We start from the raw sequence: 72089 nt of genomic DNA, 5'->3' as shown, positions 1-72089 counted from the left end.
AGATATTTTATCAGGGTAGATTGTACCCTGAATAAAATTGGGGTTCTCTTTTTAAAGACACAGAGAATGCATATTTGTTAGGTAGCCTACCACAGAGGGTAAAGACGAGTTATTTTCCCCGGAACAGTTCATTGTTTAGAGAGGAGACAAACACATAAGCCTGTATTCACACATAGGAATGTGCACAGAGCCAGACAGAGAACAAAAATGACTGCAGTGGACTGGATGGCAAATCACAGACCACATGTCACAACTAATGATGGCAAGAATTACCTGGCTCTAATAGAATGATGTCATAAGGTCTGTGGACTCAGTGTGCTTAGTTCTTTCAACAGAAGCCCAAATCTGGATTTTATGTTAATTCTTCCTCTTTTAAAAATCGTAAACTAAATTTTTTTTCTAAGTTTTAATTTTTTTTACATTTTTGATTGATTCATAATCATTTTACAGTATTGTGTCAAATTCCAGTGTTCAGCACAATTTTTCAGTCATTCATGGACATATACACACTCATTGTCACATTTTTTTCTCTGTGATTTATCATAACATTTTGTGTATATTTCCCTGTGCTATACAGTGTAATCTTGTTTTTTTTAATATGCAGGCCAAACAAAAAAATATCTATGGCTCGGATCCAATACAGTTCATCACTGACTTGTACATTTTGATATCTTAAATTATGATAAAGGCTTCAACAGGAGTACCTGCAACATGCAGTGGGAGCCTCATAGACAAAGGAACTCAAAGTGAAGGACTTTCTGCTTCCCTTAACATTGCTTGAGGTGCAGTATACCACGGCGTCATAGATCTTTACAATGGAAGGGACATAAGTAATCATCGAATTCAACCCCTTTATTTTATACATGAAGAAGTTGAGTCCGAGAGAAATAAAGAAGTTACTTTCAAGTCTACAGAACAAAGCTCTAGAATCCAGGTCTCCTGTTTCCTAGACCGGGGCTGTTCCTACCCCACATGCATCTTCATACAAGTCAGACAGAGGAGCGAGTTGAAACTGACAAGGCGATTGACCTAGTCCACTGGGCTTGTGAAGCAGAAATAATAGATAATGTTTTAAACACTCCTGTCAATTCGCCATGGTGATAATGCCAGGGAAGAAGAAGAGTTTCTAGAGATTGTGAAAATAACTCAGTTGAAGGCTATTTCACAGCCTTTGAGTCAATAATTAATTCTGCCAACAGGTAGCTGTGTTATCCTTCTCTGAAGGTCATGCGGTTGCTCATCTTCTATTAAGATTTTGTAAGAAAGAAGCAAATGAGCCCAAGTAAGCTCACATCAAGGACTTTTTAAATATAGTTGAGCATTTACACTGGTTTCTTTCCAGACGATCCTATTTCTGACTGAATCTGTATCTGAATCTGTAAAAAATGCAATATTAGAAGTCTTTAAATCATTGAAAACATTTTTTTTTAAATCTCAATTTTCCCAGGATCCACTATTAACATAGGATAAATTAAGCTTATTGGACTTCCTTAAGCAAGGAAGGCTGCAGTAGATTTTGAAAATATTTTCATCAGAATGTCTTTCATTTAGAAAATAATCAATTAGTTGCTTTCAGAAATTCAGTATAAAAAAGGATCAAGTCAGAATACCTAATTTTTAGAATATTCCAGGCTACTATTATCATTCGTAGCTTCCTGAGTAACTAACCCATTAGGCCTCAGTGATGAAAAATGTAGTTCTGTGCTTTTTTTTTTTTTAACATGACAAGTTTGCCCTTAAAAATATTCAGGATTTTCAGAAACAAAAAAGATGGCGCATACCTGGCAATTAGTTAAATAGATCCTTGTCTACTTGAGCTGAATGGTTCTTCACTTCCCAATTCCAAACTCAGTTGGAGCCTGTGCTCTTTCTGATTTTCAGTTTGTTTATTTAGTTCATCTCTTTTCAACCTTTTTCTTTACATGACACTAATGCTGGTGTCATTCGAGAGTTCATTTGGTTTTTCCCTCGGTAAGTCTCCCGATTTGTGCTAAGCTCAGCACCACCTAACCAGTCCTAGGCAGATATATATCTAGCTGCTGTGTGTGTATTTTTTTTTAAGCTCTTCAGGGAAGAAGACTCCATAAACTCCCTTGGTAACCAATTCTAGTGTTTAATGGAACCTGTCCATTCATCTATAATAATATTTGTAATTATACAGCACATTTCTTCTGAGTAGCTCTTGGCACTTTAAAATGGTATTTCAATCCCCAAGACACTCCTAGAAGTAGGTGGTAAGCTTCATTATGCTCCTAGAGGGCACAAACAATGTCTTATGTGTTATATTCAGTGCACGGGACACTGGGAAGACTTTAGAAATATTTAATAATCAAAATAGCAATTTTACAGATGGACGAATTGAGAGAAAGTGAATTTAACTTCTCTCCCCAGTGCCCACAATGGAGGAAAAAACTGAAAATTTCTGACTCACACTCTGACAGCTGCGATATTATTCTGTAAGCTTCTGCTGGTTTTTTCGCTGCTTTGATTAGAAATCAGATACCTTTATGGATCTTAAAAAAGCAAATACTCCTGTCCGGGCAACTTACACAAATGTGATATTATTCAGTGCATTATTATGAGTTTAAATATCCTGGAGACCAATAAACTGTGAATGAGATAAATTTCATCATTATAACTTATCATTTTGGTGTCCCTTTTCTCAAGGGAACTCCCAGCTACATCTGGTTCCCCATTACATATTCCATACTGCATATTAGGCAAGCTGTCTCTAAATAGAGTGCTGAAACTTTCAAACTTTCACCAATTAAAATATTCCTGATTTGTGCCTTATGTCATTTGGGTCCTAGTGAGTCTCCCTAATGCTATTAAATAAATGCATTAGAAATTCCCAGTATGTCTTGGATCATGCGATCCATTTGCATTTTAACAGGGACCTTTTGAGAGCATAGTCCTTAAGCCCAAAGAGCAAAAGAAGAACTTTCAGGAAAAATGTCATGGGTCAGTGGGAAGAAATATTTGGGGGCAGCTAATTTCCTTAGGGCCACATGAGTTATATTGTGTAGACTGTTATCTGTTTCGTCTTTCAGTAGAAACAGTCATGGACAGCTGTATTCATTTCTCTGGAAGACTAAGTTTTCATTAGAGATTAAGTTTCACTGCATTACCAAAATCAGTAAAATGGAAGCCTTGTTGTGCATAAAAGAATTAGTGGGTCTAAATTAGATATTCTGTGGGACTTGGGTGACTCAAATCATGTGACTGGTAAGCCAGCTGATTGCTAATTTTTTACACATGGATATGTTTTCAAAAGCAGGTGTTCTAAGAGGATTCTGAGAATCAGTCTGAATCTGGGATATTCATAATTAACCTGATTTTCCTCAACTGTTTGAAAATTTAAGCTTAAATCTGACTGGCTTGCAGGTGAGTGAATGTATTTAGAAGAAATAAAAATAGAGGGGGCAGAAAGAGAGAGAGAAGGGCAGAGTATGTTTGTGTGCCAGTATGTGTGTGAGTAGGGGAGAAAGACAGAGACAGAACAGAGAGAACAAAGAGAAGAGGGGTAGAGAGAGAGAGAGAAAACACATGTAAGTACTCAGTCCAACAGGCTGAACTGCTAGACCATCATGGACAAGGATGTAAATAGTACTTTTACCACCTCTCTGGGGAGCACGTGTTATAAAGCTCTTAAGTATCTTTTTGAAGGAAATTCCGCTACTGAATGGAAAATATGATTTCACTCAGACCTGTAGCCACATATATGAGGTTCAGAGATTCTTACAGAGAAACAGGAGAGGCAAAGTTTTCTTAGAGATACTGTTGAAAGAAAACATTCGTGATCTTCATTGAACTCGCAGCCGTATGAAGTAGGCCAATCTCACAAGTGTTTAAATTTAGTGCCTGATGTACTGGGAGTTTGCTGGTGGTAAAAACACTGTAAACTGGCAAGAATCACGCTGAAGAAAGAATGGAGACAATAACAATTCAGTACATTATTTTCAAAAACAGAATTAATTACTTTTAAAATATAAAATTGTGATTATGGGCATGTCCCACATTGAAAGTCAGTGATAGCATACATCTATCAGCAAATTACTAATCTAAGTGAAAAGACAAAGAGCCTTGATTGTCATGTCCCTGAGCAATAGTACCAAGCCTGACATATAAGCAAAGTTTGCTGTCCAAACTTTTCACACGAAATCAGTAGGTTTCAGGGTGTGGGGGAAGCATATATGTGGCATATCAAAATTCATGTTGTAACAAATTCTTCATCTTTTTAAACCTACTTGTAAATCAATCGCTGAATAGTCACCCCACATAAAATATTCTATGTATTAGCAAAAATATTCTTCATATTAGAAATAAAATATATTCTCTTTTCCTAATTATATTTCCCTCTTGAAATGCCTGAACCACCTACACAAGCCAGTGACATGGTACTAGCTTCTATAAATTGAAATGGTAGGAGTTGAACTTGCAAGGATGTTATTCAAATAGTGGATGCAGCTGTAAATGCGAGCATTCCATCTGATTGACAATCTTGGTGCTGTGAGGAGAAAGGTGAGCTGTCAGCTATGACACTAATGAACTATTTGGCTGAGTAAATAGATTTTCTATGTGCAATGCAAAACATGTTGTTTTTAAAATTATATTCATAATTAAATGCTGCTAATACTATGGAGCAATTTTATATACATGTCTAAGGCACATCAAATCAAAAATGAGCTCAGAGAAACAAGTTTCAAGTATCAGACAATGACTTTTATCACATATATCGGTCTGCTACTTTCAATCTTATGACATTGGCTAGATAATTTAACCCAGTTTATTATCTGAAAAATGGGAATAAAAATTCTTACTTTACAGGGTTGTTGTAAGACGATTCAGATAGTGTTAAAAAGGTACATAGCTTGTGTCTGTGGCATGGGAAGTGTTCTATAAATGGTAGTTGTTTATTAATAAAACTCAGGAAAAGAAACATCTAAAATACAGCACTGCGAAATTCTTCCCTAAACCGTAAACACTGCGCACTAATAGTTAAGTTTTATAAAATGAAATTTCTTCCACATGAAGAAATGACAAGTCAGAATTTGTATATTTGAAATTGATTTTGCACAGTCCCATAGGATAATTATAGTAGGCATTGCAGATAAAAATCCAGTGGCTCCAAATTCTCATTAAAAATCCTACAAAAACTGAAATCTTGAGAATTAGGGACAGGTCTAAAGAATTTCTATCAAATACAATGATAATAATAATGAATTATGCTTTTCATATGAATATTATTTTATTTTTTGAAGGCCTTGTAAGTACCCTAAACTTACCTTTCTTTAAGGAATTTGGGTTAGAGCACTCAAAGGGGGAGATTTCAAACAAGGTGGTTAATATAACAAAGGAGCCAAGACAATAGGGATGACCAGGGGCCTAGTGTCATATAGTTGATTTGTAAAGAACTTAGTGAAATTAAAACATTTATTGATACACTGCTTTTAAAATTTTAGTTGATTTATTAGCTAATTCAGTCATTCAACAGACATATTGGATGACTTCCCTGTTGAAGATGTTGTGATCTGAGCAAATGAGGAAAGTGATGGGGTGTCAGTGGACCCGTGCAAGGAGGCACAGTGTCACCGCAGGAGCACATGCTGAAGCGCGTGGAGGACGGACGTTCTTTTCTCTTGTTGAGAGTCTACTTCGGGTACAACATGAATATTAAAATTTGGAGCCACTATCTCATGTTACTAAGTTCTGGCTTTATTCCACCATCTTTTCATTCTGCCTCAAGAGGCTGAAAGTGTTTTCCTTAGGTTTAAGTTTTATTTCTAAATTTTAGTCTCTATTCTAGTCTTGGAGGAGGGACTCTGGAATGCTTGGTCTCCTAAGCATTCTATTCCCTGGGCCACCTGAGGTTCACGCTTCCTCCTCTGCATTTCCTGTAGCACATGGAGTCCCTCTGCTGCAGCACGTTGGGGTCTGGTGCCTCTCTTAGAAGGTAAAGCTTCGTCAAGTCAAGGCCATGTCCTAATCATTGCTGCATTTACAGGGTCAATCACACTGGGAAGTAACTCACATTCAGAGGGAATAAGGAACATCAAAGTCATTAACTAGCAAACACAAGTCTTCACGTTTCTATAGCTAATTCTGATCTTCGTTTCCTTGGATAAATTAAACTGTTTTCAGAAAATCAGCCTTTTATATACATTTTCCCACATGCTTTTCTAATATTTTATTATGTTTATTGGATGATTAACAGTTGCCTGAAACTAGTGAATACGTTTTATACCTCCATGTGTAAAATGGAGAGGCTAGTGCAAAAGTTAAAAACAAAACCAAACAGCAAACAGCCAAACAAACTTAAAAGCCAGACAACCAAAAAAGCTGCAAAAGCTTTCTGTGTGTGTGAGTGGAAGGAGTTGTCAGTTGGCTTTTGGAATAGTTGGGAGCTGGCCATCAGGCTTGCCCTTCTGTGTCTGCATCTGTTGACTCTCCTGGGGCTGTTCTCTTCTGTTTCTTTGCCTGTCTTTCTTAGGGTAGCTTTTGTTGTGCGTGTGCGTATGCTATCTGGGTGCCTGGCTCTTGGGTTTCTCTGCATATGAAGATTGGGTTGGGGAAGTCATAATGTACCTTTTGTCTTTCAATTGATTTCACTTCTGCTGGCCTGAGTTAGTGTGGCCCACGGAGTTTCAGGGTATCACAGAGCTGACGAGCTTCCTTTGCACTGCGTGCCTCTGATCTTTCACTTTCACTAACTGGTGGCACTAGTGGTCAGTATTCTCCCCTCTCCATCTTCAATAAATTTTAATTTCTTAAAATCCTTTGGACATGGATCCTTCTACACTTTGGGTTCCCTCCGCTTTGTTAGTTTCATACTTTTTTTATTAACTGCATTAGTTTATTATCATTTTAGTAGGTCTTGAGAGTGAGACAAGTTAAACATCTGTTTTCCTCAATCTTACGTATTATTCTGGAATCGGCCCCCCCTTCTCAATATTGTTTAAGTATTTGTTCAACATTTGGAACGTGTGGAGGGATTACAGTAAAAATCAGGAACCTCAGATTGAGTATAAAACAAGGAATCTATCAGTACTCTGATCGTAACTGAGAGTCTTGTTTTATTTAGAACTTTTCTCCAAACTTTGCTGCTGCTAAAACCTAGATACCAACAGTCATCATGCACAGTCAGGATGGAGGGGATTTGCATGGATACAGCACAAGTGAAAGTATTTTCAGGTTACTTTTCCTATCTTCCATGTTGACAAAATTGGCCCCCAATCTCTGTGTTCTTGCTTCAGTGTTCTTCTAAGATTTTCCTAACCGCACAGTTCTTGGAAGGTATATTAAAAGGCACAAAATGTGAATAATGAAGTAAATCCTATGATCCTGCCCTACATTATTTGTATTCAGAATTTCATCTGATTGGAGTATTTTCAGGAGATCCAAACTGCTCATCTCAAGGTCAGAGGTCAACCAGTGGCCGGAGAGTAAAAGGCATCCTTTCACCCCGCAGAGATCTGTTGTGCCTAACAAAATGTTTGTGCCTTTATCTGGTTTCAAGTGACCACCCAAGGCACAGTCTACTTCATGGGGAGGGGACGAGTTTTACATTTCATGTAGCTCTAACGGCAGCTGTAGGAAGTGAAGCTACTTAAGGTTTAGTTCAGCATCTTCCCAGTGATGTTCTTCCTGCTGCTTTTCCTGTCCCGTCCCGGGTAGCTGATGCCTGGTTTGCTTTTTGACCTTCCTGCCCAAGGAAAGGATATTTAGCACCGGGCCTCCAGTAAATTTCTGATGCTCCAATTCTGATGGAAGTGACAAGATACTTACTTCCACTGTTTGTCAGCTTGTTACCTGCTTCAAAATCTCCCTTTCCTTTTGAGACTAGGGCTTTCAAAAGAGCTTCCGTGTTTCTTCACAGTTGTGAGACAAATACCATTTCAGGGCCACGGTGCATTGACTCACACTGTCCTACCCGTGACGCCTTTTCATCCTGGCTCTCATTTGCACCTATGAAGAACATTCTGGTCATTCAACATCCAGTGAAAATGTTATCCCTTCATAAAATGGCTTCCAGTATGTTTAGCCAGAAATAACTACTTGCTTTCAACTATCATGAAAATTTTTGGTATTATAGTCAATTAGGAAGATGTCTCATCTCCTCTCCCAGATGGCAAGTTCCTCAAATATCAAGACATGTCTCATTATTTTTTATACTATATGTATACAGTTGCATACTATACAGTAGTAGTAGTTATAGTAATACCAGCAATTACACTAGCAAACACACGTTGAATGATTTCTCTATGCAGACATTTTCTAAGGGCTCTATACACATTTTCTTGTTCAGTTCCCATGAGTATGTGAGTTAGGAATCAATGTTGTCCTTTTTTCACCTCTGAGGAAACTGGGACCTAGAGAGGGTACACAATTTCCAAGAGTCTTACAGCTTCTAGAGTTTAGAGCTATTTTCAAACTCAGATCTACTTTAATTCAACTAAGCTTTTGTCCCTCCTCAAAAATATAGACAAATATAGGACTGGCACATAGTAGATGATTAATAAAAACGCTTTGTGTGAAACTATGCCTTTTTATGAGCAATTTAAATCAAAAATTTTCCAGAGAAATAAGCAAAGTGCATTTTACCTAGTTTCTGTCATGTTTCCTTTTTGCAGTGAGTGGCCCAGCATACACATTCACATCACAAAAAATATCATTATGTCACATCCTAGAATAGGCTTCCTGTCTCTCCTGTCTCTTTTATTCAGCATATTCAAGTGTTAAGACTCCCATTACTTTTGTAAGATAAACTCCTTTTGATAGCACTCTTATAAACAGAATATAGGGGCAGGTATATCTTTGCCTGAACAAGTAGACATTGTATTCTTAGGGTATAGAATTGCCATCTATTTGAGAACCACAAAAAAATCCCATGAACAAGATTGAAGTAGTTCATTTTGCCCACACATAAAGGCTGAGCTGGTGTAATGGCTCAGCTGTGTGAGTCATCAGAGACCTGGGATCTTTCTGTCTTGTTGCTCTGCTATTTCTAAGGGGTCACACTTATCTGCATAACTCAAGACGATTCACTCTCATTTATTCATAGCAGCCAGGAATGGGGTGTGAGGGCAGGACCATGCACTTTATCTGTAAAGGCACAATCTGGGATGTTCACCTGCCACCTCCCTTATACCGCATCGTCTGGAACTCAGGCATGTGGCTCTGCCCGGCTACCAGGAATGCCAGGAAATGTAGTCTGTAATCGAAGGGACTGTATGCTGAGCTAAACATTCCATTACAATGAAAAGAGAGGCAGGGGATATATATTAGAGAAGAAATAGCAGTATCTCCTGCAGATTTGATCACATTATACTTGGTTTTGTATGCTGAAAAAAAACTTGTTAGAATCTGTCCATGTATTTTTCCTTTAATACGTACAGTGGCAAACTTCAGGTGTAGCACAGAACATAATATCAATTGAAAATGTACATTACTCATACCTAAGTATATCTTAGGTATTTATACATTGGATTTGTAATTGGCATCTGATGTTGGAGTGGAAAAAAAAGTGATGCTATTGTACCTAAGAAACGTTTCCATGCCAGTGAGTCCTGCCTCCAACTGCCCCTTCTTTGAGTGACCATTTCAGTGCAGATGCATAAACTTTAACCATATTAATGGAGAGTAACAATTCCAAAAGCCATTGAGGATGGCATGGAGTATTTTGGGCAAGGGATGAAATTTTGTCAGCACTGTAAAATGTGCTGTTTGAATAAAATAACTTTGACATATAAAATAAAAGATTTTGATAAAGCTATTAAGCCCTCTTTTCTCTATTTCAGTAAGAAGGATCAAATGAGCAGCCTTCTTTTGTCTAGGGGAAAAGAAGAAGGAAAGAAAAGAAATTTGTGCTATGATCTGTGGAATCAAGGTTTGACGGACAGGTAGACGAGAGTTCCAAAACAAGAAGGAAAAGTGAAATGTATTACCTAGGGAGCGTCGAAAAGATTGTGAAGGGCAAAGTGGAATTTCTAGAATTGTATGTGACTTTACCAAGAGTCAATGGATAATGTGATAACATTTCAACTGTTTTCTATTCATAATGAATTGCCTCATGCAAATTTATTATGAAAGTTTATTTCTATGCAAGCCAACGGTCCTATTTCTAAATAATTTGATTCAATCAGTGCACATCACAGCACCTCTTGTGATTCATTCCGCCCTTATGTATTTGGTAAATGAACTAATGAAAGGTCAGCATCAGGCTTTTTCAATGCCCTGCTGTGGAAATATTCAGGGAATATATGATTATAGAAGTAAGATAATATTACTTATCCGCTCCCATTCTTTCTGATTAAGTCTCAACATTTGATTTGGAAGTTCATATGTAAACGTATTTTACCAAAGAGAATCAAACCTGGACACATAAACCATATTCTTGATGGTGATTTTGAAGAATTTCTTTTAGAATTTTTATTCTCACTTTCTGCTGTGTACCGCCTGACTTATTTCTTCCTGTGAGTCTAGTTACTTGGCAACAACATCCTTTCTTCCTGAATCTTAGCAAATGCTTTTAAAGATGACATGATTGTGAACGCTGTAATCTAGAAAATAAACGGACTAAGTTTTAATAAGGTGGCCTAGTTAAAAAGAAACACATAGTCTATTTTAGTTCTACACCGTCACAGAATCAGAAGGTTGGAGCTGGGAGCCTTAGAGATTTGGGGGTCAAGTTCCCACGTTGCACAGACGAGAATAGAGTCAGTCATGTTAGTTTTCGTTTCCATTTCTGTTTTTCATGTCAGAATCAGAAGTTGCAAAGCAAAGGAAGAATCCAGAGACTGTAGAGGAGTCTGTTTCTAACATCACTGCTTTCATAGGAATTCTAGCACTGGAAGAAGAGTTTACAGTTTTCCTGCACTTGCTGTAGAAGAAACTGATGGTTTCACTTTTTTATGTGTGTTTTGTTTTAGACATAGTATATTTGTCTACAGCTCAAATCATATATATAATAAAGGTAGAACACCTTAATTCATAGTCCTATCTGAATGGCACATAGTAAGAAAGGGTAATTCCTGAGAAGAAAATCAACATGACAGACTCCTATCACCAGCCAGCTCTATATGGACATCAAGCAGGAATCTCATATTCTTCTAAAATGTCTAAAACAGAATTCTTGATTTCCTCTCCAAATCAGTTATTCAGGACAAAAATCAAGATGTCATCTTTGAGGCTTCTTTTTCTCTCTTAACATCAAATCCAGTTTATCAGCAATGCATATTAACCCTACCTTCAAAATATACCCCTAATCCTGCCACTTCTCACCTCCTCATCATCTCTGCACTAAGTGAAGACACAGTTATGGCTCATCTGAGTTCCCAGACCAGCTTCCTAACTTCCCTCCCTACACACTTCCCCTGTCCACTCTTCTCAGCCGAGAGGCCAAAGTCATCTTTCCTAAAAGCATATCATTCCTTAGCATCCTCTGACTCTAAGGGGAGAAATTCAGACACACTTAAATAATAGATGCTGGTGGCAGTGGGAAAAAAAGTGGGAAAAAACAGCAAATGCCCACGACAGGATGGAGGGAATAAAGCCAATATCACTTAAATGATTTTAATGATGTCTCACTATGGAGTCTAGAACTGCTGAGTTTACTGTGTGGGGAAAATGTTAAAAGCCTCAGAAGGGTTGATAAGCCGATGGACTTCCATAAAGAGTTATATGTAAAGGCAGTGAAAGAGAAATAAATATATTGTTATTGAATTTTAAAAAAAAAAAACAACAGCTTTGAGTTCAAGAATGCATTATATCTGGAGTTTAGATTCTGTGGTGTGATAAAAAAAGGAGAAAAAAAGCCATCAACTATTTTAACCCCAGAGTCATTTCAGGTTATTTATAACAAAGGTTATTGAAAGAAGGATGAGAGCTCACATTTGAACAGCCAAAGACTTACGAAACAAATGTCTGTTTGTTAATAAGAAAGAGCAGGCGCAAGCCTGGGATGCAAGCTTGGAGGAAGGCTGCCATTCTGCTCAGGAACAGTAGATGGCGGTGGTGTGCCAGAAGAGAGCTTGGCGGGTTGGGACTGAGGCTTGCAGGAGGTGGTTTATGCAGGTGCAGGCTAAAAAAGACACTGTTTTGTCTGAGGAACTGTAAATTGTATTCATGATTCACATATCATTATTAATTCATTTTGTATTCATTATCATACGGCAGCTTCATCTGGCATTTAGGCAGATGTCAGAGTGTAGGCACTTCCGGGAGCTGTCAGTGCAGGTTCAGACCAGGCTATCTGTGTGCTGATTTTTGTGGATACTAAGTGAAGAGGAGAAATGCTTTTTTTTTTTTTTTTTTTAACCACGACACAATTTGGCTGAAGACTGTACCAGGGATTGCCCAGCTAATGACTTTCAGTGTCTAATTCTGTGATTACTGTGTGTGTCGTTACTTGCCTCTGCATATTTTTGGCAGATTAAGTCTGGCAAATGAGAATCTCCCAGGTTGGAGAGCTCTGAATGAGATAAAAATTTAATAATCTTATTGCTGACCCAGCCACTACGGGTAGAACAGATAATCCTTTAATAATGTACTTCAGAAGCCTGGTTTGCATAGCCAGAGACTGGAGGCAGCCTGGTGTAGTGGGGAGAGAGGCTTTGAGACAGAAAAATGATGGACTGTGGTGTTGGCTCTGCCACTAACTAGCTCTGGGACTTTGGGACAATCAATTAACCTTCCCAGGTCTCCGGTTCTTAATCTATAAAATTAAGGGATTGCATGAGATCATCCCAAAAGTCCCCTCCCATGCTAAAAATAGCAAAATTTCCTGATGAAAAAAGAAGCGCATGTCACATAGAGTTTTAAAACTCTTCTTTGTGACCTACTTCAAATCAGATGAGTTGTAAAGCTCGCCATGAATTGTACGAGCGTATCATCTGTGAGTAAATGCACCTCAAGCTGTTACGAGTGTGATTTCTTACCAGGGGCTGGGGCAGTATCACATAGAAGTAACAATACCTGGTCTTGAAGCCTTTCTTAAATCTCAGAAAGGACAGAAGAAAAACGTCAAGAGGAGAGTCTAATTTCAGGACTACTTTCTTATGAACACAATTTGACAAACTGTGTTTCCTGCCGTGGCGCACGCCTCCCAAACGTGCAAAGCGCTGATCCATTTGGAAACATCTCCGAACGCGAAACCAGCTTTTTCTCAGCGCAGAAGTCAGTCTAGAAATGAAGCAGATGCTCAGAGAAGCTCATTAACTCTTTGAGGATAGGAGATACTTCTCTCCACTGCAGTATGGAAACTGAGTTCTCTGATACGGTGTATCCAGTCTCTTTTGCTCCCTGATTAACACAGGAAATAGTGGGCTGATTGGTAAATTCCCAAATAAAAAGCATTGATATTGAGCAGTCAGACAGATCTAGTGGATAAAGATAAGCAGGTTCTTTAGGGGAAAACCATGTTTGACTAATTTTTTTTAAAGAGATGGCCAGTAACATGATAAGTGTACACATTTATAATTTCAAAACTTTGGACAGGGTTTCAAAGGATGAATATTTCGTTTAAGAGCAACTGTCAGAAAGGGGAAGATGTTTTGTCGTAGATCTCACACTTCCACCTCTTTGATAATGAATGGATGAGTGAAGCATGAAAAGAACAATCCCTCAGGCATCAAAGTTGAGACTCATTGTTCAGTCTGATTATCCAAGATCAGGTAGAGGGAGTCCCAGTCTTCCGTCAAGTCTGCAGGTGATGTAAGCTCCTCAGTGCTACTAAATGCTGGATCAATTGCGATTACATTCGCGAGTGTTTCATTAGGTTAAAAGGACAGAAAAATGAGAAGGAACTTCATTCTACAAACACTAAGCAATTACTACGTGCTCGGAATTCTGTTAGTGCAGGAAATACGGAGATGTTCAGATACAGTTAAGAGAGCAGGTGTGTGCTACTGCAGTGAGTGATGTCCTTGGAGATCTTGGGTGTGATGAGGGAATGGGGTTACCTGGAGGTACTGAGGAGGACAACAGGAGTAAAACAAGACCAGGGTTTGTGAATAGCTGGAGGATAGGAAGGAGTAATGTAAATTTAAAGGCAAGAAGTAGGATGTGGAAAAACATGGGAAACTAAGAGAACATATAGTATTTATTGAGCATTAATTAGTGTGATATGACAGAGGGAAAAAAGATTCCTGAGGTTAAGTTGTGGGAGATGTGGTTAGGGAGGGAGTCAAGGGCCAGTTCTTGAGGGATGTTAGACTGTGGGAGCAGCAGGTGCTTTTAAGTGAGACAGACCCAGTCTTGAATACTTTCTTGTCATTTACTGTGTGTCTCTAGGAAGGTTGCTTAATTCTGAGTAACAGTTTCTTAATCTCTAATGTGAGGGTAGTGATGTCAACCTCAGAGGCTCACTGTGCAGTTTTGACCTGGGTCTCTGCCGGTTGCCTGTCTGTCAAATGGAGAGCAACATCTCAGCTTTCAGGCAGGAGCATGAGGTTGGGGAAGCAGTACTGGATCTCTGTGAGCAATCCTCAGCTTTCTGTCCACAGACTGAAGAGAGGAAATTCCTCTAAGCATGGCCGTGGACTGACTCTCCTTGTCTCCTTCTCAGCATCCTTAGGATGAGTGAATGTGGTTGATAGCATCACCAGGTGTGTGACTTTAGAGGCAGCCTGCCTAAGGAACTTGATGGCAGAGGAAATCCCTCCTAACGCTCCCAGATTGTGTCCTCTTAGCTCTTTCGGTTTCAAAATAAAGGTTCAGGTTCACTCAAGCTGTAACTGACCTCTCTAGAAAGATCAACACCTCTGCTCCTATTTCATGGAAACATTGCCACAGCAACATCTTTTTGCATCCTTTTGGACCTCTGGCATGCAGTTAACGCAGGCCCCAGAAAGCTAAGAAATGAAGAGTTTGCAAATTAAAATAACTTTAAACTCTAACTGCGACCTTCTAAGTTCACTTCCTATTCTATATTTTATCTAAAATTTGACCAGTTAGGTGATCCAGAAATACTGTGCAGGAAGCCAGGTGAAGTGTGTGAATAACATGATTATTCTAAGGATAAAATATTTTTAAATGTTATCACTTAAAACTTTGAGTACTATCTGCCATCATTAAATTCATAAGTAGAAATCGAAGCCCCGAATTGGAACCCTTATTCTGTTTAAAGTTAAAACTGAAAACAAAGTTTTAAGTTAAACCCCAAAGAAATTAATCCAAAAGTGAGGGGTTTTTTCTCTTTAATTTCTTTCTCTACTCAATTTCAGTCAGATAAGTCTTGGTCAATCACCTGTGGAAATAGAGTTTCCCTTATTTGTTATAGCTTGGGTCCATTTATTGGAAGGACTAAGGTTCAGTCAGGACCTCTGAAATTCAAATACTTTTACTCAAAGTTTCTCATGTGCCCTAGTTTTCAGAAGTTCAAAAAATTAACCCACCACATGAGATCTTCACTGCACTGGTACCAAACCCTCACCATTTGGAGAACACATGCAACCCCAGCGTCTACATGAGTTATTATACGTAAATGGTGTCCTTATAACCCAGTGCAGTTGACCCTTGAGCAATGTGGGGGTTAAGGGTGCCGACCTTCCATGCAGTCAAAAATCCAAGTATAATTTATAGTCGGCCTTCCATACCCTTGGTTCTGTGGATTCAGCCAACCACTGGTCATGCGGTACTGCAGTATTTACTACTGAAAATAATCTGCATGTAAGTGGACACACACAGTTCAAACCTGTGTTGCTCAAGGGTCGGTTGAACTTGGTTCAGTTCGAACCGAAATTACTGTTAAAGACCAGAGACAGAAAGAAGAGTAAATTTCCTCAACAGTGTCTCTACTAGAATCTCAAGCAACTGGTTGTTCACAGTCTAAGACCTGTGAGCTTAGAGCCCACCTCCCGACATGACGGTGTACATTATAGCACCGTTCTTATCAGATAGCGGGGGGAGGACCCGCCTAAGCAAACCGATTCCCATCTCTCAGAATATTATTTGAGACATTTGAGCCTTTTTGAAGAGTTTGCAAATTTGTACTAGTGGTTCCGTGACTGATTCCTTTTTTTCTCCATCCTCCATAATTTGAAACCTATTAAATCCCCCACCCCCTTGGATGCCGAGCAATGCTTTCTCTCCACGTTTGTCTCATCTGCAGAATCAGCAACAGCAGGTCTCCGCCCTCAGGAGCGGCTCAGGCTTCAGAAGGTGTCGCCCCAGGAGACCCGGTAAATGCTGAGACCTTGTTACATGTGCTCACCCTGAGAGTTGCCTTTCCTCTGCTTTGCTTTTAGATTTCTCAGAACCGAAATAACTTGCTGTATTTTGCTGGCAAAGCACATCCTTTCTACCGTTTCATCTTTTTCTGCTACAGTGGGCTAGTCCTCAAATACTTTGATCCTCTCCCTGTTTCTCCTTTCCAGAAGGCCCTGCTAAGTTTATTATTATTGATTCTTTGTCCTTAATGATTTACCCGTGACTGTTGCAAACTTTTGTTCGCTTAAGTTCTTTTATTATTATTAAGGCTTTTTAAAAAGAGAAATTAAATATGTTTAGAGCAAAATTAGGGGCAAGGTACAGATATTTCCCATATATTCCCATTTCTCCTGCCACCACACATGCAGAGCTTCCCCCATAATCAGCATCACCCACCAGAGGGGTAGTTTTGTTACAAATGATGAACCTACATTGACACATCAAAATCACCCATGGTCTGTAGTTTATGTTAAGGTTCACTCTTAGTGTTGGACATTCCATGAATTTGGACAAATCTATAGTGATGTATACCACCATTATGGTATCATACAGAATACCCTAAATACAGGTGTCGTGTCCTGTTGAGTTTTGAGCATTCTTGTCTGCTCCCTAAATTGATTTTTTTCCTTTTACATCACATGTGGGGTGAACACTGCTTGTAGTGTTTTATTTGCTCTCCTTTTTTTTCTTCTCTTTTTTCTTTTTATTGAAGTATAGTTAGTTTATAATATACGATTTCTGGTGTACAGCATAATGTTTCAGTCATACATGTACATACTTATACTCCTTTTCATATTCTTTTTCATTATAGGTTACTACAGGATATTGAATATAGTCCCCTGTGCCGTACAGTAGAAACTTGTTGTTTATCTGGTTTCATAAGGATTTTCCTTGTAGTTCCAATAGTAAATATTCCACCCAAGTTCAGTGGTATTTTGTGTGAATTGATCTATATGTAGACGTAGTATTTGATGTATTTGTGCAAGAGGGTGAGCACTGGGTCCTTCTGCTCTGCCATCTTGGTAATTCCCTCATTCACTCTCCTTTTAACTGTCCCTGCTCTCTGAGGTCTGGACTTTTCTTTCCTTACATTCTCCTCTATATTTTATATGATCTGCCCTCTAGTAAGAGATATGATGCCAGACCTTGGCTCTAATCTGTTATTTGCTCTCTGGTTCTTCCTCCTTTTTTGTATACTCTTTGCTTCTCTTTGAGTCTCATTCCCATTCGTAAGACCTTCCTTGGTCACCAGTTCCTGCCTCAGTGGACACTTCCTGTTCTTCCCTACTCTTCTGTTTTCCTTATCACTTGCCGCTTTCTCTCATGCTACATACTCCCTATTAATCTAGTTTATTTTGTCTCTCTCCCTCTGAGACCTATGCTCCATGGGTATAGGGATTTGTGGCCTCTATTCCCTTTATATCCCCAGAAGCAAAAGTGTTGCCTTGCAAATAGTAAATGCTCAAAAATTACACTGAATGAACTTTTTGCAGGGTGTGGGGAGCAACAGCTATGTTTTCAACCACCACAGTGATCATGAAACAAACCTGAAAAGGCTAAAAGTTATTTTATGATGTATCCCCTCTCAAATGTTCAAATAATCTGTACCTGCCGTCGCAGCTGGCCATCCCAGTCTTCATGAAGTGGTTTCCTAACTGCTGCTGCTAGATGCTTCCCATCTGCTGTTATAAGATGATGCTTCTCATTGCTTTCTTGGATATGAGCTCCTTCCAGAGAAGTCGCTCAGGCTCACTGCTGAGAAATGCTGCCATTTCCAGAGGAAGAGCATTTAGTGTAAATGTAGCTCATTTCCCCTTTCATTTAGTTTAAATCTGATGGTAAAGACCTCAAGGTGCCTCTTTGGTGGGTCCCTTTCTTTATTCATCCCTTGAAAATATGCCTTTTGCTCTTTCCAAAGGTAAAACCATTGCCTGAGCCATAGTCATTTAACACATTGAAATTGCTCTGTATTTTACCCCATGTCTTCTTGCAAATTACCTGTAAACCTTATTTCTAAGGTAAATGTATGTATAATATTTCTTTGCTGAGTTTTAACTTTGTGATAATATCTTCCAATATCCCTTAAACTTAGGTTCAAGTAAAAGTCATTTCCAACATAATATGCCTCTCTCCCTTGTTATTCCTTATCTGTTAGTTAATAAAATCCACCATTCTTTTGTGGCTCAATCCAGTCTCTGTCTTGGAGGTCTTATTATGCCTTGGTGACAGAACGTTCAGTGACCACATCAGAGTCAATCTGAAAATACATGGTAGGACGTGGCTCTCTGGGACTGTGAGTATGTCACAGAGTCTAAGAGATTAGCTCCATGGCTCGGCTCCTCTTTACTCTCTTTGGAATCGGATGCCCTTTCAAGTGTGGCAAGAGGAAGGAATTTGAAACAGCTAAACTAATAGCCTCTATTAATGTCAAACACGAACAGTACAAAGACTAAAACCTCACCCAGTCATATGATAGCCCACGTGGATATGAACTGTTCTTGCAGATTGAAGCCTCAGCTGGTTGACAGTGAGAAACACTGCAAGAACAAAAATCATTTCACCCCTCAGTGCCTAAGAAGCCTGTGTCAAGTGAGCCTTGACTGGAACTAAGAGACTCGCTTGCCCTCGATAATTTAATCCCTATCTCATTCCTGCCTGCTTGGGTCAAAGCTGCACCCACGTCAGCCAAGGTCAGCCATAGTGTGAGCTGTGCTCCCTAAGTCCGAGGCTACTCATGAAATAGCTGCTAAACGCCATAGACATCTGCTGCAATAAGCTGACGAGCGCTGCCATCCTGGAAGGTCAAGGACGCCAGCCACACTGGAAGCATCCATTTACCCACGTGGTATTGTTTCACGTAACACCTCCCCCTTGCTGGCTCTTTCAAGGTTCCTGGCCAGTGTGCCAGTATATTGAAATTTTAGGATCCTAATAAATAACTGTTGGAATAGTGATATTTCCAATAGATCTTTCCTTCATTCCCTGCTACACACAAACTTGAAAAAGTAGATACATTCGTTGCCAGGTGAATATTATTATGACAGTTTTATGATCAAAAGAGAGACATTGGAGGGGAGACATCAGTTGTGTGCTCATTATAACACGTTAAAATCCTATCCTTCATTAACTAGATTTACCTAACTAAAGCGATAGGCCACCTTGCAAAAAAAAAAAAAGCCCAAAACAATAAAACACAGATGACCTAAGTGCACTGCAGGAAGGAGAGACTATGTACTTGAGACAGAGAGCCCCTACCCTAGAAAAACACGGGAGACTAAGGCGTGCACATACTCTAATCTTAACTAGCAATCACGCAAGGGAGCGTGTAAGGAAGGTCAGTGTCCCCCCAAACTCTCCTCTCTCACGGCTCAGCAGTGGGGCTACGTTGGTGAGCAGAACTAAGTCAATGCATATCATCACCATGGAGTTGAAAATCTAGTGGGAGAAATTGATACCGAAAATTTAAACAAAAAATTCCAGATAGTAATACTGTATAAGGAGGTAAGAAAAGTTGTATATGAGACAATGATATATAAGATGTTCTAAGTATGAGTAGAGAGACGTGCTGTTTAACACAGAGAGAAGAGGGAAGGGAATGTTAGTGTCAGGTGATAGATGGAAGGAATAGGCTAGGAAGTAAACTGTGTTAAAATAAAAAAACGACTGACTTAACAGCACTGCATAAAAACTGAATTTACAAAGTTAATTTGGTGATATCCCCAAACTTTCTTGAGGTTGGCTCAAGAAGGACATCATCACTAATAAGAACTGGCCCATTCGTTGGCTTTACACAGATAAAAGAATGATGTAGCCATTTAAGCCTGAATGCTAATGAATAAAGTTAATAATATACATGATCTATGTATTTTTTTATCTAGAAAGAATAGATTAAAATTTTTAATGTCTATGGAGATTAAAACTTTTAATGTCTATGGATCTGACTGCTTAATCTCAAGAAGATTTTAATCCAGTGGATGATAAGAAAGATAGTTGATGGACATAAGCCCAGTACCTACTCAGGCAGACTCCACAGACTTCCAGCCTTGACTGTAATCATTTAGCATCTGTACCATATTTCAGGTCATTAAGGTGGTTTCTCAGTCATTTTGTCATGAAGGAAGTTGAAACTTAAACAATAATTTTGTTGATATGTTGATGGACAAAAGAATAGGGAAGAAAGATACTTGTAGGAAAAAGAATAAAAGACACCAGGTTAAACTGAAGACATAAGAGTATGGGGCTATATACATCAGGAGAGATAAAATGATGTTAGCATTACATTGACAATGATTGTGATCAAATTTTGTGATCATTACTTATTTTTATGTACATCAAAGTCTGACAAATACTACAATGTGGCAGAATGAAAGAGGCAAAGGACCTTGGAGCCAGACTTCAAGGTGCAAATCTGTGACCTTGGGTAAGATACAGATCTCTGTGCCCCAGTCTTCTCATCTATCAAATGAGGACAGTAGCAATACCTATGTCACAGGAAACACTAAGCATTGTCTAGCACATTGTAAGCACCATGTGTTTACTTAATTGAAGTTATTGTTATGGTATCTGAATTTGTATTTAAAATCAGGTTCTAACCATAAACTTCCCAAACAAAAACTGATTTCAGTTAATAACCAAAGAATATTCTACCTTTAACATCTGAAATACTGAAACATTTCAAGGTTGTGTGCATTTTTCAAGGATCTAAAAGTTTACAGATGATCAGATTGGACTGGAACAGGGGTCTTCCTGCTCCCAGCTCAGTCCTTAACCCAGTGTCCTCTTCATTATGTAAATAGCAGACTCTGCTTCTCATCCATGTGTTGAATGAATGTGTCATCTGAACAGTGCTTTAAGGGACTAAACTGAGAATAGAATGACCTTGAATATTTTACATCTTGAGAGCACACTGCCACCTTTCCTTAAAGTGACATTGACATAAATGTCCTCGAATAAATTTATGTCCTCATCTCTACTGACTCATTAGGCAGAATTAAGTTTGCCCATCAATTGAAACAGAATTGGAGGAGAGTGGCCTTGTCAAGTTGACATATAGAAATAACCATTACAGGTGGTGAGGGAGAAAAAGCATTTTCAAAGGTGCCAAATTCAGAGTTGGTTAAGATAAACAAACAAAACAAACCAGCAAGACTAACTGTGGCAAATATTCTTTCTGTCAGTAGCAGGTCTTTATGTTTTGTTTCCTCATCTCATGCTCAATCTGGTCCCCTTAATATTTTATTTGTGGAGACTTTTACAATTTAAGAAAAATATTTCATTTGTCATGTCTATTAAATTTTTATTTAGTTTTCCAACATAAAATGTGGTTACTTTAAATTTTTCAGCTTCTAAAACATTAATATTTATTGAACGAAAGTTGAATAAATCCAAAATAATTCATGGAGCTTAAAAAGTACAAATCCTAAGACATTCCCCTCTCATGTATCACACCAAAATCCCCACATTTCCTGAGATTTTGCCAAATTCAGTTAAACAAATAGAAGAAACAAGTAAAACTCACAAACAAGCAAAACCTCCCTAGTTAGGTGATTGTGACTAAAACAACTATTACAGTGAATTCACAGATTTGTGAATTTCTAATAGTCTCTGAATATAAAGAATTTGTTATCGTGTTGGTATATATGGCTGAATTAGGCCCCCAGTGATGTCAATATTTGAATTCCCATAATCTCTGAAAATGTTATCTGATAAAAGGTACTTTGCAGACATACTTAAGTTAAGAATCTTGAGATCGGGATATTATCTCAAAGATGTCCTTATAAGAACATGGCAAGAAGCTGGAGGTGATGTGATGGTGGAGGCAGAGATAAGACTGATGCAGGTAGAAGCCATGGGATGCACAGCCTCCAAAAGAAGCTACAAAGGGTAAAGGAATAGATTCTCTTCCTTGGAGCCTCCAGAAGGAATAAACCTTGCAGACAACTTGATTTCATCCCTTTAAATTTTTCTTTGGATTTCTGACCTCCAGAACAGGAAGACAAAAAGTTTGTGTTGTTTTAAGCCACTGAATTCAAGATGCTTTGTTACAGCAGCGATAGAAAACTAACACATGCAACAGTGTCAGTGAGAGTTAACACATGGTGAGTGCTCTCTCCCGGCATCACTCTGTTAAGCCCTTTCCACGGAGAAGATAAAATTTAATTTTGAAAGTCATGAGGCAGAGATTAGTATTATCTTCATTTTTACAGAGGACAGATTGTAGCCTATAGACATTCAATCACCCATGGACTCTTTGTTAGTAAAATATGACCCAGAATTCAATCCATGAAGTCTGGCTCCTATCACACATCCCACCTCTACTCCTTCCCTGCTTATCCGTGTTTATCTCTGAAATTCCTGCTCAAAGGCTGTGGATAGAGTCTGGCCACAGGAGGTAATTTGATCACATGAAATTATAAACTGCTATTAATTTGAAATTAATTGGGCAAATATTTAATAAGCACCCAATATATAGCAGGCATTTTACTAGACAGTAGACTATGTGGGTAACTAAGATAAACATGACTCAAACCCTTGGAAAGCTTACAATCATAGCAAACATGTGACCCTCTTTAATGGGATTTATTATATTTCCAATTTCTATTCTGCACTTTTTGGGGCCTGCTTTTCAGCTGTTTCTTAATCTTACTAAATGCATTACCAGTGCTGAGTCACCACAAATGCAGTTTTCGGAATATTGCAATTTGAAGCAGATGAGAAGAGGTGTTTTAGAAAGATGAACAGAAAACATGTAAATACAATATTTCTTGTAATATTGCGATCAAAATCTCTGTACTGAGCATTCTTTACTGGTAGCGAAACCACCTTTAATTTTCATTTCCTTTACTCCCTGGAAAGCAAAATGAATTAAGCAGCATTTTCCATTTGTTTTTAAATATGAAGGGAAGTTTTGAGAAAGGCATTTGGGAACATAGAAAAAAATTTAAATGCAGCAGTGAGTTCAGAGGACAGATTCACAACCAGGGAGAAAAACAAAAGAATGCTTTTAAAAAAAAAAGGGTTTCCTTTTTCACTCCTCTCATTTTCCTCATCTTAATGCTTTTATGAGCCAAATATTTTACAACCTTATGTTAAATGGAAACAAAGGGCTTCATTGCATATTATTAAGTATAGAATTATAAGAATAAGTCCATAAAATATATTTATATTTTTTTATATATTTTATATATTTATAATTTATATATATTATTTATAAATCCATATATATATATATTTGGATTTCCTCCAACTCTGTTTTTCCAGTGCATTTGAGCTCATTATATTCAGCTAGATCTATTGATTCTATTTCTACAGATTCTAAGTGTTTTTTTTTGTGGTTTATCCATTGTCCTCCTTTTAATTAATAGCAGATATGTAATAGGGCACCAGACAATATTTATTCCATAATATTAATTCTGCACCTGCACGGAGGCACAGGGTTTTAGGAGAAACAAATGCACAAGCTAAGCTGTGTGCCCTCCAAGGTAAAGTTCTGTAGGGTGCACTGTGGCGTGATTTCCCCAGGGGGAAACGTGTGTTCTACTTCTCCCTGAATTAAATGGGTCACTTTAACTAGGAGGACCTCAAACTCTGCATCTGTAAAATAAGGATCTCTAGAGTTCTTTTCAGCATCTATGTATCGGATTTCTGTGGACACTTTCTGGCTTTCTGGCTCGTGTTGTATTCTCTGGTGCATTCTGGAAAGAGCCAGCTTTGGGCTCTTTGAGATACATAGGGAAGTCTGCTTTCCCTGTGGGAGGGACACTGAGATTTTGGCCTAAGGGGTCTTCCAAGTGCCTCTTGGAAGTAAAAGAGTGGCAAGTTTGCTCACGAACCGAGTCCTGTCCCTTATCTCGTTTTCTTTTTCTTTATTGGGTAGCAAGTGTCTCTGGCCACCAGGGGGCAGAATGGCTTTGGGTAATCCCCGAGGGGATCTACACGCATCATCAGTTCCCGAATCTTGGTTCCGTTTTAGAGCTCCGAGTTTTGGAACCCCTTTTCCGTGTTTTCACAAAGTCATCAGCACAACGACATCTAGATGGAGGAGGCAGTATGCCTCCTAAATGTCTCCAAAGTCATATATCTTACTGCAGAGCTTTCTTCCTTGGTCGGGAGAAAAGCATGTGGGGCATTCTACAGGCAGTTATAGGACTGGATGGAAATAAAGAGAGTCAACAAAAGACTGATTTATATTGACTTGGAGAGCAAAAACAAATGTGTCCTAGATTCCACATCATTAAGAACGCAACCTTCAACGTACAAGATGTTAAACAGTTTTGCACTGCCTCTGAATGCCAGCTCTCCTTCAGAACGATAGCCAGGTGAGAGGAAACAAATAATAATAACAATAATGGCAATAACCACTTTAAACTTTGGTACATTTTCAAATCCCTGTTGAACTCCTTGTGCTTAATGCCTAGTACTTTATCTTCCAAACTGTAGCGGCGAGTGCTTCATCAAATCTAATCCGGTAGGTGCTATTGACAGTGGCTGAGGTCAACACACCTGCTGACTTGGAGCTGCTTCTTGAAAAACAGGGAACATTCTTTCTCCCTATCCCAAGACAAGTTAGCCTTTCTGATGTGAGAACTATGAGGGATTATTCCCACTTATAAGTGTTCATGAGAAAAAATATGGATAATTATACCCTTCTTTCAGTATTGTTATGGTGACCAAACAAGAGGAGGAACATAAATGCTTAGCCTGGCATGTGGCAAACACTCACAGACGGCAGCTCTTATTTCCCTCTTGTAAAATGAACTGAAATGATTACAGTTGCTCCCAAGCAAAGATCTGTGTGACTTTTGAGTTTTTTGTCCAAGCTAGCTCCCCTGGCCTAAAAGAGAACAGTGAAAGGGACCACGGCTCCGATCCTTTTCCAGTCAGAAAGCGAGACCATGAGGTTAGGGACTGTACTGCTAGACTTCCTGAAAACAGTTATGAGACAAAAGAATTCCAAACAAAATCATTAGGGGTAACCAGGCTAAATGCAAGTTTTTTCCTTTTAAAGGTAGAACAAAGAGATGCTCTCCTTATTGGACTTTCGGGCTAGAGGTGAGAGACATCTTCCATGTCAAGCATAAAATATGGATTTATATTCTAAAATATAAATACCATATCATATACTTTCTTATGTGTAGCCTATCGTGTATACTTTAACTGATTAAAGGGATGCATCTTGGAAAAAAATTCTATGGCCCAAATTTGGTAAGTGAAAAGGGATCAAGTAATAAAACACTAATAAAGAAAAGATTTACTAAAAGAAAATTGCCCTTAAATTAGGAAACATTTCAATGACTTAGTAATACTAGAAACCAGTATCCACTGAATAATGTCAATTTCATAAAAGAAACAAAAATAATTTTTGTCAATCTCATTCATGAACTACAATAACACGCTTTTATATCTTCAGACTAAACATCATATCTGCAGGGATATTTTTCAGTTCTCAGGAGCAGATTAACTATGAAGCTAAAAGAATGTAGCTTTAGGGTTTGTCATTTCCTGTGCCCTGTAAATACTGGAAGTTAGGAGTTGTAGAGAACTGCAGATGAGGGGGAAAAGTCCAGGTTTAATGAGAAGTGTTTCTATGGAAACATTACTTATAAATTGCCAAAAAAAAAAAAAAACAATGAAGAAATCACAGAAAAAGGACTCGAATCTCAGAATAGTCAGTGATTTTTCCCCCCATTCTAAATATTCATTTTATACTTTTGTAGGCAGAATAATAGCCTCCAAAAAAGGCTCACATCCTAATACCTGGGAATCTGTGAATATGTCACATGGGAAGAGAGATTTAAGGTTGCAGGTGGAATTAACTTTGCTAATCAACTGACCTTAAAGTAGAGAGATTAACTGGGTGAGTGCAATGTAATCCTAAAGTCCTTAGTGAAAATGGGAGTCAGAAGAGTCCTTGTCACCCTGATGTGATGTTAGAAGGACTCAACCAGCGATTGTTTGCTTGAAGATGGGGGAAACAGGCTTCAAGCCAAAGAATGTGGGCAGCCTTCCAGAAGCTGGAAAAGGCAGGAAAATGAAGTCTCCTCTAGAGCCTCCAGAAAGGAAAACAGCCCTGCTGACATGTTGATTTTATCCCAGTGAGACACACTTTGGGTTCTGGCCCCCAGAATTGAGATAATAAACATGTTAACCGACTAAGTGTTAACCTACTAAGTTGGTAGTAATGTGATAACAGTAGCAAAAGGAAACCAATGCAAATACTTACTTTTGGATTTGCAATTTAATTATTTGTTTTCTTAGGGAAGACCCTGAATTGTGTAGATTTATAAACTCACAGAACCTGGTTCCATCCCTATCGATACTGTACATGAATGTCGACTTTATTAGCATGGACGTGGTTTTCCCACAACTTGTATTTATTCCTCTCCCAGGGATATAGATATATTTTATGATGTCATTGGCCTTCCCCTGGGAGCACTGGCCCCTCTCAATGTTAATGAAATTCCTTTTCTTTCCTTAACACAAGGATCATGGGGAGACAAAAGAACATTCATTACTTTACAACACTTTGTGCTTTTGTAATCTTTAACCCAAATTGGCCCGATGGAGATGCGTGCTGTGTGCTCCAGCCTTCTGTTTTTCTTAAATTGGCCACTAAAATGAAACCCTTCAGTATAACTGTTGAGATTCTAATATAGTTACACTGCGTCTGTGAAACTGGTTAGGGCTCTTGTCTTCCCCATCACTAACAGCCAGTGACATATTCCAATTTATGGGTATAGCTGTTTGTTGCCTACTTCCTGTTGGGCACAGAATGGGATCAGTGTGCATACCTTTAGAATATTTGTGATAGTACAGAAAATGAAAAGAGAAGAAATGGGAAGATTATATTGTTGAAAGCTTAGAATGTATAACTGCTCTGTTAAATGCTTTATATAAACCTTTTTTATTTCATTCTTCCAATATTGCTGTAGGTTGGATAGTCTCATACTCCTTTTACAAATGAAGATATTGAGGCTTTAAAACATTATTTGTTTTGCTCCAGGTCAGGTAATTGGTAGATAGCCAAATTGGAATGGGATTCCAGTTTTGGTTTGTATGACTTGAAAACTCATAACATTTGAAAACCCCTATCATCTATTCCTACCTGTGTCGAAGCTTGACTTTTCCAGGCTGGTGTGCACCTGCAAAGAGTGTGTTAACTCATCTGAACGGTGACAGTGTCTCCTTGGGTACAACATGGGCTCTTCCTGACTCCTGTACCCTCTCCTCAGTTTCCTTTCCACTTAGCCTATTCTTGATTCAGTTCGTTTTCTGGTTCAGGAATATCTCTTGAATCTTGCCTGATATTCTCCCTTGATTAGACTAGGTGCTTTTGACTCTCATGCCTACCTTTCTCGTAGGAACCGTGCCAAGGGATAGGTGCCCATTCACTCCTCTGCCTTCTGCACTAGACGCCTTGAGCCTTGAGGAATGAATCTTTCAAGTCCTAGGCAGATCTGGGGCTTGGTCTATGCCCAGTTGAGTTAATAAATATATTCCCTGACTTTAGTGCTTCTGTAAAATACTTTTCTAGGAACAGAAGACGTGAGGATTGTCTTTATGAGTTTAAGGAAAGTAAGGCACTAGCAGCTTTTCATGCTTATTAAATATGTCTCTTTTGTTTATGTTATCGCATTACTGCCCAGAATAACTGTGTAAGTTGGGATAGTTTTATCTTCGTTTTACAGATGAGCAGACTAAGGCTGAGAGCTTAACAACCTGGACTCAGCTTGTACTGATCCAGGTGTTACTGCAACACAGAATTATCCATTATCACTAGTAGTCATGCTACTATCGTTGTTGTTATTTGAAGGCATTCCTGGGGATAAGACACAGAGGAGCTGGCTGATTTCCTCTGAGCATATGGAGGAAAGCAGACACTTCAGAATGCTGAGGTCCCCACAGCCTGCGCCACGTGAGGCGGGCTCCTGCCCTCCTTGAATCTTGACATATTCTATCAAAGCTTGGCAAAGGTTCGAAAACCAGGTTAACATTAAGTATTTCTACCTCCCTAAGCATCCCCAACTCATGCCTTCCCTGGCCAGCTCAGATGCTGCTCACCGTGAAGGCAGGTCACGGATAGCGAATCCTCAAACACATCAAGTGGTAGGGCTTTAAAAAACGCATAGATTTGTGACCCAATAATGACAGTCTACAACTGGAAACAGGTGTCCATCAACAGGAGCTTGGATAGAATGGAATGAAGAGACAAGCATAAATACAATTATATGGATGAAACTCAGAAACATTTTATTGAGTGAAGAAAAAAAGGATACTGGTTTCCTATTGCTGCTGCACCAAATCACCACATACTTAGTGACATAAAGCAAGGCAAAGGTGTTATCTTACAGTCCTGGAGGTAAAGGCCACAATGGGTCTCCCTGGGCTAAGATCAGTCCTGTTAGCAGCTGTTTTTGTGCCTAGATGCTCTATGGAATAATTCATTTTTCTGCCTCTTTCAGCTTCTGGAAACTCCGCATTCGTTGGCTTGTAGCCTTTTCAACCTTCAAAGCCAGCAACGTTCAGTCAACCCTTTCCTAAGATGCCATTTCTGTGGTTTTGACTCTTCTGCCTCCCTCTTCTTCTTGTGGTTACATTGTGCACACTCAGATAATCCAGGATAATTTCCCTATTTCAAGGTCAGCTGACTAGCAGCCATAATCCCGTGTACGACTTTAATTACCCCTTCACATCACGCCGTGTAACGTGACATGAGCGCAGGTTCTAGGGACCGTGAGGTGGGCATGGGGCGGGGGGCATTATTCTGTTATTGACAGTCCTGCTTAAAGGAGCATATGTGTATGACTTCCACTCAACCAAATTCTAGAACCAGCAAAATTAATCTTTGTGGGGAAAAAAATACGGAAACATGGTTGCTCTCGGGCTTAGCGGCAGAGATTAAGAAGATGCATTAGGCAACATTCTGGAATGATGCTGATGTTCTTTATTTTGATAGAAATTTTTGTTACATAGGTCTATAAATTAGCCCAAACTCAATGTTTTATATATATATATAATTTTTGTTATATATGTAATTTTTACATACATACATGTTTATTATATGTAAAATGTTTATTATATGTAAATTTTACCTCAAAAAGATAAAAAAGGATCCACAGCAAATATCAAACTCTTGTAAATGGTGTCTATGTGTAAATATTTAGGAGAAAGTGCACTGATGTCTGTAACTGGCTAAGTAATACACTGACAATTGGATTAATGGGCAAGTTGAGGGATGGATGGATGCATAAATAAGTACATGGTAAATCAAGTGTAGTAAAATGTTAGTTGTAGGCAGTAGTAGGTTAGTTTTAGGTCTCTGTGTTTACTATAAAATCATTTCGATTTTCTATATGTTTAAGAATTACAGTGAAACATGGAGGGGGCATGTGTAGGTTAGGGGTAGCGATACTGTGCAGCAGTTCTGCACCACACCCCTGCTTGCTCTCTTTACTGTTCTCTGGGCACTGAGGTTGGACTGCACTACAACACTCAGATTACAGGATAGATTAATCCTTACTGAGTTTAGGAACTCACTTTGGCCCCAGAGCTCTCTCTTGCTATTTTCCAAATCTAGATTTTGAGAAATTTTTGAAAAACAGTGAATCCCACTTAACACTGCTATCCCATTGAAGCCTTTCTGGGCAAAATTAATCCTTTTGACTCTCAGCCCTGGCAAGATGTTGTGTGCGCGTGAGGGTGGTGGGGTGGGGGGGTGGAGTTCCGTCTCGGGTGTTGGGTGCACGTGGATAGTCAGGAATTTATTCTAGAGAACCCAGCACACATCCTTACCACAGAAGAACCTCAGTCAGATGCTGCAGCTGCGCTCTGATGAAAAGAAACTATAGTAAAGCTGATTACTATTTCTCCCCAACAGAGACTGCCCAGAGACCGGTCTCTCTCCAGTGTTATAAATCCCTGTCACTTTATTCCATCCGGCCGCTTTGAGGCCTGCGTGCAAACCCGCTCATTTGTCACATTAGGCTCCAGTGGAGTGCGTGGACAGCCCATTACACTCTCATGAAGGATGCCGATCTTTTACCCCATCACAGTCAGCCGTGCATTTGGATATATGCCCTTTGGAAAATTCTGAAATGTGCCCTCAGCTTCAGAGCTTCTCAAGTGATTCCTCCAGATGCCTAACATCCCCCTTCTCTCATGGACACAGGCAGGCTTTCTGGACGCGCACGCAGCTGCTCTCCATAGATTCATGATGTTTCTCTACGTATGCTGTCAGTGGGACCACATTCCAATCTGATTTTTAAAAGAAAAGGACAGAGTTGTACCTTTATATATACATTTGTTTGTTTGTTTTAAAACACATTTGCTTTGGCTTGTGAGGATTCAAGATGTGATCTCTGGGCCCTCGCAAATTTCTGGTCTGAACTAGGCCCCCTCTGTCAACACTACAAGGTCAGTAACACGGGGCTCCTTAAAACCAAAGTCTCATTTGTCGTAACTGCGGCTACATGCCTCTCCCTTCCCCACTCCTCCCGACTGTGACAGACTACAATAACTCAGATAACATCACTGCTAATAAAATAGGCCTTTTCCCTCGACACTGCGCTTAGCAACTCTCCACAGTCCAGATAAATTCAATACTTTCCTATGAAAACCCAGGCCCGGTAAAAACACAACCTCCGTGAGTCCCTGGTGATGCTCTCGCTGGCAGTTGTTCATGGATGATAAATTGCTTTGATTCCAGAGAGTGGCAAAGACTGCTACTTAAGTCGAAACTTATGAAAATACCAGAGAGTACTTTGCTCACGTGCAGTTAACATCTAATTATTCTTTGCTGCTTCTCTTTCCCTTTGTCCCCCGCTGTTTCAAGCAACAGGTTGATTTTTCTACCTGAAGTCTGTCAACTTCAACTTACCCTTCTTAAATGACTGATGACTTTGTTTATATTTCCCCTCAAATTCCTTCCTACTTCCCTTTGTTATTTCTTTGATTGGAGCTTTATTCCTAATGAAACTGTGACTTATTGTTTTCCTTGAGGGTTACTTCATTTGTAAGAGGCTTAGAATGATCTAATGGTTGGATTCAAGCAGACATACCTGACTTTTCCTTGATATAGAAATGTGTATTCAATTTAAGTTATTGACTCATTTGTCCTTTTATTGATTCGACATTCACTGTAAACTTCATATTTACACTTGCTGAGTATTTTCAGATATTTACAATTACTTTCAATCATATTAACAATAAACCTAAACTTAAGTAACTCTGAGTTGATAGAATATATTAGATCATAAAAGAAATAGTTTGTGTATATGAGAAAGGAAGCGCCATACAGGAAAAGGGTAAGACCAGACCTGTGTGTGTGTGTGTGTGTGTGTGTGTGTGTGTGTGTACACATATATATTTAGAAACACTGTGACTTTATTTATTATTTATTTTTAATTTGGGGAGGGTAGGTAATTAAATTTCTTTCTTTCTTTCTTAGTGGAGGTACTGGGGATTGAACCCAGGATCTTGTGCATGCTAAGCATGTGCTCTACCACTGAGCTATACTCTCTCCCCTATTTTTTTTTTTTTTTTAAGAACTTGGTTCAAGTGATTATGGAGACTGAGAAGTCCCAAGACCTAAGATAGGCAAGCTGGAGACCCAGAGGAACCCATGATGTATTTGCACTCCAGAAGTTGGTGGCAGACTTGAGATCCAGGATCTGATGTTTCAATTCAAGTTTAAAAGTAGGGAAAGACTGATACCTCAGCTCATGCCATCAGGTAGGAGGAATTCCCTCATACTTGCAAGAGAATTAGCCTTTTTATTCTATTCAGGCCTTCAACTGATTGGATGAGGATCCCCCACCTGAGGGAGAATGATCAGCTTTATTCAGTCTACCAACTCAAATATTCATCTCACCCAAAACATCCTCACCAACACATCCAGAATAACGTCTCACCAAATATTGAGGCACCTGTGGCTCTATCAGGTTAACACATAGAGTTAACAAGCACACTGTCTTTGACCTTCTTCTACCTAAATCACCTCTTCCAAGAGAAATCTCCTCACTCACTTTATCTTTTATAGATGTGAAAATTGCTTTATTATATTTACCCTTTTAAATGCACTCTTCTCCCCATGTTCCTCATCTAGATTAGTAGTCACAATCCACCAGTCACTCCAAACCCTCCCCATTTCCTACACAGCCTCAACAATCAGTTCTCCCTCTTCCCATGCTTACTGTTTACTCGTCTATTAGATCAGCTCTTCCTTTCCTTTCACCTCAACTATTACTGTAATAGATTCTTTTTAAAAAAATATTTGGGTGGGGACATAATTAGGTATACTCATTTGTTTATTTTTAGAGGAGGTACTGGGGATTGAAACTGGGACCTTGTATATGCTAAACATGTACTCTACCACTTGAGCTATACCTCCCCTTTGCAATAGATTCTCAATTGTTGTCCTTGACTCTTTAATGTTCCCACTGCTTCCAGAACTATCTTATAAAAAAATAGTTTGACTCCTCCTTGGTGCTACCCAAGGTTCCAGAGGAAACAAAGCAAGTATCATGTTTCTGGGGAATTATGCTGAGCAGAGTTGCCTGGGGCCTTCGTGAATCATAGACAGCCTTTTCATGGTAGCATAAAATAACCAAATTCAAGAAGGATTCCACATCCCTTTTCAGGAAAGAATATCCAGGAGTGGCTTTGAGCCATTGGTCAAAGGTGTGTAAAGAAGGTTTAAGTGAGGCAGCACATCATGCATTCAAATGCTGGGCTATACTGATACTTACATGATGGATTCATACAAGTGTATTAGAACTAGTGCTGTGAACAGTGTGGGGTACAAGGCACCCACTTGTAGATAAAAGGGAGGGTATAGCAAGGTGATACATATAAGGCTTAGATGCACTGATAAGATCGTGTCTCATCTGCCACAAATACCCGCCATGCTGATTCATTGCTTATGAAACATATCCCGTCAAACACTGTTATCATGATGAACACATGTATTTGCATTTTTATATGGTTAGCTTCTACTCTCATCCTAGATACACCATTTAGTAACTAACACCCTTGGAGAAATTGCTTTAGGTCTCTAGGTCTATTTCTTTATCTACAAAATAATAAGGTCATTCTTGCAATGTTGTTCTGAAAAATAGTTAATTAAAATTGCCTACATGAATACCACTTCATACACATTAGGATGTCTACTATACAACAAACAAACAGACAGTAACACATGTTAGTGATGATTGGAAACCTTGGTGGGAATGTAGAATGGTGCTGCCACTATGGAAAAGAGTATGGTGTTTTCTCAAAAAAAAAAAAAAAAAGAAAAAAAGGATTACCATTACCATATGATCCAGTAGTTTCACTTCCGGGTGTATAAGTGAAAGAGATGAATGCAAGGACTTGAAGAGATATTTGTAAACTTATCTTTATAGCAGCATTATTTACAACAGGCAAAAGATGAAAGCAACCCATGTGTCCATCAACAGATGAATGGATGAACAAAATGTAGTATTTACATATAATGGAATATTATTTAGTCTTAAAAAAGAATGGAATACTGACACATGTTACAACACGGAGTGACTCGAAGACATTATGCTGAGTGAAATAAATCTGTCACATAAAGACAAATACTCTATGATCCCACTTTTTTGAGGTACGCAGATTAATCAGATTCATAGAGACAGAAAGTAGAACGATAGTTTCAAGGACTGGGGAAATGGAAGATTGAGAAGTTTTTGTTTAATAGAATGAAGCTTCAGTTTGGGGAGATGAAAAATATTCTGGAGGGATGGTGGTAAGAGTTGCCAAACAAGGTATATATATTTAATGCCACTGAACTATATACTTAAAAATGATTAAGTTGGTATATTTTATGTTATGTATATCTTACTAAAATAAAAATATAGGCTGTATGTAATACACATAAATCTCTCTGAAATAAGACCCTCATGGTTTAGCCGCTGTCCTTACACACCCTACTCGTCCCCTTGGCTTCTGCCATTCTACTCTATACCCCATTCCCTGGATGGGCAATGTATATTCATAGTGTGTACATTCCCTCATACGTTTTTTTCCCACTTGGCTGTATTTATGATCTCGTTTCAATTATTGAAATCTACTTTACTTTAATGTCCCATGTCCCCAGTGAACCATTTCCAGATACCCCTGTTTAGAATCAGTCAGTTACTCCTTCACCTGTACCCTGTGCCATGCTTACTTATACCCTGATTTACATGGCATTTATTGCCTGTCTGTTATAGATGGTTGTTGGCATTTGGTGTCCTCCGTCCCAGGATCAGCTCCTGGAATGCAGGGTGTCTGATTTCTCCGTCCTTCCCTTCTTGTGCCTAGTCATTCCATAACTATTCCACCTGAAATGGGAGCCTCCCTGAATAACCCTTGAGATTGGTTCTTGCTTTTGCTTTGTAAGAGACAGGTTAAACTGAACAGTAATTAAAGGGAATTTTTCTCTGTTTAAAAATAGTTTCAAAAAGGTTCTGCAGTTTAATTTATATGAAGATTTTTATTGTCCTCTACTTTCTCTTTAGCGGCTAGACTTTAATACTATTTACATGAGTGCCACTTAAAGGACTAAGGGTTGATCTTGTATTTTCAACTTGGAAAAAAAAAAGGAGATAATAATATTTCAGTTTTTCTATTTGTAAGAATTCACAGAGAAAACAATTTTTTCTCAAGTATACTAGCTAATGTTGATAGAGTAAGTGGCAGCTATAGAACAGGCAAGCTATTAAAACATCAAAATTTAAGGTGAACACCACCACTTAACTGGTCTCATTGTTACGTAAATTGGAAATCCTATAGCGCTAATGATGCATGGCAGAGACACAGGCTTTTTCTCATATTGCTCTGCATACTCTTAATTATCCTCTGCAAGTTAACTGTACCCTGAAGGAGTAAGCTACATTGTCTTTAACAATGTTGGCTCCTGAATCTTACACCTGGCGTCATTTTGGTTCTAGGCATACAGAAGCACTGGGTTTCTTTCATTATGAAGTGCTTTGAATATATAAAATAAATAAACAACAAGGACCTACTGTATAGCACAGGGAAATATATTCAGTTTCTTGTAATAACATATAATGGAAAAGAATCTGAAAAGAAAAAAATCTATATATATGTATGTATAACTGAATTGCTTTGCTGTACACCTGAAACTAACATTGTAAATCAATTACACTTCCATAAAAAAATTTTAAATGGATAACAAATAATTTTTAAAAAGCTTTAAAGAAATTGTATCAACTAAAGTGTAGGTCATGATGTCCATTTAGAAATTTCTCTACCCCTGTCTGAAACCAAAGTTCTGGGGAACTCTAACTCAGCCTTGAGTAGCTTCCTCTTAATGAACAAATGAACCAGTCGAGGACTGGGAGTTGCCGATTCCGTAGTGCCTTCCTTACTAAATAGGCATACAGGCAGAATATTTCTTCTTTCTGTCTTGATTTTATTGCTGTAGTAACTACTCATGCTATTTGTCACATTCCTTTTTTCTTTTTTCTTGGGTGTGTTTCTGGTGTCTTCTCATCCTCTGGAAGAGGTCCATGTATTGGAAGAAGTGCCCTCTCTACCCACCCAACACTGAGTCGGTAATTCTGTACAGCATGTCGTGGGGGCCATTAGTGTGACTAGGTATCACAGAGCCTCCAAGCCTCATGCCTCAGACTGACACAGACTGTTAAAGATCCTTTACAACGCACTCGAGCCACGAAGGGAAAAGGACGACTCTTTTTCAGGCAATCCATGGTTCAATATTGACAGGAGCATTAGAAGAAATTTCAGATTGCCTCTTTCTGCTGGCTAGAAAGTCCTGTAATTGTGGCAGACAGGGGGCAGAACGCCTTTGGTGGCTGACAGTGAAAATACTTGATCCGAGCTCTCAAAGCTTTTGTAGATATTTCTACCCAGAGAAGAGCACCAGGGCTACATTAGTTGAGTCCTTGAGATGCAATTGAGGAGGCAATGCTATTTTCCTTCTGGCTGAGAGTAATGGCAGAGCCTCTTTGCAACAAATGATCATAAATTGCCCGCGTGTCTCCCAGGCAATGAAAGGGCTTGCATGTTAGAGCTAATGCAAGCTGCTCTCTCACTTTTGAGTAGTGCTTGCTCTTGGGAAGAAATGAGGGCCTGAGGATACAGCTACCAGGACATGTCTGTATGCCTCAAGTAAACGCGATTGAGAGGGAAAGTCTTTCAGCTCTTAAGTTACTTGAAAAACAGAGTCTCAAACCTCAATAATCAAATCAAGAGGGAACCGAAGCCAGATAACTCAGATCAAATGAAACTGGGAAATAAGAAAGGGCGAGAGTAAACAAGATCCCTAGCCAGGGGTAAGCCTGACTGTCAGCTCTGTCTCATATCCATTTTCTGGTTTGTTTTTTGTTTAAAATTCTGTATGAGAATATGTGAGTAATGTTATAAAAAGTGGTATCAAAAAGCTTGCATGTATTTCAAGTTTAAATTCAGAGAAAAGTTCTTGTTCAGGGCTGCTTGAGGCCATTTTGGCCAATTTTGTAATGATTGTGGTGCACAATCTAGGTCATCTTTAAACTTCCTGAGCTTCAGTGTTTCCTAGTTCTTTGCAGATCATTTTATGATTAAATTTCAAATGTACAGACACAGTAAGTGACTTCTGATGGACTTCGATTATGCTCATACCTGTGCTTAAAATTTTTCCTTAGAAGCCCTGGAGTGTCGTATGTGTTTCTAGAATGCCTCTATGAGGACTGAATCAGCAAAACACAGACGGGATTTTGCTACCTGGCCATCCTATGCTGTTTCTCTCTCTCTCTCTCTTTTTTTTTTTCACTTTGAAAGCCTAATTGTGTTTATTCATTGAAATGATTCCCATATAGAAATGGAATAACCCAAATTTTAAAGTAAAAGTATTCAGCCAAAGGGAACTATTCAGAAAAAAATACATTTATAGATAATTTTTATTAAGCTACTTTTTGATGATACTGGTCCTGATGATGGTGTGTGTCACCTGGGAGGTGTTTTCTAGTTGCAGGAGAGTCTACTAGTTATATCACGGATTATCTCATTTAATTTCCTCAGCATCCTTATCATGATGATTACTCATACTCACTGAAGAAACTGAGTCTCAGAGAGGATAACTGAGGTCATACAAAGAGTATGTGGGAGATAATGGCCTTTAATCCATATAATTCTAATTCTCAAGGCAAAACACCAACAAGGAAAGAACGGGGTAACTGAAAAGGCACTAGGGGTTTTGTTAAGAGATTCAGAATACAGTTTGCACTCTCATTTCCCAGTTTCATTTGCTTTTGAGATCCAGCGTCTGGTCCTCCTAATTTTGCAGGGAACAGCCATCTTATTTGCTGAAACCCCACTTTTAATCATCAGCCATGTAGGCTAAGTGCTGTTGACTCAGCTCCCAGCTGCAGGTGTTCAGCCCCGGTTGACTTACGTAAGCATTTTCCTGGTTCTAAAGATGGGTCAGGTATTTGCCAGAACTTCAAGTTAAGGAGTCAATCTCTTCCTTTTCCTGCAAGAACTACCAAAACATACACTGCTATTCATTGGATTGTGTGATGTGTGAAAATATGAGGAAAATTAAAGCAACTTTGTGGAAGAATGAATCAAAACTCCCTGTGCCCATGTTTTCTGACAGTGTAACTTTCCCACACCTCTCATCAAGAGATGGAAGTTCTTCCCTCACCTTGTGAGTCTAGGCTGGTTTTCTAACTTGCTTTGACCAACGTAAGATGAAAGAAACGACACTGTGAAACTCTGAGACAGCCTTTGTGGCTTCCATTTTTTCCTTTTTTCAAACTCTGTCCAAGACTACCACGTGAGGAAGCCAGTTTAGTTGCTGGAGGATGATTAAACAAGGAGGAGATCCATGGTGTTCAAGATAACAGCCAACTTCAATGGTCAGACCTGTGAGTCAGGCCAGCTTGGACCTTCCAATTCACCTGACCTTTATCTTAATGAAGCTACATGTGCAAATGCAGTGGAGCAACCAGAGTCAGCCAATATTACTGTGAGAGAGGGCAGATCATGGTCTCTTAAGCCACTTAGTTTTATGGTGGTTTATTAAGCAACAGTTAAACAATTCAGTCACTGGGACTAGCGAATTGAATGGCCCAGGGACAGTGATTACAGAGGGGAAAAAAAATGGGATTCTTGCTGTTCTCATGAGAGTTGTTAAATCAAGTGTCTCATAAAGTCTGCCCGCATCTACACTTAGCATTTATGAGAGCCTACCCCTCACGCAGAATTCCCTCTCTACCATTTTTTCTTTTTGTTTCTGCAGGAGCTGGGATGGGGGATGGTTTTAGTCAGTTATGTTTCATTAAGCTGCAATACAGAGTAATTAATATATTATCTTAGTCAACATACTTTATTGTTGTTTAATTCTTATCATCTCTGGGTCTGTTCACCGTCTAAGGGATTAATAGAAATATTGTTATGAAAAGTAAAATTTTAAAGTCAAGATTATCTAAAGTTTGAGTAGAGTAAAGCTTTAGTAGCTTTAATAAATGTTTCCTTTGTTCATTTCTGAAATGAATAATCCCTTAACTAACTCAACTAAAACTGGCCCTGGAGCAGACTTATGTTATTCTTTAAAATAACCTGGTAAACAAGATTTTCTGGTTTTAAAGCTGGAATTCTGAAATAGGTGATTGCATCTGCTCTTTTGCTGAGTGAGAAGGAGGGACATAGTTTTCAATCTGAAGTTAGAGGTCAGTTCTTCACCCACATAATGGGGCAGGTCCATTATCAAGTAAAACGGGGGGCTGAAAATAAAACACATACTTAAAAATTGTTATTAATTGTTGATATGTATATTTCTGATATATGATTAAAATGAGTTTTGGAAATCTCTAAGCCTCTAGGCTACATTAGTTAGATTGACACTGGCTCTGGGCTTTCAATGAGTCCTTGTTTCTGGATATTGGCTTCTAAAGTACCCCACTTGCAAAAATATCTCACTAACTATGACCTCAGTTATGAGGATAACATAACCTGGATATTAAAAATGATGATTAATTATCTGTACAAATGTTTGGTTCCATAACTAAACTGAATAAAGTGATGTTATGAAGACTTAAAGTTTAGTTGTATTTGTAAGAAATAATCAGAATTGAGTGTGGTATAAATCTCGTTCAGCCCTCTGATTAAAAGGTTCTGAGAGCCGTTCATTTACTTGTAAAATTTATTGAGTACCTACAATATCTCAGGCCTTGTGCTGAAAGGAATGAGAAATGGTACATTTTCTCAGGAAGCTCATAATCTCAGGGATGAGCCAGGCAATTTTTCAGGCTGTACCATAAAGTGACTCAGGATAATGAGAAGTGGTTGACAATGCTGGACAAAGAGACAGAGCTAATTGGGTAGCCTCTTCAAAAGAAAGCACTGGCCAAGGTGCCCAGACTTGTCACTTTAGTTCGTGGAGCACTTCATTCACACTGTCTGTATTTTGGCACTCAGGCAAAGACCTATTTGGGGACCGAGGTACTTAATGAGGGAGAGTCATCAGTGCTGGGTCAGACCTGGATCTTCTCTCCTCCCAGTCACCTGGTAGGATTGTATTTGCTGACCTTCTTTTAAGTGGGTGTGACAGAGTGATGACTTCCAGGCCATAAATTATGAACAGTAGTATCTTATGGCACTCTGGCGTGGAGCTTCTAACTTAGAAAACAAATCTCTACAGAGCATTCTCCCTTCTCTCTGCCACTGCAACCAGCAATGTTCAAGATGGCGGCCGCTGTGGTTCATAGTGATCAGATGTGCGGAGCTCCCCCCGCTGATTCGCGGTGGACATACAGAAGGAGCATGGCAGCTCGCTACCTGTATCTCTGTGAGTCACTGAGTTTTTCATGGTGCTTATTCCTAGAATGTTAAACAGTGCATCCTGACTGAATGAAATGTTTTTCTCCATACTTTTGTAATGGCTTACTATGTGAATTGACTAACCAAGCAAAATAAAGGAGGAGTTATGGAGTGCTTACTCCAAACACCCATCCCTATTTTTTTTTAGACTTGTCGAAACACCAATTCCTGTACTGTGAACTCCTTCTGACCAGGCCCTCAAAGTGACACAATCCATATACATGGATAGCTTGCATGTATGTACATTCATACATACACTGAAAAAGAAGATTTTTTAAATTTAATACACAATTGTTTAAATAATGAACTTTGAGATATTTATGAGATGTTTGCTGGTTGGACGACGCTTGATGTCATTACTGTTTTAAATACAGACATTAAACAAGCTTATTTTAGGACTCTAGGAAATTGTGTTTACCTCACTGAAGGCATTTAGTGAAACTTGTAGATCTTATAAAGAAAACCAAAGAACAGGTGACCTGAAGCATAGGAGACAACATTGAACAAAAGAAGTTAGGGATGGGTATGCCAGCTTCCTTCCAGACATGTTGTATGGCTTTCTGGAAAGTGTTTTGACTGTGTACCCACCACCCCCTATTCTCTAGAGATTTTTTTCTGTGGAGAAAGATTTTATTTCTAATATAAGCTCCAATCTGAGAGCTTCTCTTTATTTCTGAAAGTTTGTGGCACTCTGTTTACGTAAAGATGCTTTAGTGATGTTATAAAATGCTATAGCTTCACATTATACTTATCTGTCATTAATCCTTCTTGGGCTGGTGATGGGATAAGATTCTTTCCCTGAGGGTGCAACTTGAAGTTTCTGCAGTGTTCATGTAAAATACGATTTGACAAGGAAATGTAGCTTCGAGAATGAAAAATGATGACTATCCTAAAGGTCTCTTTAAGTAAAGAAACTAAAATAAGCATTCCATGTATAGGAAAATTAAGTTTTAAGAGGCTCAACTCCCACAACATGAGCTACTTCTTGAGAATATATAAGACACTTTAGAAGCTATATTAATTCTTTCAAGATAAATTATTATCTCTTAGCATTAGTGCCCCAAGAGACCACATTTTTTCCTACTTATTTCAAACTAAATATACAGTTAGTGGAATAGTTAGGGGCACAGATCTAAAGGAAACCTAGAATGAGATTTTTCCACCATTTATTTTCCTTATTGAATGTAGACACTGAAGTATTTGTGGTTGTTAATTTCACTATCTGTGTGGTTCACTTATAGCATTTCTGTGGTTTAATGATACGTAGCAAACTCAACCTTTCAGTAGCGTTTGGTGTACATTTATGAAGCACCTGACTTGATCCTGTTTGTGACACTGAGATGGCCATGATGAATAAACTGTGACCCTTCGCTTGAAGTATGCAGTCTAGTCGGGCACAATTACATTAACAGGGGATTTTGGAGCAGGGCAGAAAGGCAGTGGTTGTGCCAGATTAATTTTCCGTATATTTTTCTGAGAAGGCATTACTTCCTCTGCTTTTAAAAGTGGAGGTATGTGCATAGTTTTTAGTACTCTTGCATAGAGTGAATTGGAATTTCACAAGTCCAGCGACCAAAGGAAAAAGAAACAAATAAACAAACCAAAAACCCGCAGAAAACTCAGATCTAGTACAGAGTAATTACCTTAGTATTTATATCTAAACTCATCTCCCTTTGTAGATGCACTTGAGTTGATTGGCACCTGACCTTTTTAAAAATTGTAAAAAACCAAAACAGTATATGATGAAATAGTAACAACTTATATTCATTCTTACAGAAAAATATTAATCAGTATGGCTGGCATGACATAAATATCATTAATGAATGATTCTGAAATGGGAAAACATAAAGTTTTGGAGCTTCTGTGCTTGTCTAGATGTTTTAAATCTCCGATTTGAACAAATTGTCATTTATATCTTCCCAAGAACACATTACCTCTGCTGCGTGAAAACCCATATGATCTGCACTGTCAGATTTTATTATTATTGTGACAGATACTTTAGCATATAAATCTTAAACTAATGAAAAAATGTCATCTTCTTTTTGGAGCTAAGTGTTCAAAGTGCGTCAACTATTCAATTTGATAGACATTTCTTCAGAAAGCTTGGGAGGCATTACATATTAAAAATACGTTGTATGTGAGACTTTTTATCATTCACATCCACCTCCACAGTGGCTAAACCACTTTGAGAACTAGACTTCCCCCCTAAAAAAAATCTTTTACCTGTAGGAGTAGAACTCTAGAAACACAAAATGATTTTTCTGCGACTTTCACAGTATCCCGAAGAATTTTTTTTATTTACTGGTTTAATATCAAAACAGAAGAGTCTTGTACCATCTTTCAAAGCTGAGGTCATGCCTTATAAATCTCTGATGCCATCACAAACGTGGCATGTGGTCAACTAAACTAAGGAATAACTGTGTCTTTGCTTGGCCTGTCCTTTTGGGTATTTTTTTTTTAATGATAGTGACAATAATGCATCCTTAGGGCAAGGGAAACCTAGTGTAGTGTTTCTCAAAATACCATGTGAATAGGATCTCCCGAGAGTTTATTAAAATTGCAGATTCTCAGGCCACATCTTTAGTGATTCTGATTAAGAAGGTCTCTAGTGGAGTCTCCAGAAATAATTCTGATGTAGGCAGTTCAAAGAACACATTGGATAAGGAATGATGCAGAATGTTCAGATTTACCACTATATGCTTAAAAAGTCTTAGGGATGGCCTGAACTTCTGAAGTTATCTGAAATTAAATTTGCAACTGATTAAGACAAGAAAAAGTAAGGGAATGCATATTTATTTAGTTAATACCTTCTCCTTCAAAACTTATTATTATTACAATTATTTCTGAAGGGAAGAGTTGATCAAAGTTAAATGTCCAGAGATCAACAGTATTCACTTTTACTTTTCAAGGTCATTTTCTTAAAAACTGTTCTGCCATACAATAGAGCAGGACATTAGGGCTTCAGCTCTGCACCATTCCTGCTCCATGTGTCTAAACATATATTACCCTAAAGTTTTATTTCCATGGCCTTTAGTGTCAGTGTAGGTAGCACTTTTCTCTCTTAAGGTACAGGCTAAACAGTTCTTTGATAATCCAGTAGGCAGTGTAATTTTCACAAAGGTCACAGACCCATTCTCCTGGTCTTCACTCAGCACACACTCGGCAGGATGAGCATTTGAGTCATTAATCTAAAAGATGAGCCATTTTTGTTGTTTTAGTCATTCCTAGTCATTTTAGTACAGGACAATGTATATCTTCTGATTCTATTCAAATGACTTTAAGGTGAAATATCCTCAAAGATACTCGCCATGGAGGTGGCATCTTTAACCTAAGAAAGCCCTACGTTCAGCAGAATTTCACACTGCATTTCAAATAATATTAGTCTATACAGGTTTCCCTCTGAAAAACGGTTCCATGCTTAACTGGGAGACTGCATACCATACTGCTGCTTTTAAAGATTCACACAAACATTCAAGATCTGGAGTTGCCTTAGGAATAAGAAAGTTCTTGAAAATAGTTTAACTCAGCATTTTCAAAATTAATTTTAGTCTACAAAGCCCCCTTTTCATCCAATACCCACGATTGCATACAATAATCCATTACGTCGTGTAGCTTTCTCCTCTGGCCAGCTTTGCCATATGTTTTGTTCTGTTGGAATGTGGAGTCACAAGCCTATTCTCCTGGCCTTCACACAGTGAAACTTCAAAGAATGAGCATCTGGACCATATCAATGAAAGAAGACATTTTCGTTTTTTAAAATTCCCCTAAGCCATGTTAGTACAGTGTAAATATGAGAACGCTGTTTTTGGAGAATTAGTTGTTCACATTCTCTCATCACATTCTTCCTGTGTAAATTCAGACACTAAATCCAGTTGACTCAATTAAATACTAGAATCTTCCTTTCAAGTTGTGATGCTGCATCTCTGAACCATCACTTCTCATCTAAAACATCACAGTCTCCTTCTTGGTGGTCCCTGTGTCTGTATTTTGGTTCCATATGAATCTACTTATAGACGCTATTAATAGTGTCATATCCCTCTTTAAATATATTTAATGTCTCCTCCTTGCATAAAGAATAAAATTCTAATTTCTTGGAATTTTTCTTAAAAGTCCTCGTGACATCATCCCAGCTACCTTTCCTAACTGTACTGCCTTTCACATGTCTACATTCGTACTTTCTTGCATCTAAAATGTCAGAGGTTCAGATATTCACCCCCTAAGTGGGCACCTGCAGGCACGTTATTCCAGGTGTCTCTTTTTTAACGGGAACTGGAGCTTTTTATCCTACCCTGTTCACCTGGTTGCACCCATGGAACTAAAGAGACCATCTTTCTTCAGTGTTTCTTTAATATTTTAGAAAACTTGCTTGGATTATGGATGAGACCTTAAGCAAAATGGACCAATGAGTATTTTCCCCGGGGAATCTGGAATTGAGGCTAAGAGACTAGTCCCAGTTCGGGCAATCTTTTAATGAAAGAGAAATAAATCCCAGAGTTCTGGAAAGCCATGTAGACAGGAAAACAAGGGAAGCCAGTCTTCAGGAAAGCACACAGTGAAGCAGGCACACAGGAAAAAACAGAAATATGAGGCAGAACAGCAAACCTTACAGTATTTAGCAACCTGATTCCAGTTTGTTCCTGAAATCTTACATCCTATAACTGTGACTTCAAAATGTGATGTCTGTTCTGTAAGCAAGCTGGTATCAGTCTCAATACCTCTGCAACCAATAGATGAAGGAGTACTATAAAATGAAAACCCACACACATCCACATATCCCACATTACTTCTCCTGTGCTGAGAATGTTTACCTCTCTGTACTTCTGCTTGTCAAAATCCGACCCATCACTTAAAACCTACCTCTTGCTTAAAGCCCACTGTAACCTGCCATGCACGGACACTCACTCTATGTCCATGACATCCAAAATATTTTTATAATACATATCACTGCATTATATATATTTGAGTGTAAGACTATGTCAAAGTTACCTTGTATAACCTCATGCTTATACCTAACAGCTTGTTTTAAACAGAGGAGGCATTAATAATATTTTTGAATTGAGTTGAAGAAGAAATAAGACTCTATAAATTCACCTATTTCCTCTATAGATATAAACCTTTTGATAGAAAATGCTAGCTCAGAATAAACTTCATATCAGCCGTGATGATTATTTCCTGGAGAGTACACTTGTTTTCCTATTGTCATCTCAGTGAATGCCTCGGTCCCAGAGATGATGAAGCTCTGATTGTCTATTTGTAACTCCCTAGGAAGGGGGAGAAATCACATCCAGATTGTTGGTATAAATATGAGAAATAGCAGAGGCAGGTTTTTGCAAGGATCCCAGAGAACAGTGAGGGAGGGTGTCTGACGGCTGAATAGAGTTCCCAGCTGTGTTTGAAATACACTTCCAATGCATAAGCGATAAATTGCTTTTGTATAACACCTTTAAAATGTATGCATAATGCAAAAGGGTAAAATCCAGTAGACACTGCACGTTGATAGATGAATAATTGTTAAATATGCTTTCAAAACCTAAAGGTCACTTGAAATTATCATAAATGGTATTTAACATCTGAATTGACTTTTGACAGTTTAAGCAACACATGAACCAAAAATGTGACTCATTTGAAGAAATAAAATTATTTACACAGCACCTAATATAGAGACACAGCTTCTCACCTCCTCCCCTACAACAGCGCTTGCTGGGTTAGGGACCAAAGTCCACTCCAAGAGGGTAAGTCTTGATAAGAGGGAAAGACCTGAGCTGGAAGGATAGACAAAATTTGTTTTCTGCAGTGGATTTTATCAAGAATCCAATTAGCCAATATTCGTGTTTTATAGCAGGCATAATTCTAAGGAAGCGGAAGGGAGGGCAAGGCCGGGTAAGAAATGGGAAAGACAAACCGTTTTTGACCATCTAGTGGGTGCCAAGCAATGCATTCATTGCTTTACTAGTGTCTCATTTCGTATTTTCAATGTAATCCTTCTGAAGTGTATCTGAAATTGAATTTCCACTTGGAACCTATGTAGGCTTTCATTATATTTGAGATACTGATATTGACCATCTGATAAATTAAGTGGTTTGGCTCCATCTTGCCCCACTGTTAGCAGTGGCTCCAAGATTTATAAAGTCCATGTCCTCTGAAGTAAGCAGCCCTGTGCCTGAATCCTGTTTCCCTGACTTTTACTTTATTTATCAGCCTCCACGACCTTGAGTGCCCCTGTTACGTGCGGCAGTCACGTTTGGGCTGGAGTCCTGCTTTCTCTAACTGGAAAAGGAGGCAGAGGGTCCTCTCCCACCTGTGCCTAAGATACAAAGCAAACAACGGCATGGCATCCATGCCTATTTATATGATTCCAGTCTGGAAATCCTTTAACAACCTGCAGCACGGTGGCCGTGTTATTGCGCGATACAACTCAAGGTTATGGTAGTAGAGCGCCTGTGAAGGAGGAAGGAGCTGGAGCCGCTTTACGCAAAGGGGCCAGACCGCTGCCGACCATACTCCCTGACTTCCCAGGATGCTGCTCGACGACAGACCAGAAATCTCTTCACTGTTAGCCGGCGTAGGCCAAGAGAAACAACAGCAGGTGAGTCTTAAAAGGTAAGGCATTTCAACAGGTCTCCGAAAACAAGGAGTAGAGGAGTGAGGAAGCAGACTGAGAAAAGCGTAGGTACGTCACAGAGGCAGAGCAGACAGCACTCATGTTCCTGGAATCTGCTGTTCACAGAGGCTGCCCCTCAGAAAGCCTCAGAGCCGAAGATCTTAGGTCAAAGAGAGCACAGTAGTGGAACAGGGGACTGAGAATTAATGGAAAAGGTACACACAGTGCTGATACCCCAGCACACAGTCACAACGACATCCTTCCCGTCACACCCCTTTCAACACACAGCGGCCAGCATCTGCCAGATTAAATAAATAAACAAATAAGACAGTGGGGACTCCCTTTCTTGGCAACATGGTTGTCTAAGCATACAGTGTTTCTCAGAGCAACACACCTAAAAATATTAGATGAAACATGCTTACAAAAGGCTTTTAATAAGAAGAGCTGAGATGGCAAAAGTAGTAAGGAAACTCTTCTGTGCCGAGTGGAGGAGGGTAACAACGCCAAGAGAGAAGCAGGTTCTGAATCTGGCCTCTGTCCTGAGAGTATCCGCTGTTCCGTGCTGTTCCAGTGGCCCACGCTTGGGGTGCCAGAAACAAGGCCCTGAAGGAGGCAGTACTAGAGATCCCACGTGTTGCCAAGAATCACAGAGGACTAGCTAGCCGTGGGTGAATTAGGAGAGAAACCCCCACTTACTGAGGAACACCGAGGAATTGTGCTCACTCCAGAGCTCTTTGGATGAGGTAAAATAGGACACCTTGAAAACATAAAGCAAGCCAGTCTTTGCAGAAGTTTGACACACTCTGTGTAGTCTGAAACTCTTAAGACAGGAATGTTATTGAGAGTGACTACCCAGTGGTTGCTCTGTCCACAGCTGTCTGGCAGAGCAATAAAAGAAAATGACCTACAGTTATATATTTCATATAAAAAAGTATGTTGCATGAAAAATAACTGTCACAAAAGAATATGTCTCCACTTATGTGAAACTTACAAACATGTAACACACACATAATATAAATAGAAATGTATACACACACGCAGAGAGAGGGACAGACAGACAGAATGACTTTTGGTACCATCTGGAGAGCAGCATGGGTTGCGATGACATTATCAAGGTTACTAGAAGCTTCAAACCTACTTAAACATCTTATTTTTTAAATCAGGTTGGTGCTGACATAGACGTTCTTTTTATTATATTGTTTTGTATATTGAATATGCTGTAAGTAATTAAAACTAATCACCCAAGAGTTAAGGACATTTAAAAAATGCCTTTAAATAGGTAAAAAATAAAAGTAGCCTTTGTAGCTACTTGCCATTAAATTGGGCCTGCCAGTCAAATACGCTCCCCCACATACACAGAGCCTCCCTGCTCAGCATGCCTCTTGTCTTATCTGTAATCATGATCAAACTACAAAGGTTGTCCAGGTAACTGACAAAAGGCTGCACCTGAAGAAAGGTGGACAAGAAAAGCAAAGAGAAAAACTGACCCCAGGAGCAGGTGAAAGAGGTAATTAAAGTTAATCAAAATAAAACAATTTTACACTAGACTCTATGAATACCTTCAAAAATTTTAATAATAAAAATCATCTATAAAATGAGGTTGCCCTGAAAATAATCAGACCACATTGCAAATTAACAAGATAGTTGTTGAAATTAAATAAATGTGATATATTAATAGATATGCACAAATTTGAGATTATCTCTTGGAAATTAAAACATACAACAAGAAAAAAATATAAAAGTTAAAAGACAACAAAGATCAATTCAGATCCATCATTTTATTAACATTAATTAACCAGAGAAAAATGAAGAGTAGGAAGGACCAAAGGGAATTATCACAAAAACAAAAACAGAAGTTCTCAGAACTGAAGAAGGATATGATCTTCAAGTAGGAAAGACCTATTCAGGATTTAAAAAAGTCAAAACAAAAGAATGGTCAATAAGAACCACACCTGTATGTAGCATTTTGAAATTTCATAACAACATAAATAAAGAAATTACCAGAAAGTGTAACAGAAAAGAACAAACCTGACTCCACATTGGCTCAATGCCTGTAGCTCTAATTGTTGTACCTTGTTGCCTGTGCTTAGACACGCTGGGTCTGCACCTTTGTGAAAGAATGTTTCCTACAGCTGAAATATACATGATAGCTCAAGGTCATTCACACAGAGATAAAAAGTCACAGAACAGAGAATGACATTTGTCTTGTTGGAGGTTTACAGGAACATCATGACCAGACCTACACGGACAGTTTCAAGAACAAAAGATTCCTGCACCAAGATTTTTGCAACAACCAGCAACAACCTACCCCCTTTTAGTATAAAAGCAGCCTGAAATCTAACTTGGGGAAGATGGTTTTTTGGGACATGGTCCCCCATCTTCTTGGCCTGCTGGCTTTCCGAATAAAGTCACTATTCCTTGCCCCAACACTGTCTCTCAGTTTATTGGCCTGTTGTGTGACAAGCAGTACAAGCTTGGCCTCAGTAACAAAAGCACTAGGACAGGAAACATAAACTTGCCTAAAAAAAGGAAAAGAACATCAGACTGGAATCAGAATTTCTTAAACCAAACTAAAAGTAAGGAAACAACACCTTTAGTGTTCTCAGATGAAAGGGTTTTTAACTTAGAATTCCACACCAGTTCAATGGAATACTATTCAGCCAGCGTATTGCCTTTATATTCTTTCTTAGGGAATTATATGAGGGTGTGCTCCAGAGAAAACAGGGAGGAAATCAGGAAACAGAAAGATGTGGGATCTAAACAGCAATGAAGCACACTCAGGAGATTAATGAGTTGAAGTCCTGGGAAAACAGGTGTGAATCTGACCTGGAGCATGATCAGCATAAATGAAAGGTGAAAGCAGGGAGACATGAATTTTTTGCAGCCAGTTGTGTGGCAAATTCAAAGGAGATTCTACAGTTTTGGAAGTGTCCATAAATACACGACAAAGGTAAAGAGTGCAAGGAAATTTTACAGTGGAAGAAAAATAGAGCCCACAGGTAAATAAATGTATTCATGATACAACACTTGGTTTTGTAGTAAACATCTTAATAAAATCCTAATTGTGTAAACATAATTTACAAGTTTTCAATGTAAACTACAGAACAGAAGATAAATATTATTGACTTGGTGCTATAAAATAAACTGGCTTGTAATGGGAATCAGTTTTCTACCAATGTTAGTCTCACGGATTTCGCTGCACATCATTGATTTTGCCTCCCACCGCTGCGTGAGGTTTAAACTTAAAGGAAGGGAGTCTTACTGAGTTAGGACAGCAAGCTTGGCTAACAAGAATGAACGCTTCTTCCATAAGGTGTAGAAGGTATCAGTGGCCCTAATGTGTGTCATATTGTCATACTGTCATATTGGCAAGAAAGCAGCTATGACTTGGGAAAGTCAAAGGAGAGTTCCTACCTCTCTTTGGTCATGGAGAGTTAATATGTTAGAGGAAGCAAAAATTGAGACCCAAAGAGGAAGGAGGGAGAATCAAATATTCACATTTATTCATTCATCATCCATTTAACACACACTGATTGAATGCATACTATGTTTTATGCAGGGTTCATGTGCTGAGGTACAATCACTAAATTCAATGGACAGAAATCTCTCCTCTCGAGTTTAATTCTAGAAAGAGTCAACACCACTTTTACTCTGCACAAGGCATTATTCAAAGCACTTTAAATGTGCCAGTTTGTTTGATACTGGCTCTCTAGGATAGAAGCAGGCTTTAGTGAGGTGAGTATTAGATATATTGAAGGTAATACTGAAGGCAAGGTCTCTCTCCATCCCCAATTTGTCAGACTTTTGAAAAGTACAAGAAAAGAATACCTGTAAAGACAGTGGGTTTAGAAGGCTATTGCTATGTATCATTAACACCTGGATAAATATGACAAAAGATCTCAAGGATTAATGAACAATTAAAAATTGAGTGTGGATGCCAGAGGGCCTCTCTGTTTACAGAGACAAAAGCAATTCTCACCTCCTACAAGGGGGAGCAGAGAAACATGAGGACCAGGCCCAGAACTTAACAGTTAGGAGTGGCGGTATTCTAGAGCAAATGCCCAAGCAAGGATGTCTGTTAGGCCAAGTTTAGAGACCTAACTTAAAAAACAATCAGGGGCTTGACAATCATTCAACATTTTAGGGTCCTGTTAATAAGAGGTATAACAAGACACTGTCTTCAAAGCAAAAGATGAAATATTGCATCTTGCAGGTTCTGAGTGACTAATGTTTAGTGATATTCTGGAGATGGTATTTTCCAGCTGGAAAATTGATCTGACCCACATAGTGGGGGGACATGAAAATCTGCCACGTTTGAATGAGGCACAGAGCAGGACAAGGCTCTGAAGCGTTCCCAGGCTGTGATGCAAGCAGCCCGACACTTGGGCCACACAATCTGGAATACTGTCTGGTTTTAGAAGTATCAGTGGATGAAAAAATGTCACGTGGAGCTTATAGTAAGCCTCGGTGGGAGGATCGCAATGGTCAAGTTCTGAAGCAGGGCCAGGCCACCTGCAGCAAAAGTGATACGCCTTTTGTAAAATTGCTCCTAGAATGCTACTGGGCCCTGGGAGGGGCAGAATGCTTGACCATGCAAAACCAAATGACTGTACATCTGGAACTTCCCATTGTGATTTGGGTTCTGTCAGATCCAGAAAGATCAGGTGGGCTCGGCAGCAACTCAACATACGATGGAAGAGGAGTATCAGAACTGATCAAACAGCAGGTGCAAGGGGACACCAAAGGACAGGTCTGCCTCTCCTCAGCTCATACCTACGTGCATTTGGAGAAATCCCTTAGGATCAGCTGGAGGATGAGAAAGACGCCAGAGCATAGTTTACACATGTATCAACTTGGTAGATTTTGGTGGCAGCCAAAAACAGATGGTGGCTGCAGTACATGCTCACACACTTGGAAAACAATAGAAAAAGAAAATCCTCTCAACCTGGCCAGCCACTTTGTGTGGACGGAGAAGTGGCCCTCCAACTCTGGAGTCATAAATTGGTGTCAAGCGAATATGAAGATATGTGTGTAACTGAGAAAACTAAAAAAGAAGTAAGATTGCTTCCTGAGGTTACAAACTGGCCCATATCAAGAGACAGTGATAAATTATTATCTCTGAAAATCATTATTACTTATTTTACTACTTGCTTGCATTAAGCTGATATACACACACACACACGCACACACACACACGCATAGCTCTTGTCAATCACCTTGATATTTACCTTACCTTCCACATGCCTTTCTTATTTCCCCAATGTATCACAAATTCTCCTTTCATTCTTACTCCACAATATTGTACACAGCTGCAACAGCTTTCTAAATAGTTCCCCTGTATAAACGACTGTCTCCTTCCTTTCAGCGCTCTGCATACCCAGTCTCCTAGCTAGAGTAATTTTCCAAAACTATTTTTGATCGCAGTGCTTCTTTGTTTTACTACCTCCAGAGCTTTCTCTTACAGATAACGTCACACACATAATATATGGTCCACACTCTGCTCCTTTTTCAACCTCCCAGCCTTAGCTCCCAGTCGTCAGATTGATCTCTCCAGTCATTCTGAACTGCTTTTAATTCTTGGAATGCGTCACTTGACTTGCACCTCTCTGCCCTTGAATATGCCATTTCTTCAGACTGGAATATGTTCTTCATTCCCTCTGCTTCCATTTAGTTAGGTCCTCAATTAAAAATGACCTTAATCCAGGACCTTCTTTGTTCTGCAGGACTAGGTTGAAATGCCCTGCCATAGGTTCTTGAGCATCATCCCAATGAGTGACATGTCATTCCCTTTAATTACTTGTTCAATACATATCTTACTTCCTAACAGTAAGCTTCCTGAGGACAGAAACAACTGTGTCCATATGTATGTATTATTTATTCTTATATATATATTACATATGTTTATGTATATACATATATGTTCATATATATTTACTTTTCATGTGCTCAGGTGCTTAGAATAAATAAGAGTTCAGACCATATTTTGATTTAAATAGTTATTAGGACCAGTTGAATTCTTAAAATAAGACAAAATTAGAAGCAGAGCTGCAATAAACATAAAAGGACTGCATTTTAGAGGAACTGCAATGTTCCACAAATCTGTTTAATAAATTCTAGAATAAAATGTACTAATCATTGAAAAAATGGTGTATGCCTAGTAAATTTTTGATATTTAAGAAGTCCATAGTTTAATAGTTAAACTGTCCTGGTAGAAAAGGAGAAACCCACTTTCAAAGTAGAGTGAAAACTTTTTGGTGATACTGCGCTATGCATAAATTACCCATAATGAATTGAGCGATGAGTGAACCAAGTATTTTTATCATGTTCTTCAAAATAAAAACAGTTTTACCTTCCTAGAGGATGCAACTGGCAGGTATAATCACATTTAATCTTCTTGGTTCACTGAAAATGGAGAAACACACACACACACAAAAGAATGAAAAATCAGCAAAATTGGCCTTAGTTCTCTCACACCAGGTGTCCTCAATTATTTAAATGGATGTTTTCAGGATGCAGTCGTTTCTCTCCACCAGAACTGCCCCACCTCACAGGCAACAGGCATCAGCAGAGCTGTTATTTACTTTGATTCTTATTATGTGGCTCATCTCAGTTTGTATAAAAGGCCTCAGAGAAGTGCACCGACATCATCACTAATGCTGGTTATTGCAGCTTCCACTTCTTCTTAGCTTGGTAAAACAGCGCATATTAATTTTTCCCCTTGCGACATTACCTACATAAATATTATTAGACATATAACAAGGGCAAGATTTATATGTTGTCCTTTCTTCAAGTTGGTTTTTACTATTTTGCATCAGTTCGAGTTTTGTAGTCTTACCTTGTCTGTTCAGGCCTGGACTGACTCCTCCGAAGTGAACACACTAAAATATGCTAGAAGAGTCTTTGGTGAAGGTTTCATTCAATGGGAATTTTAGCCTGTTTGGCTTTGCTTTTACTTTTTTTACATTACATGTTTGTAAGATTTTTGAATTGAAATTTATGTTTTTGGGGTGCACAATATCCTTGGTGATTACACTGAGCTCCGATCCAGCGTCATGCGTCTGAGGTAAGATGTGTAAAACAGAACAATTTCTAGTTCCTTTCTTTAGAAGTATTTTTCACAGCTGAGGCAAAATTAAAATCTGAGCAGCCAATTCAATTTCAAAGAGGGAAGAAAAAAATGAAACTTTGGCCATTTATGAATTTCTTGAATGCTTATTATGTTCCCAGTACTTTGCTAACAGTGATTTTTTGATAGGATTTAAGCAAGGCTGATGGTCATTCTGCAAATGTCAAGACCCCAAAGTGAATATGCTGATCTGTATTTTTGGAATAGGCTGCTGAAATATTTCTAGAACAGCAGGTAATTGGTGTCTCCACTTCAATTTGTGTTATATAGTAATGGCTTCAGGGACATTTAATATTAGAGAATCCAGCTCTTCAGAAAAATCACACATATTAAAATAGTACTCTGAAAGAACTCTCTGGGAATACATTTTGGGGTTTTAAGATATATACTAAGAACCAATAAACTTCTTGATGCCACAGCCATAACACTGTATGGGCGTTTCATGAACTATAATGAAAGACTTTGTGGGACATGATTATGGAAGACGGAAGCCTGATGAAGTGGAATCAATAACGTATCAGTATGAAGCCTGAATCACTAATAGGTTTTAGGGTCATGTGATGGTTGAAGGTCAGTGAGCCTGAGTTTCTCCATATATTAAATGGGGACGCCGTCACCTAACTCCCAGAGCACTTGCAGTCATAGTTTAAATGAAATATAATTGTGTCAAACTCCTGCTTAATAATATGTTGTTCAATAAACATTACATCCCCTCACCAAGATTTACTGGTTGCTTTCTCTTGGAAGCCACATAAAGGAATTCTAGTGATTTGGTGACTTTCTTTGAAATTGACTTTTGTTTTCATGTGGCTTTTTAGTGACTTCCTAAGGCTGCTTCCTGCTGGAGTAATGTATTGCTCTATGCGTTCTCATGTGTTTCATCCAAGCACTCACATACTGGGTGTAAAATAACTTTAAATTGTTTCCAGGTCCAGCTGGATGGGATCCCACTCTCCCTTGGAACTCAGCTTGTAGTGATCTGTTACTCATCACAGGTATCAGACCAGAACAGACTCCAGAATTTATAAAATGCCTTTCTGCATCATCAGTTTTACTGAACTATTACTTATTGTAGTTATCATGTGTTTCAGAAAGTACCTCATGCAAATCTTAGAGTTGTATTTTATAGATCACTCAGATGTGCCATGCATGTCACCTGGCTCATTTTTATCTCAGTTTCTTATAGGAATGGAGGAAGGCTGAAAGAGTGAAATTACTTGGATGACGAAAGTTAATATGTAAATCTGTGTAATGTCTCTATGTCCCTATAAGCAGGTGGTAATATTAGACTCATCATTTAATTAAACTCCACTTTTCATTAAGCACTTTTTCATTATACAAGCACTGTAACAGAATATAAATGGTTATTAAGTATCAAATATTCAGGAAGTGAGTTCAAATGGCACCAGTGGAACTGACAGTGGCAAGGGGTAAGTTTGTGACTAAGGTTAGGACAGATTCTCTAGAATTATGTACATATGTATGCACGTACGTATGTATGCCTGTTTGTATGTAGTGTATGTGCATCTGTGTGTGTATGTGTCTTGATACTAACTTCTTTCAAGTAGCTTTGTGCATTAGAGATTTATCTGTATTAGGGGTGTATCCATAGTTCATTTCTTTTTATTTCTCTGTAGTATTCTTTATTTGGGATCTTCCACAGCTCATCAACTCAACAGCTGGAGTCAATTTCCATTTTTTAGTAGTTATGACTATAGCTACCATAAACATTTGTGTATAGATTCTTACATGAACCTATGTTTCTCTTTTTTATGAGCTTCTGTTAGTTCTGTTAGTGGTGCACAAGGAATTTGTTGATTACATACATGTTGTTAAATTTGTAGGCACAAGTTTGTTCATAGTGTCATCTTTTAGTATATGGTATCTGTAGGACCTGAAGTGATGCCCTCTATATTTCATTTAGAATACTTCTAGTTTTCTTTGAAAGTTTTTCTTTTATTCCTGAGTATTTAGAAGTGTGTTGTTTGCTTCTCATATAATTGGCATTTTTCCAAATATAGTTCTGTTATTGATTTCAATTTTATTTTGTATGGCCAGTCAATATACTTCATATGATTTTAGTTCTTGAAGTTTGTTAATATTTGTTTTTTGGTTCAGAATGTGGTAGATCTTGGTGAATGTTCAAGTACTGAAAAGAAGGTATACTCTGCTCTTTCTGAGTGGAATATTCTATAAATATCACTTAGGTTCTGTTCGTTTGATGGTGTTATTTAGAACTTTTATATATTTATTAATTTTATAACTACTTGTCCTATCAATTACTTTAGGATTGTTGAAATAGCAAATTTAAGTATGAATTTTGTTCACTTCTTCTTGCAGTTCTATCAGTTTTGCTTTATGTATTTCATATTTCTGTTTTTAGTTACATACATGTTAAGAATTGTTGTGTTTTCTTGGTCAATTGTCCTTCTTAACATTAAGTAAAGTCTCTCTATCACAAGTAATATTTATTGTTCTAATGTGTACTTTTCTGATATTAACAAGCTAGCAACTCCATTTGATGAATTAAGTTCAGTATTGTAAACACTAGACATTTTTGCACAGATACAAATAATAAAACACAACAGTGGAGATAAAATGAAACCAGAAAAAGTATTCAGCCCACAAGTAGATAGATAAAGAGGGAAAAATAAAAAAAAAGTGGAAAACACCCAAAACAACTATCAGGTTTGTAGATTTTAAGCCAAACGTATCAATAATTATATAGAGTAGAACTGGCATAAACAAATCAGAGAACTGAATTTGTCAGATTAGATAAAAATATCAAGGTCGAAAAAACTGTCTAGAAGAAATCCACTTTAAATTTATAAACAGGGATAGACAAAAGTAACCAGAGAAAAAGAATAACAAGATATAAGAAATGTCATGTAAATATCAATCAAAATAAAGCTAAAATTTTTTTCCATTTTATTCTTAGTTTCTAAAATTTCTTATGTTTATGTTATCTTTTTCATGAGAGATGTTAAATTATTAATTGTAGTTAATTTAAATTCCCTGTCTACTAATTTTGTGTCATCTATGAGTCTCATTCTGTTGAATATGTTGTTCTTGATGGTGAACTGTATTTTTTTTTCTTTGCTTTGTGTGTGTCTATTGATAGTTTTCACTGATTGCCAGAAACAGTGTGCAAAACAGTAGAGACAGAAGTACATAGTATTTTTGCTTGGAAATGGGCACAATTCTCCTTCTGCTATGATGTTAACATGGGGATTGAGTTAATCTAGACAGGAGTTGAGCTAGTTCTGTATTTTGTTGGCAATATTTTTTACCTTCAGTTCACAGCAATTTCAAATTCCTCTGTTCTGCTTCTTTCTTAGGGTGAGGACTGTTGGTCGGGTTTTTTTCCCCACCAACTTTCCTGCTCCAACCTCGACCTTGGGCCTTCCCTGTGTGTCTGAACTGCAGATGGGCACTCTCTCTACCCTCTTGTCCTTCTCCAGCAGTAGAATGTCTTCTTGTTTGTTATTCAGTACTACACTAACCTGGTGGTGGGTCGTCTGAGAGGGCCCTTTGTTGTCTCGGATCAGCCTTATTCTTAGACAAGACCTCTATACTGATGCCCAGTGGGTAGTAACTCCTCTGTGACTCAGCTCCTTCGTCTGCGATGGACAATCTCTAATGGTCTGGCCCAGGATGATTTTTCTGCCCCTCCCCCAAACGTAGATGGCTTTTCCTTTGTTATTTCTTCCAGTCGCAGTAGGTCTTCACTGTGCTCTGGGGATGGCCCGGCTTTCTCCTTTGTCCTCAATGGCTTAAATCTTTTGTTCCTCAGGGTCTCTTTGGGACTTCATTCCTTTCTGAACTGGTGACTGTGCCCCTCCTCTAGACCTGTGCCACCAAAGAAGGCTTTCTTCAATCTCCTTCCTACCATTATTCTTTCTTGTGAGTGCCCAATGGCCATGAAGAAAAACCTGTTAGAGGGTGCAATTTCCCCTGAATCTAATCACCCAGAGTTCTTCCACTCTCTCGTTACCCTATACACACCCTTTAGTAATTTGTTAAAAAAATTTAGCTATTTTTTCTTACCTGCTTGAGTGGAGGTGCTGTCTTTTTCCTGATGCCACAGGTAAGCCAGTACTTATGTTCATCTCCTCTAGGGAAACCTCGTCATATCCTAGATTTCAGGCTGTTTGTTTACAGCTCTCTGATGGGTTCAAAAAAAATGAGTATATGCTTTTAGTGTTTTATATATCATTCTGTTATATTATTTTTCATTTTCATATTTATAACTTTTATACCTTCATTTTGAGTTATAATTAAAGCAAACATTTTAGTGATTTTATCTAATTCAGTTATATAGTCTAGAGCGTATTTAAGTAAACTAGATTAATTCTAATTCCTTCCTCAATTTTCATTAAAAATTTTTTTTTCTTTTTAAAGTCCAAAAATCCTTTTTTGGGGGGAGGGTGTGATTAGGTATTTATTTATTTATTTATTCTTACTTTTCAATGGAGGGGATTGAACCTAGGACTTTGTTCATGCTAAGCACACACTCTACCACTGAGTTATACTCTCCTCTCCCTCACCAATTTTCAGTGCATAACAATTAAATTGTTTCCATATTTTAAAGGTTTTTTAAAAAATTTTTACTGCTATAATCTGTATAATCATTTTCCCATATAAATCTTACAAAATATTTAATTCATTTAAAGTTTTCAAACTTTTACCATTGTTAGATTTTATTGTGGATATCACTATTACAAAATTCAAATTTTCCAGGTCAAAACTTTTAAATCTAGATCTTGTAAATAATGCTAAATTGTTCTTTAAAAATGTAGGCAGTAATGATTTTATTTTGTATTCTTTATTAGATATAATCAGTATCATTCTGTGTTGACTATTTCTACTAAGTCTATTTTTTTCTGGGATAATTTTTGTAAATTTTAATTGTAATGAATGGATATGAATCTATTTATGTTTACATTTATGGTATATTTTAGTTTATACATTTTAGTTGTTGTAATTTTCCTGTTGTTTATTTTTACAGTGATGTTTACTAGGCATTGGATAGAAGCTTGTAGTTTAGTCTCTGGAGCAAATAGCGACAAACATAAACAGGAAAAGGGCATTCAATGTGGACATATATTGCTATAGGAGAGATACGGAGACATCATTTCAGGCTATAGAAGGGGATGAAAAATTCTAATAAAGGGCAAGAATCATCAAACCAATGACAAGAGAAACGGTGGATAGGTATAGAGACCAACACAAAAGAAATAATGAGGCTATACTGGAAAAATAGGAGACAAGCTCGATTAGAGACAGGTTATTAAACATTTCAGAGTGGCTTACAGAGCTTGTGAATAGTAATAGCAAAATGGGCCAAGGTGAGGAATAGCCTGTGCTGGAATCTGCAAACCCTCCCCTCCTTCACAGACATCTGAGGAGAGGTTTGTGAGCAGTAATACTGGACTACAAAATTTCCTTGGAAATATATTCCTTCTATAAATACGAATCAGTAAAATAAAGTGTGTGCCGTGCATCTTGTGTGGGGATGACATACTTCTGCCTGATTCTTTATTAGTAGTGCTGTGGCCACATACACTAAATAAATAATATGCAATCTTTAAGTATGCTTTGGAAGGCTTTGTAGAATTTGTATATAGAAAAAAAAAGTAAATCGATTATTCACACACAAAATTGAACAAAGTTGAAGGCAAAGATTTATAAAATTTCACATTTTCCAATGTAATTAATTATGGGTGTGTGTGCGTGTGCATGCACATGCACTTTGGCTAAGAGAATTGCTGAGCAGTAATTTAGTCAGATAATAAAATGCACTGCTTTTGCTTATATTTTTTTCTTCAGTGCGGTTTTACATGATCAACACACCTTATAGTTATGTGTATTTTGATTATTTTGTGAATACCCACATCACCCCTGATGCTCTCTAGCATCAAAAGAATAGGCTTAGTCCTGTCTTAAGCCAGACTCAGAGGAAAGTATTTCTCACAGATCTGCACCTAGATTTCACTCATTACTGATTTTTTCCCATAATCACCCCCAAATTCTGACTCCTTTTGCATCATGCTACTATTGTTAACAATTTTCAATAAAGAACAGTATAACCTATTACAAAAACAAGTAGAAGGAAAAGAATCTGATGCCCATGTGGTAGGTGAGAGTTTTATCTTTAAGTTCAACTATTCATTCCTTCATCTGAAGGTATTTCTTACACACCAGAAACTATTCTAGGTACTAAGGAGATGGCAGTGAGTAAAACTGACTCAATCCCTGGCGTCATAATGTCAAATTCCACTTGGATGAGACAGAATATACACAAACAAGGTAAATGTATTTGTTGATGATAAGTGCACTAGTTAAAAAAACACACGCACACACAGAAAGGAGGATCAGGAACAAGTATTAGGAGAGACAATTTTACTTGTCACTGAGCGATTAACTGAATTGTAGCAACATCCTGATGGAGATCAGGGGCAAACCACTCATATTTCAAGATAGAGTATAAAGACAGTAGAGAAAACAAAACCTAACTTTGGTAGATGCATGCCTGATCTGTCTGAATTAACAAAAACAAACAACCCCCCTCCCCCAAACCCCAGTAAGCCATTGTAAGAATCTTGGCATTTACTCTGATTGGGACAGTAAGGTGTTAAGAGGCTGCACAAAGGGATGAAGTGATGTGACTATTTCAGTGGGATTGCACTGGTAGCTTTACGGAGCATGGTCCTTTGGCAACTAAGAGCAAAGGCAGACAACATTTAGCCAGCTAATGAGTCATGGTAATGGCCTGTTTCAGTGAGTTTGTGTGGGGGCCGTGAGAAATGGTCAAATTCTAAATATATTATGAAGATAGAGGTGGCAGATTATCTTGATTGGTAGGATGAGAGAAAAAGCAAGGATGATTTAAAGTTCTTTTCTTTTTCCCCTGAGCAACTGGAAGGACAGAGTTCCCATTAAACAAGAGGGGGAAGGCTATATAATAGGTTTGGAGAGAAAGATCAATATTTCAATTTTGGACACATCAGTTTTGAGTGTTCAAGATGAGATAAACAGACAGAATAAGTAAAGTTATATAGGCAGTTGAATATACAAGTCTGAAATTTCACGGGAAATCCAGACTGAAGGTATAAAGTTTGAGGTCGTTATCATCACCATCATGTATTTAGTATCAAAGTCATTATATTGGATAAAGTTTTCAAGTTAGTGAGTATACACTTCCAAGTGAGCAGAAATAAGTTAAAGAGGTATAAGGGCTCATTTGAGACTCAGAAACAAAGAATAACCATTGAAGAATAATGAGAAAAAAGAAAGAATCCTATTCCACTCATAGTCATTGGCTACTTTTAAATTGCCAGGCATTTTAATATGTGATTTAATTTAATCATTGAAAATTGTGTATAGGAGAGGAAATGATCTCCCTGCTATAAATGAGGAAAATAATTTGGAAGGATCATCTTACTCAAGGACACATATTTTAAGTAGTCAATATTGTATTTGAATTCTGGTTTTGGGATTTCAAGTTAACTTTCCACTATTCAGGTAACTCATGGTCCCTTTAACCCTTTTTTCTTTGGATTCACTAGATGAAAGTATCAACTCTGAACAGAGGCTTAAATATTACAAAATGAATACAGTTAAGCACCGGCCACAACAATTTAGTAAACATTTTGGCCATAATCTGAGGTGATACTAGTAAGTCTGGCAAGAGTTTGAAGTGTGTAAGGAGGATGAGAGAATTTGAAACAAGCAAAGGACAGTAGGCAGGACAGATGGAAAACCTGGGGCTCTGCACATGTAAAGTAGGCTTGAGTAGGTTGCTCAGTGGAATTCCAGGGCTGCCAAGGATCAGGATGAGGCACTGAGTTCCTGTCATATACGACATGAACGTGATATTTTTCTTAGATGTGAAATGAGTAAGAAAAAAAGTAAAGAACACATCAAGCTTTAACAAAAGTTCAGTAAACACTTATTAAGTACCTACTAGCGAGATGATGGAATCTATGCTGGTTCAAAGATACAAGTGTAATCGTATGATGTGATCATATCTCTTGTTTTTTGTTTTCTACTAATTCTCAAGTACCACTGCAGGAATTTCAAAATCCCCATTGTATACATTTCAGTGCTTCTGCATCCCTGTATTTCATGTCAGTTTCTTTAGCTACAGCAGTGAATTAAGAAGAAATAAAAGAAAAAGCCTTTCACTTGGCCTTTTACTATTCATTGCTAAAGATCTCTTCTAGTGAGAATAACTTTGAATGCTAATAATTTGCATCATGGATGTAATTTTTGAATAGAATTATTATATATCTTGTAAACACAGGTGTTTAGAATTTAGACCCAAATGGATCCCTCTGTGAAAAAGAAGAGTTGGTAAGTTACAAAATATCTTATTTTCTCTGTCTCATTTGCTATCTATGTATAATACTACCCTGGTTTATAATATCAGTTTTCAGCTATGTGTGTGGCAGAGTGATGTCTGGTAAAGTTTCATTTATCATTATTTATGAATAGATTCTATGGAGCATAAAACTTGCTGAAAGCTCACAGGTAAAAATATTTCAGGACAAAAGTGAAGTTACAGAGGCAAGCTCTGCTATTTAAAGGTTCCAGAACCAACTGAGCAATAAATATGAGTCTGGAGTTCTTATCATCCTAGTAACAGTACCTGCGAGTCACAGTGGACCCACAACACCGCCAATCCCCCAGCACTGGAAGCACCCTGAGGAAAATGCTTGCCTGCTCTGATTTTGTTGGACAGTGGTCTCTATCTGAAATTATATTATCCCTGATTTGACCTAATTATTTGTATCAGTACAAACTCCTGGGAATTCATTTGACTTCCAGGATCAAGAAAGGAGACTCTGGAATCCTAACCAACTTCTGTTACCCTCCTTTTCATGAGTACTTTTTTGTTTTAAGTCAATAGTTCTTAAGTGTAGTTCATGAATACCAGGGGGTCCCAGAGATAATTTCAGGTGATTTGAAGATTAAAATTTTTTTCTATAATGATATGAAAACATCATTTGCCTTTTTATTATGTTGACATTTGCCCTGATGATACAAAAGCAATGGTGGGTAAAAAGCTCTTATGTTTTATGTTGTTACTTGAAAAAAAAGCCTAAAAAATTATGGTTATTCAAGCTTGAGATTTTGGTATACATTTTCTCCAAATGTATGAAGTGAGTGTCTCAACTGGCAGGAGTTGTTGGCACAATGTGAGTTTCCCAGAGAAAATGAGAACTTTGGAAAACTTGACTCAACCACTGTGAGCTTGACAGCTTTTCAGTACATCTACCAGTTTTGTACCACTGTGTAACAAGTCATAAACTTAGTGGCTTAAAATCATAATCATTTATTAGCTCTCAGGTCTATAGAGCTGAGGTCTGGGCATGGTACAGCTGAGAGCTTAGCCTTACAAGGCTGAAATTTAGATGTTAGCCAGGTTGCATTCCTTTCTAGAACCTCAAGTCCTTTCCCGAGCTCATGTGCTTGTTTGTAGAATTCAGTGGTTGTAGGACTGACCCCACTTTCTTATTGACTGTTGTCCAGAGGTCACTCTCAATTCCTAGAGGCCACTCTTAAGTCCTACCATGTTCCTTTCCCCTCCGACTTCCAGTCCAGTAATGGAGAATTTCCCTCCTGTCAAATCCCAGTCTTTAGAAAGAGACTAGTGCCTGTTAAGGGTTGACCTATTTATAATTAGGCCAGTCTTACCAAAAATAATCTTTTCTTAAGGTCAGCTGTGCCGGGTAGCATAACTTCATCATGGTAGTGAATCTCATCATATTCACAGGTTCAAGGAGAGCATAGTGTACAGGATGTATACTGATGCTGGATACCCACCACCTCACAAGCTCAGTATCATGTCATTCCTGAGCACAGAGTGGATTTGTATCTTTAGGTCTGGATTAAAGTTTCCTTTCAACCTTCAGAATGCAAATAACCTTACTCTACCACTTCTCAGACAACTGGGTTATTCTTTAATCTTTAAAACAAAAAATTACTCTGTGCCTGGAGGAAGCTCATTTCCACCCTTCTGGGGAGATTACCTCCCCGCAGAAAAAACTAAAGGGCCTGAAGTCCATAATGCTCAATCTTACCCTGTCTGTGATGGAGTGTTCATTACAGTAAATTTAAGATAATTTTCCGATACTGCTAGGAAAAAGGAAAGGACAACAATAAACAAATGCTCTTGCTGTTAGGATTCTTGAACACAAAAACGTATCTGAAGCAGTCCTTGCTTCCCCCAAGAATCTTACAATATGGCAAAAGGCAGAACTCTAAACCTAATTCTATTGTTAAATGAGCCCTATTCTAGTTTCCATACTGGTTCCCAGAGTTTCTATATTATATGGAAATGATCTGTCTATGCACTGGTCATTGAGCACTCTCAGTTTGCTGGGTATTTAATAATGACAATGAGGATGTGATAAAATGAATCACATATATATATATCATTTACTTTCCTTAGCATTATAACTTAGTGCAATATTTCTGTGGTACTGGTATTATTCCAATTTTATAAACCAGGAAACTGAGGCACAGAGGAGTTGCATATGGTGTCCCACATCCTGTGATCTCACAGATAGTAAGGGACAAATTTAAGTTTACACCTGAGGTAGTCTAGTTCCTGAGACTGAATTCTCAGTCTTTATACCTTGCCGCCTCTCTTAAATCTCTAAAAATTATTTAAAAAACCATAAACTTCAATATAATAAACACTATATATGAGTGTTATTTATAATATCAAATGTCCAGTAAATGCCATAAAGAGTCTCTCTATAACAATTCTCAGGCATCCTTGAGGTTTCACTTTTATGGGAAGAAAAATGGCAGGAGAGACATAATTAACTATAACCATTTCTTGTGAACCTAGCTGGGCACTTTTATATGCAATTTATAGAACAGCTAATATTCATTCATTCATCAATAGAAATTATCTGTTAATCTTCTTGAAAGTAATGGAAGGCTAAAGTTCTAGATTTATTTTTTTCTCTCTCCATCCTAGAACTGAATCAGATAATCTCTTCCCAGGACTTCAAGGATAGGTCATTTCCTATACAAATCATTCCTTTTTATATCACCCAAAGCATCATTTTTCACTATCAGTCTGTTTTCTCAGGTAAATCTCTATTGTTGTAGAATTAAGGTCCTGGAGGTTAACTGGCCGTCTTCAGAAAATGAAATGACCCCAGAATGATCCCCCCCCCCTTTTTGTCTTTTTTGGCATGAAAGAGTAATAATTTGCTTTTGATTATACAGCATCATTAAATATTGTCATTAGAAGAGGCTCTGAAAGCCATGTGGTCAGCGTGACAACAAAGACACTGAGTCTAAGAGAGTTTAGATGAGTTGTTAAAGTTCACACAGCTAATTACTTGCACAGCATGGATTAAAACAGAGAGCTCCTGATTCAAAGTCTAGCGGTCTTCATCAGGATGATGTGATACCCAGGAAAGCCGGTACGTATTAATATAATCACATTTCATGACAGACCTCCATGCTGTGGGTATCTGACAACAGAGACTAGACTATAAAATTTATTCTCCTTTCCCTTTAAGGTTCTTAACAAAGAGTTGAAGTGAAAGAAATTCATATTCTTTTTTTTTATATGACGCTTTTGTTGACTTGAATAACAATCATAAAGTGGTGAAAACAGAAGTTCTTCTTCAACTTAATTATAGATACACTAGTAGTTCTTTGTAGTCAACTCTTAATTTGCATGTCTAATGTCTTGAATTATCTTTCCACATTTAAATTTATTAAGAGAAGAAAAAAGTGATTGTTAAACAAATCTACATACATTAAGCAAAGCTTTTTTCCCTCTCTGCTTTGAAAAATACCCTGTTCCATATTAGGGTTTAAATAAATGGCAATATTTATTAATTCACAAAGACTTATATAGCTTTGTGATTATGAACAAGGGAAAATATTAGAAAAGGTAAAGTTAGCAAAAAAAAATCTTTAAGCAAAAATTCCATGTCAGTCAAAAACATTAAAGCTTGATGCTTTGAAATTCCAATTGCTAAGCCATGGGCACAAAACAAGAAACTAACGAGGTTGACTGAATAAAGCACACACATTCATGAATAGTTGGCAGGTTTTGAAAATGTTAAAATATGGACGTTGGGCTTTATATATGTATAAATATGTATTAATGCTTGTATATAGGTATTTAAAATTATTTACTGGTGCCATTCTTCAGGAAAATAGGAAATAAAAAATATTTCATAGATTGAAAATGTGATAAAAGAAACAGAAAATGAAATATTTGGGACAAAATATGGCACCTATGATGGCCATTAACTATCTAAAAAAGGTTAAAAAGTACTTTCTTGACATTGAATATTTAGGTAGAGTTTGAAATTTAACTTTTGCATTTCGTTTTTCTTAATCAATTGTGCTGTTACGCCTACCACGCAATGCTCAGACAAGGCAGAGCTGTCATCAGAAAGCCAGTTTGAGACGGGGAGGATGAATTTCTACTTACAAAGAAAGGACATGGCAGGATCTTTCAGCCAGGGTTTTAGAGTCAGACCTTGAGTGAAAACGGCCATTAGGGCCAGTATCAATTCAATGTCACTTTGGAAGATGTCAATTAGGATTGCATCTCTGGAGAGATGTTTCATTTATTTATTTATACCATTTACTAAACTAAAAAATTCATCAACTAGATCTATTGTGATTACTTTGCAATATATAAAAATATGGAATCATTGTGTTATACACCTGAAACTAATATAAACTATGTCAATTACACCTCACTATTTAAAAAAAAAAAATCAAGACAGCTCTAGAAAAGTACTATTTTAATTGCTTTCCCTCCAAAGGCAATTTTTTTGGACCAAGTCAAGAATGTTATGGAAGGTTTTATTATGTGAAAGTCTCAACATGTATTGGATTGGCCCCTTTTAATTCTACAGCCCCTCCTTCCATTCATGTTACTATCTCTTAATTCTACCTGCTTTACACTAATCTTCCTTTTTAAATGTGCCCCTATTCCACTATACTATTTTATCCACTGTAGCCTCAGGGCTTTCTTCTGAGACAGTCTCATATTTGAAATGATACTCTCCTTTCATCATCCTTGTACGATGCTATTAGTACCATATTCCTGGATATTCAATGGAGTCAGAGTACGTTTAAAAACACACACACATACACACCCCAGATGCCCCTTAAACCTCAAAAGTTTGCAGGCAGATTCAGATGAATGAGCATGATGTCAAACTGTCTTTAGTACTTTTACACTTTTTAGTTCATATAATTTCCTGTTCTATGCATCATTCTTGGATTCAGCACTGGTGTTTAACATCTTACAGATTAATGAAAAGGAGGATTTCTAGATTTAAACAACAACAACAAAATACTCTGTGTCTGAATCATATCCTCACATTGTTGGAAAAGACATAACTCATCTAACCTAGTCTCTTTCCAAAGTAGAAATCCTTAATCACCTCCTGAAGGGCCAGCAGCCTTTTCTTGAAGGGTAAAAACTAGAGAGAGTTTAGTACTTCTCAAGACAACTCATTCAATTTTTGGCTCAACATCCTTGTTAGAGCACCCTTCTTTTTACTGATTTACTTTTAAAATTTATATTTATGATTATGGTTATACCAAATAAAACAAGATGCAACTGGAACAATTTTCCATTGATTATAGTTAGATTGCCTCTATGTACCTCTTGAAGTTTTCCCTAAATTAACATTACCTGATGACTCTACTGTTTTTGGTATAATGATGCAGTGACAGTTTTATTATTTTATAATTATTTTAACAACTGGCACAGTTCCTCTCAATTAGGTGGCTCTCTTAATTTTTTTAAAAAAGTATTTTAATGGGTTATTAGTGAAAGCGTTAGGAAAGACGTCAGAGGCTATGTTGACTGGGGGCCAGCTGAAAGACAGATGTGTGTGGCTGCTCTGCACAGAAGAGAGAAATGTGTTTTGCCCAAAGAATGAAGTTTTTGTTGTGTAGAAGAGGGAGCCAGACCGAAGGAAGCTGAAAAAAAAACCTCTCTCTTTCCCACTCAAAGCAGTGAATGAAAAAGCCAAGAGACATTTTAAGAATCATGTTGATTTCAATTCACATTTTAGGATATTTGCAGATACCAAGTAAAGCAGCCTCCCTAGGTCTTCTTTAAATTCTGCCATTCATTACTATGTAGCGTGGGTATTGATGTTTCGTAGGTATTGAATTTCACATCTGGGTATATTCTATGCAACAGGCAGAACACACTCATATCAAGAAAGCTTGAGAAAAACCACATGAATATGTGTGCACTGGGAAACTGCAGAAATGTTATGAGAATGCTAAATTTTCATATTCCATAGAATTACACATAAATTTAAAAAAATGTAAAAATTATACCTAAATAATATTTTTAAAATCCCCATTTTTCTTCTCTTCATATAGCTTAAAATGTAGTCCCCAGAAAATAATGCAAAAGTAAAAAAAAAGAGGCAGCTGTTTCAGAGTTCTCATTTGCTCTGTGGCTAATTGAGCTCATTTATGTTTCCAGATATTGAACTCTAAAAATTGAAATATACCCCCCCCCCAAAAAAAGCCTAACAAGTTCCCATGAATGCCCTCTTTCTATTTCAAAAGGTTCTAATCTACCATTTTCAGCTTCAAAGTAAGTATCCCTCACGACATTCATGTAAGTGATCAGTGGGTGAGTTCTGCTTTGAGAAACTTAAATTACCCATTTACTCATTCAACAAATATTTACTGATTGCCTACCCCATGTCAAACACTGGAGTATAAGTTATGTTTACAAAAACGAAGAAAACATTCTTCATCCTGCACATACTCACAACTAGTGGGGTGAACAAGTAAACAAATTAATTTTCTATTTTTAAGAAAATTAAAGTAAGTTTCAGGACACTATGCATAGTTCAAGCTGATTAAAAGTTTTAAAAAGACAGATATAAATCCTTGTATGAAAATGCTTAAGAGATAGACAAAACACTAAATAGTGAGAATAGGGGCAGAGGGAATGAAAACTACTACTTTTTACTTTATACACTTTATATCTTTTTGTACTGTTTAGATGTTTATTTTTGCAGTAATTTCATAATTTTCAATATGCATTATCTGCAATAATATTGTCACAGCTCGATAGAGTGGATTGGCACACAATACTTAGAACAGATTTATCATATTTGGTCTTTAGGTAAAAAATGTTTTAATATTTCCGAAATATACCATTCTGAGCCGTTTCATTCCACCAGGAAAATCAGGGTATTTTTCTCTTTAAAAAAAAAAGGAAATGCCAAAATAATTACATTTAAATAAATAACGTTATGATGATGACATTTAAAAATTCACAAGCAGGCCAAAGCCCTCTTTCTATTTAATCCATGGCTGCTCAGGCCTGAGCCCAGAACTCTCTGGAAAGGTGAGTGGTTTTCTTCTGGAGGAGCGTGAGCTGAGGCCAGGCAGGACCACCTACTTCTCATTCTTCCGCTTTTATTTTTTGTAGGAGAGAAGTCAGACTTAGAACTTGATCTAGTTCGGAAAGGTTGGGGGGACTTCCTGTTACAAATCAGGAAACAATCTAGATGCTTCCAGTGCTCACCTGAAGGGCCTTTGCTTCCAAGATCCTTGTGTTAACAGGCAGCTTCGGCTCCACTCCAGCGTCTGCTGCTTGCGGTGAGTGGGGCAACCCGCACCATCATCCAGGAGCCAGCTGGCCGGAGGATGCCTAAGGCTGTGTGTGACGTTTGTTTGAAAAACTGTGTGCTAAAAGATTGAATCTTTTTTTCCCCAAATGAAGTAGCAATAGTTTGTCCTCTTAAAACACACATAATACATAGGAGACTTGTTTTTAGAGTGGAAAATTATGCCAGGGACAAAGTTAATACAAAGAAACAACAAAAAGTAGCAAGAAAAAGCAGGTTAAGTGCAGCTTCGCGAGGCCAGTATCTCTTTCCGCCAGGCTTGCAAGCTTCCCTCAGTGTCTGTCTGACTGTCCTACACCCGGAAATAGAGGGAGATTCTATTTATCAGGCAACTGCTCCACTGTGGAAAATTGGCAGATGTCTTAAGTGGCTCCACCTGACTTTAACTGGACAGACAAAAGTAAATCATTCCACAGGCTGAAAACCAGCAACAAAAATAAAACTACGGGTACGATGTTCTCCCCAACTGGCATTCCCATCAAAGGTCCTCCATGATTCCAGGGTGTCCAGAGTAGACGTGGAGTGACCTGAATGGCAAGGGCCCGGTTATTTTGTAAGGAAAGGAAGTGCGCCTCAACATACCCAGTTCCGCACGTGAACAGCAGCGCACGGCCGGCCCGGCGCTCAGCCCGCAGGTGGGCGGCGCGGGCGCGGCCTCGGCCGGAAGGACCGTGAGCCTGTACTCGGCCGTGAACGCGGGCGCGGCCGGAGCCCCAGGCTGGTGTCGCCGCGGGCCGCTTTGTTCCAGAGGGCCTCAGCCTCTGAGTGACGGAGTTTGAAGGCCAGCTGCGTTTGTATTTGCGGGGCCTAGGTGAGCCGCCGGGCCCTCCGCGCACCGGGAGGATGCGCGCCGAGCGCGGCAGAGAGGCAGAGTCTCCTCCGGCGCCGCGGGGCTGGCGGTAGCGGAAAGCTCTCGGGCCGCTGGGGCTGGGCGCGCTTCTCCCGCGCGGCCGGCGGCGTGTGTCCTCGCGCAGGGCGCTGGCCACGCTGTCGCCGCCTCCGGCCTTGACCCCCTCCGCCTCCGGCCGCGCCGGCGGCTCCGCGTTCTGGGGCTTGGCGGGCGGGGCGGCCGACCCCTGGCGTGTGTCGCCCGCGCGGGTGGAGGACTCGCCGCTGCCTGGTTCTCCTGGCCGTGGACGGCGCGAAAGGGCCCCGCGTGAGTCCCGTTTTGCTTTACATTTTTTATTGGGAAGAGGTGCCTGTTGCATGGGGTTGACCGGCTGGACAGGGTGGACTGTGACGTCTGCACGGTCCGGCCAGTGGCGCCTAGTGCGGCCTGGCTAATGGCAGGAGTGGGCGCTTTCGCTTTGACTTCTCCGTGGTCTCCATCTCTGGCTTAGGAGGCCGGCCGGCCGCCTGAGTGACCACGGCCTGCCTGGCCACACTTGTTCCGTTTCATTTTTGATGTGTGTGTGAATGTGTGAGTGTGTGTATATGCACACATCTGTAAATTTATTGTCCATAATGTACTGTTGTATTACATGTAATAATATATGATATATAAATATAGAGAGAGAACCATGAGCAAGTATCAAGCAAGCAACTTTTAAAAAATTAATCAAAGCCTGTATTTTACTCACATTTCCTTAATTTTTCTTCAGTGTTCCGTTTTCTGTTCCAGAATACCATTCAGGTTTTAAAATTGCATTTAATCATTGTGTTTTCTTAGGCTCCTCTTGGCTGTGATAGTTTTTCAGACTTTGTTTCTGGTGATTTGGGCCGTTTTGAGGATTACTGGTCAGAAATTTTGTAGAATTTCCCTCAATTGTCATTTGCCTGATGTGGTGGCATCACTGTTGATGTCATCATCTTGCTTAGGTGGTTTTGTCAAGTTTTGCTGCTGTAAACTTACTCCTTTTTGCCCCTTTCCGTCGTGTGCTGGTTGGAAGGGAGCCGGTTTGCACAGCCCACACTTGAAAACCTAGGCAGTTCCTGGTGGGGAACCCAGGAAAGTGTGTGTTGGGGGAGCTATTTGTGTGCTTGGCTAGAGGTTCTGGGACTATGGCTCCCAAGAGTTTCTCATTGTCACTGTTGGTCACACTAAGCCTCAAGCAGTTTGTCAAAATTGCTGTTTCACTGTTCCGCCTCCTTTCCGGTTCTCACAGTTTCCGCTGCCTGTGAGCGGATCTCAGCTCTCACTCCACGGAGGCCTCTGGTTTTCGAGATGACAGGTCCGTGGTTTTCCCTGCCATCTCAGTTTAGGGACAGGTCTGAGAAAAGTCTTTGGGTTTGTCCAGCTTTCTGTTACTGTAAGGAAGGTGTGTTGATTTGCTGGGGCAGCCGTGACAAGGCTGCCATGACACACTGGAGGGCTTCAACTACAAATTTATTTTCTCACAGTTCTGGAGGCTGAAGTCTGAAATCTAGGTGCTAGCGGGGTTGCTTTCTTCTGAGGCCTCCCTCCCGAGGTGATAGGTGGCCATCTCCTTTCTTCTCCCCGTGTCTTCACATGGTCCTCCCTCTGTGTTTATCTGGGACCTCCTCTTCTTACAAGGACACCAGCCAGTCACATTGGATTAGGGTCCACCCTAACGATCTCCTTTTAACCTAGTTACTGTTTCTCCAAATTCAGTCACATTTTGAAGTATCAGGAGTTAAAATTTCAACAGATGAATCCTGAGGGGATACAGTTCAGCTCATA

At 38.5% G+C, this 72089-nt stretch overlaps 1 long non-coding RNA gene across 2 annotated transcripts; it reads right to left on the bottom strand.

Moving 5' to 3' along the window:
• Positions 1–29329: 29329 nt before the first annotated feature.
• Positions 29330–70111, bottom strand: LOC140700488 (uncharacterized). 2 transcript variants are annotated; one of them, XR_012078893.1, is made up of 3 exons: positions 69346–70111; positions 57828–57945; positions 29330–30459 (listed from the first exon to the last, which is right to left on the bottom strand). It is a non-coding gene; the product is annotated as an uncharacterized lncRNA (long non-coding RNA). The 2 variants fall into 2 exon arrangements; XR_012078895.1 differs by lacking the exon at positions 29330–30459 and adding an exon at positions 53066–53384.
• Between the last annotated feature and the right edge of the window lie 1978 nt (positions 70112–72089).

This window comes from Vicugna pacos, chromosome 2 (assembly GCF_048564905.1).
Source record: "Vicugna pacos chromosome 2, VicPac4, whole genome shotgun sequence".
Classification (NCBI taxonomy): domain Eukaryota; kingdom Metazoa; phylum Chordata; class Mammalia; order Artiodactyla; family Camelidae; genus Vicugna; species Vicugna pacos.
Note: the sequence above shows the minus strand (reverse complement) of the source record. Positions and strands in the feature narration are given on the sequence as shown.